The sequence below is a fragment of the Pristiophorus japonicus genome, unplaced genomic scaffold, assembly GCF_044704955.1.
Source record: "Pristiophorus japonicus isolate sPriJap1 unplaced genomic scaffold, sPriJap1.hap1 HAP1_SCAFFOLD_92, whole genome shotgun sequence".
In the NCBI taxonomy this organism is placed as follows: Eukaryota; Metazoa; Chordata; class Chondrichthyes; family Pristiophoridae; genus Pristiophorus; species Pristiophorus japonicus.
The window spans coordinates 1805641-1877729 of record NW_027254846.1 but is presented as its reverse complement, the minus strand read 5'-3'; the positions used below and the strand labels follow the sequence as shown (position 1 = coordinate 1877729).

Below are 72089 nucleotides of genomic sequence, written 5' to 3'. Positions count from 1 at the left end.
TAAAACTCCCCTCGGGCCGTACTTGCAACTTCTTTATTGTGTACATGGAGCACCATGATCTGGAAACACCAATGTAGTGCCATGTACAATGTAAGGTCTGTTTCGTGATGCACGAGAAAAAAAGTGTAAATGTACCGTCACCCATTCCATGTACTGTACAGTGACACGTGTGATGTAATTTGTTGAATGTACTACAAGGTATCCCGTATTGTACCGAATTGTACTGGAACTGGAAAACAAGGGAATATATCGAACGGAACTGCCGTCAGCACACAAATGTAGTGTATGGTATTACTGACGCAGCGAAATGTACTGAACTGCTTTTGAATGTACTGCACACATTTTTATATGATTAAAGTATTTTTTTTAAATAAAAAAAAATCTCTGCCTGACACCGGGGAAACAGAGAGACAGACCTTGGAGCAAGTGTCTGGTTATTGCCGAACAGCAAAGGAAATATTAATTCTGGCAGAACAATATTAAAAAAACAGTGACCCCGATATGATTTGAACACGCAACCTCCTAATCTGGAGTCAGACACACTACCGTTGCACCATGCTACCTACACAGTGAGCTGGAGATGTTCGTCTATATGAAGGTTCTGTAATACAAGGGGCTTTAAAATCTCCGCCCTTTCCCACCAGGTATCACAAGCAGCGCTTACCTGACAGGCACCGTATGGTTTCTTCTTAAACTTTTCTCTTGCTATCACGGGAAACCATCATTACTTGACCCCTCACCTTCTTTTGCACAATCAAACAAATGCTAACTCAGGAACAGTCCATACTTCAATCATTTGTCCTGTGCTTTGCATCTTAACTCGAAAACCATATCCCATTTTACTCACTGTATTATAGCTTTCTGGTTCAAAATCTTCATTGCAGATGACACCACGAATCTGGGGCAACTTTTATCAAATTTAACAGCACCGGTTATTCCTACCGTGCACACAACATACAATCAGTAGTGAAGATAAAATCCCAACATGCGTATTTTCAGATTCAACGCAGTAGCATTTCAAATAAAGTGAAAAAATGGAGTATGAGAAGAAGCTTGCAGGGTACATTAAGACGGATTGCAAAAGTTTCTATCGGTATGTAAAGAGAAAAAGGTTAGTAAAGACAAACGTAGGTCCGCTGCAGTCAGAATCAGGGGAAGTCACAATGGGGAACAAAGAAATGGCGGAACAATTGAACAAGTACTTTGGTTCGGTATTCACGAAGGAGGACACGAACAACCTTCCGGTTATAAAAGGGGTCGGGGGGTCTAGTAAGGAGGAGGAACTGCGGGAAATCCTTATTAGCCAGGAAATTGTGTTGGGGAAATTGATGGGATTGTAGGCCGATAAATCCCCAGGGCCTGATGGACTGCATCCCAGAGTACTTAAGGAGGTGGCCTTGGAAATAGCGGATGCATTAACAGTGATTTTCCAACATTCCATTGACTATGGATCAGTTCCTATGGAGTGGAGGGTAGCCAATGTAACCCCACTTTTTAAAAAAGGAGGGAGAGAGAAAACAGGGAATTATAGACCTGTCAGCCTGACATCGGTAGTGGGTAAAATGATGGAATCAATTATTAAGGATGTCATAGCAGTGCATTTGGAAAGAGGTGACATGATAGGTCCAAGTCAGCATGGATTTGTGAAAGGGAAATCATGCTTGACAAATCTTCTGGAATTTTTTGAGGATGTTTCCAGTAGAGTGGATAAGGGAGAACCAGTTGATGAGGTATATTTGGACTTTCAGAAGGCGTTCGACAAGGTCCCACACAAGAGATTGATGTGCAAAGTTAGAGCACATGGGATTGGGGGTAGTGTACTAACATGGATTGAGAACTGGTTGTCAGACAGGAAGCAAAGAGTAGGAGTAAATGGGTACTTTTCAGAATGGCAGGCAGTGACCAGTGGGGTACCGCAAGGTTCTGTGCTGGGGCCCCAGCTGTTTACACTGTACATTAATGATTTAGATGATGGGATTAAATGTAGTATCTCCAAATTTGCGGATGACACTAAGTTGGGTGGCAGTGTGAGCTGCGAGGAGGATGCTGTGAGGCTGCAGAGCGACTTGGATATGTTAGGTGAGTGGGCAAATGCATGGCAGATGAAGTATAATGTGGATAAATGTGAGGTTATCCACTTTGGTGGTAAAAACAGAGAGACGGATTATTATCTGAATGGTGACATATTAGGAAAAGGGGAGGTGCAAAGAGACCTGGGTGTCATGGTACATCAGTCATTGTATGTTGGCATGCAGGTGCAGCAGGCGGTTAAGAAAGCAAATGGCATGTTGGCCTTCATAGCAAGGGGATTTGAGTACAGAGGCAGGGAGGTGTTGCTACTGTTGAACAGGGCATTGGTGAGGCCACACCTGGAGTATTGTGTACAGTTTTGTTCTCCTAACCTGAGGAAGGACATTCTTGCTATTGAGGGAGTGCAGCGAAGGTTCACCAGACTGATTCCCGGGATGGCGGGACTGACCTATTAAGAAAGACTGGATCAACTGGACTTGTATTCATTGGAGTTCAGAAGAATGAGAGGGGACCTCATAGAAACATTTAAAATTCTGACGGGGTTAGACAGGTTAGATGCAGGAAGAATGTTCCCAATGTTGGGGAAGTCCAGAACCAGAGGTCACAGTCTATGGATAAGGGGTAAGTCATTTAGGACCGAGATGCAGAGGAACTTCTTCACCCAGAGAGTGGTGAACCTGTGGAATTCTCTACCACAGAAAGTTGTTGAGGCCAATTCACTAAATATATTCAAAAAGGAGTTAAATGAGGTCCTTACTACTAGGGGGATCAAGGGGTATGGCGAGAAAGCAGGAATGGGGTACTGAAGTTGAATGTTCAGCCATGAACTCATTGAATGGCGGTGCAGGCTAGAATGGCCGAATGGCCTACTCCTGCACCTATTTTCTATGTTTCTATGTTTTCTATGTTTACACTGAAAGGATTGGCAAGTGTTGCTTGTATTTGTGACTTTAATTAAACTTTGTGGCGTCTAACTCCCGTTCATGCCATTGCTGAATAAGAAAGGAGGGTTTGACGTTGACCAGACTGCACTGCCACTGATATTTGTCAGCTCATCATTTATATTCAGTGGTTTCTCGCCATTTGATGGGCTGCAGTGTAGCGGATATCACATTTGCCTCACATTGAGTACTGTTGAGGGGGATGACTCATCAGGGGAGGGCAGCAGCAGCCAAGTTCATGGCAGCGTGGCTGGCTCTGCTGCACAGGAGGGCACCAAAAAGAGTGGGACAGCGATAGAGATAGGGGATTCGATTGTAAGGGAAATAGATAGGCGTTTCTGCGGCCGCAACCGAGACTCCAGGATGGTATGTTGCCTCCCTGGTGCAAGGGTCAAGGATGTCTCGGAGCGGGTGCAGGACATTCTGAAAAGGGAGGGTGAACAGCCAGTTGTAGTGTTGCACCTTGGTACCAAAGATTTTGGTAAAAAAAGGGATGAGTTCCTACGAGACGAATTTAAGGAGCTAGGTGCTAAATTAAAAAGTCGGACCTCAAAAGTAGTAATCTCGGGATTGCTATCAATGCCACGTGCGAGTCAGAGTAGGAATCGCAGGATAGCTCAGATGAATACGTAGCTTGAGCAGTCGTGCAGCAGGGAGGGTTTCAAATTCCTCGGGCATTGGAACCGGTTCTGGGGGAGGTGGGACCAGTACAAACCAGATAGTCCGCACCTGGGCAGGTCCGGAACCAATGTCCTAGGGGGAGTTTTTGCTAGTGCTGTTGGGGAGGAGTTAAACTAATATGGCAGGGCGATGGAAACCAATGCAGGGAGACAGAGGGAAACAAAACGGAGACAGAAACAAAAGACAGAAAGGAGAGGAGTAAAAGTGGAAGGCAGAGAAACCCAAACAAAAAACAAAAAGGGCCACTGTACAGCAAAATTCTAAATGGGCAAAGTGTAATAAAAAGGCAAACTTGAAAGCTCGGTGCCTCAATGCGAGGACTATTCAGAACGCAGGAGAGGGCTCTGAGCTAGTTTGAGTGGGTGAGAGCGCAGATAAACAGGACCCCAAGAAAGAATGCAAAAGGCAGGAGGCAACAGAGCAGAGTAGCACTGGCGTAAGTGTAAATCACAAGGTGATAGGAAGGGACAATATGTATGAATATAAAGGGGCTGCCGGAGGGGTCAAAACTAAAAATCATGGTTTAAAAACTCGTATTAAACACTCTACCTAAACGCACGCAGTATTCAAAATAAAGTAAATGAGTTGACGTCACAAATCATGACAAATGGGTATGATTTGGTGGCCATTACAGAAACGTGGTTGCAGGGTGGCGAAGACTGGGGATTAAACATACAGGGGTAGCTGACAATTTGGAAAGATAGTCAAGAAGGGAAAGGAGGTGGGGTAGCTCTGTAAATAAAGGATGATATCAGGGCAGTTGTGAGAGATGATATTGGCTCTAATGAACAAAAGGTTGAATCATTGTGGGTGGAGATTAGAGATAGTAAGGGGAAAAAGTCACTGGTGGGCGTAGTTTATAGGCCCCCAAATAATAACTTGACGGTGGGGTGGGCAATAATCAAGGGAATAATGGAGGCATGTGAAAAAGGCACGGCAGTAATCATGGGGGATTTTAACCTTCATATCGATTGGTCAAATCAAATCGCACGTGGTAGCCTGGAGGAGGAATTCATAGAATGCATCCGGGATTGTTTCTTAGAAAAATATGTTACAGAACCTACAAGGGAGCAAGCTATCTTAGATCTGGTCCTGTGTAATGAGACAGGAATAATAAACGATCTCCGAGTAAAAGATCCTCTCGAATGAGTGATCACAGTATGGTTGAATTTGTAATATTGAGGGTGAGAAAGTAGTGTCTCAAACGAGCATACTATGCTTGAACAAAGGGGACTACAGTGGGATGAGGGCAGAGTTGGCTAAAATAGACTGGGAACACAGACTAAACGGTGGCACAATTGAGGAACAGCTGATGGACTTTAAGGGAGCTCTTTCATAGTGCGCAACAAAAATATATTCCAGTGACAAAGAAGGGCAGTAAGAGAACGGATAACCCGCCGTGGATAACCAAGGAAATAAAGGAGAGTATCAAATATAAACCAATGCGTATCAGGTGGCCAAGGTTAGTGGCAAAGTAGAAGATTCGGAAAATTTTAAACGACTGCAAACAATGACTAATAAAGCAATAAAGAAAGGAAAGATAGATTACGAAATTAAACTTGCGCAAAACATAAAAACAGATAGTAAAAGCTTTTACCGATATATAAAACGGCAAAGAGTGACTAAAGTAAATGTTGTTCCCTCAGAAGATGAGAAGGGGGATTTAATAATGGGAAATGTGGAAATGGCTGAGACCTTAAACAATTATTATGCTTCCGTCTTCACAGTGGAAGACACAAAAACCATGCCAGAAATTGCTGGTCACAGTAATGTGGGAAGGGATGACCCTGAGACAATCATTATCACTAGCGGGGTAGTGCTGGACAGGCTAATGGGACTCAAGGTAGACAAGTCCCCTGGTCCTGATGAAATGCATCCCAGGGTATTAAAAGAGATGGCGGAAGTTATAGCAGATGCATTCGTTATAATCTACCAAAAGTCTCTGGACTCTGGGGAGGTATCAGCGGATTGGAAAGCAGCGAATGTAACGCCTCTGTATAAAAAAAGGGGGCATACAAAAGGCACGTAACTATAGGCCGGTTAGTTTAACATCTGTAGTGGGGAAAATGCTTGAAACTATCATTAAGGAAGAAATAGCGGGACATCTAGATAGCAATAGTGCAATCAAGCAGACACAGCATGGATTCATGAAGGGGAACTCATGTTGAACTAATTTACTGGAATTCTTTGAGGATATAACGCGCAAGGTGGATAGAGGTGTACCGATGGATGTGGTATATTTAGATTTCCAAAAGGCATTCGATAAGGTACCACACAAAAGGTTACTTCAGAAGATAGAGGTACGCGGAGTCAGAGGATATGTATTAGCATGGATAGAGAATTGGCTGGCGAACAGAAAGCAGAGAGTCGGGATAAATAGGTCCTTTTCAGGTTGTAATTCGGTGGTTAGTGGTGTGCCACAAAGATCGGTGCTGGGACCACAACTGTTTGCAATATACATAGATGACCTGGAAGAGGGGACAGAGTGTAGTGTAACAAAATTTGCAGATGTCACAAAGATTCGTGGGGAAGCGGGTTGTGTAGAGGACACAGAGCGGCGGCAAAGAGATTTGGATATGTTAATGAAATGGGCTAAGGTTTGGCAGATGGAATACAATGTCGGAAAATGTGAGGTCATCCACCTTGGGGAAAAAAAACAGTAAAAAGGAATATAATTTGAATGGGGAGAAATTACAACATGCTGCGGTGCAGAGGGACCTGGGGGTCCTTGTGCATGAATCCCAAAAAGTTAGTTTGTAGGTGCAGCAGGTAATCAGGAAGGTGAATGGAATGTTGGCCTTCATTGCAAGAAGGTTGGAGTACAAAAGCAGGGAGGTCCTCTGCAACTGCATAGGGTATTGGTGAGACCGCACCTGGAGCACTGCGTACCGTTTTGGTCACCTTATTAAGGAAGAATATACTGGCTTTGGAGGGGTTACAGAGACGATTCACTCGGCTGATTCTGCAGATGAGGGGGTTACCTTATGATGATAGATTGAGTAGACTGGGCCTTTACTCGGTGGAGTTCAGAAGGATGAGGGGTGATCTTATAGAAACATTTAAAATAATGAAAGGGATAGACAAGATAGAGGCAGAGAGGTTGTTTCCACTGGTAGGGGTGACTAGAACTAGGGGGCACAGCCTCAAAATGCGGGGGAGCCAATTTAAAACCGTGTTGAGAAGGAATTCTTCTCCCAGAGGGCTGAGAATCTGTGGAATTCACTCCCAAATAATCAGTTGAGGCGAGCTCATTGAATGTGTTCAAGTCACAGATAGATAGATTTTTAAACACTAAGGGAATTAAGGGATACGGGGATCGGGCGGGTAAGTGGAGCTCAGTCCACGGCCAGATCAGCCTTGATCTTGTTGAATGGCGGAGCAGGCTCGAGGGGCTAGATGGCCTACTCCTGTTCCTAATTCTTATGTTTTTATGTTTCTTATGGAGGAGGCGTCTAATGCAACCAAACACATTTTTGAAAGGACCTGCATAGTCCACATGAATGCGTGACCATGGCTTGGTGGTCCAGGGCCAGGGGCTAAGGGAGGCTTCCCTAGGCGCATTGCCCAGCTGGGCACACGTGTTGCACCTGCGAACACAATGTTCCAGGTCTGTGTCTATCCCTGGCCACCAAACGTGTGACCTGGCAATTGCCTTCCTCATGACAATGCCCGGGTGCTCATTGTGGAGTTCTCTGATGAACACCTCTCTGCCCATCTGGTTTCTACGCGATTTCCCATAAGTAGGCAATCGGCCTGAATCGGGAGTTCATCCCTGCGCCTGTGAAATAGTTTAATTTACTCAGGGCATGCCCTGTACGTGGCTGCCCAGTCCCCATTCAGGACACATTTCTTGACTAGAGACAATAGCGGGTCTTTATTTGTCCAGACATTAATGTGACGGGCTGTCACGGGTGAGCCTTCGCTTCCAAAAGCTTCAACAGCCATGACCATCTCAGCACCATGCTCGGTAGCCCCCTCAGTGGTGGCTATTGGGAGCTTGCTGAGTTCTTCGGTGCAGTTTTCGATGCCCGGTCTGTGCCGAATTGTGATGTCATAGGCGGCTAACGTGAGTGCCCACCTCTGTATGCCGTCCGATGCGTTTGAATTTATGGCCTTGTTGTCAGCCAAAAGGGAGGTTAGGTGTTTGTGATCTGTCTCCAGCTCACATTTCCTGCCAAACAGGTACTGGTGCATTTTCTTTACCGCATATACACATGCGAGCGCCTCCTTTTCTACCATCCCGTAGCCCCTTTCTGCCTGGGACTGACTTCTGGAGGCCGAAGCTACCGGCTGCAACTGACCCTTGGCATTGACATGCTCCAACACACACCCGAGACCATAGGACGACGCATCGCACGTTAACACAAGTTTCTTACATGGGTCATATAGCGTTAACAGATTGTTGGAACATAACAAATTGCGTGCTCTATTAAAAGCCCTTTCCTGGCTGTCCCCCCAGACATATTCTTGATCTTTGCGTCGGAACACGTGTAGCGGCTCTAGCAGCGTGCTCAATTTGGGAAGAAAGTTACCAAAATAGTTCAGGAGCCCCAGGAACGAACGCAGCTCCGTCGTGTTACAGGGTCTGGGTGCTCTCTGGATCGCTTCCGTTTTGGAGGCAGTAGGGCTGATCACGTCTGCTGCTACCCTCATCCCCAGGAATTCTACCACTGGAGATAGGAAGACGCAATTAGCCTTTTTCAGTCGCAGCCCTACCCGGTCTAATCTGCGTAGCACCTCCTCCGGCTTGTGGAGGTGTTCTTCTGCATCGTAACCCGTGATGAGCATGTCGTCATGAAAAACCACCGTCCCTGGAATCGACTTGAGGCTTTCCATATTTCGTTGGAAGATCGCGGCAACCGAGCTAATCCCGAACGGACATCTGTTTTACTCAAACAACCCCTTGTGCGTCGTGATGGTGATCAGCTTCTTCGACTCACTCGCCAGCTCCTGGGTCATGGAAGCTGAGGTCAGGTCTAATTTTGAAAAAAGATTGCCACCAGATAGCGACGCAAAGAGGTCCTCCGCTCTCCATCACGGGTACTGGTCTTGGAGTTACACCCGATTGATGATGGCCTTTTAATTACCACATATCCTGGCCGACACATCCGCCTTGAGCACCGGCACAATCGGGCTCGCTCAGTCACTGAATTCGACTGGCGAGAAGATGCCTTCCCTCAGCAGGCGGTCTAATTCGCCTTCTATCTTTTCTCGCATCACGTACGGCACCGCCCTGACCTTGTGGTGTACTGGCGTCCGGGTTTATGTGAATCACAACCTTGGCCACCATTAAATTGCCAATGCCGGGTTGAAATAATGAGTCAAATTTGTCCAGGATGTGTGAGCATGATAGTCACTCCACCCAGGAAATTGCATTGACACCGCCCCATTTCCTGTTCATGACAGCATGCCAACTTTGTGGGTCACGACTACCGTGGCGCTGCCTAGCACCGGAATGATCTCCTTTGTGTATGTTCGTAGCTGTGCGTCAATCGTCGATAATTTTGGCCTCCGGTCCTTGGACGCCCACAACTTTTCGAACTGTTTGATACCCATCAGGGACTGGCTGGCACCCGTGTCGAGCTCCACTGATACTGGGATGCCAGTGAGGAGCACTTCAGCATTATCGGTGGCTTCCTGGTCTATGAACTGTATACGTGCTCCACATGAACTCACAGAACTTCAGCTTCAAGCGATTTCCCCCAGTGTTCATTTCTGCAGGTATTTTGCTCATCTCTGCAAACTCCGGCTGAGTGCGTGCCTCCACGCCTCCAACATGAGCTGCTGTTGGAAACAAACGGTCTCTTGCCAGTCGATCGTCACTGACTGCCCCGTCATTGTCCTTGAGTGCACCATTAACAGGTGTTGATGGCCCCTTTACTGGCCTCATTGTCCCTTGCAATGGCGTGAATCGCCGTTCAGCTTGCCATTGTCTCTGTCGAACTCCCCCTTTGCGTTCGGCTACATATTGGGGCATGCTCGATTGCACTTGTCTGCTTGGAGAACTGTGTGATGCTTTAACAATGTTGAATCTCTGTCCCAACCATTGCTTTACACAGTAGCTCTCGTCTGTTCTGCTAGTGGCCATGCTCGTGTGGTTTAAATCCCAGTTTCTCGTCGCCATTGATACGTCCTTACTATACAGTGTAAATGCACACGAGGCCCATGCTTCAGAGAAGGTCAGTCTGTGACCTGTCCTTTATTTCTTAGCACTCAAGTGACGGAAGTGGGTGGAGCTTGCCCTTTTATATCTGAAGGTCCAGGTAAGGAGTGTCTCCCACAAGTTCACCAGCTCGTGGTCATTGTTCTCACAGTGTACAAATTAGGTCAGATTATACATGGGTTCCAATGCTGGTTGAATACATGGCAGTCCCGGCCTCACTCACTCTGGAGCTGGGGACAAGCGATTGGTCGATGGGTTGTATGTGGCTTCGATCTGCTTTTGTGAACGAGCCGGAGCTGCAGGATCCTTTAATGATCTCTCACAACACTACTGAAAGCAGCCGGAACGTGCAGCTTTGAGAGGGGCTTTCTGCACCGTCAGGGCTGGAAACCGGAGGGAGTGAGAGACACTGTGTAGAGTTTGAGTGTGTACAGAACTGTACAGATAAATCAGCCAATGTCACAGGGCTGTGATCCACTGCATTTTGTTAATAGTATAATATTCGGCAGTCCCTCGTATCGAGGATGACTTGTTTCCACACCAAAAAGGGATGAGTTCACAGGTGTTTCGATGAGGGACCTGACATTCTTGGTCCCGAACTACATCCTGAAGGGTGGAAGATGCCTGTGGGTGGATTGTTTTAACGTGGAGTGACCGTTGCACACCAGCCACCACACGGGCTTGACAGAGCTTGGTCTTGGTCCAGAGGCAAGGATTAACCAAGACCACCATAGACCAAGCTCTGCTGCATGGACCTAGTGTGCACACATGCGCCGACTATCCATAGATCGCAGTGTGGGCTGGTCCGTGTTGCCCCTGGGCTCTCGCCTCTCCTGAGCCCTGATCACGACGCTCCTGGGACCCGATCAAAAATGGAGCAGTCAGAAACAGGACATCAATTAGTCTCTCTTATCTTGGAAACATCAAATATCAACACTGTTATTTGAAATATCAAAATATTAAACTCCAGCCGAATTGAAGGGTTATTAACATCAGCAGAAACAAACAGCACTTTGTTAATATTGAACTATTAATGTCAATTATTAATTTTTTTCTAATATTTAATTGAACAATGTTCATAATGTTCCCACCCGGTTTCGTACTGGAAACCTTTCGCATGGTAAGCAAACGTGATAACCACTACACTACAGAAACACTGCGATTGACGCAGTTCTAGGAACATAACCAGAGCTTTAACCTGCACAGCTGGCCGATACTTCAGGAGCTGGAATGACGAGAACAGAATAACGGTGCGATATTTCGGAAGGCTGTGAGTGTGGCAGGAATTGATCTCGTGTTTCCCAGACTTTACACATAGGAACAGGAGCTGGCCATTTAGCAGCGAGTGGTTAGGATCAGGAATGCACGGCTTGAAAGGGCGGTGGAGACAGACTCAATCTTATCTTTCAGACGGGAGTTGGATAAGTATCCGAAGGAAAAACAATTGCAGAGCTTCGGGGGAAGGGCGGGGGAGTGGGACTCGCTGAGAGTCGGCACGGGCTCGATGGGCCGAATGGCATTCAGTGATGTAACCATTCCATGATTCGATATGTTAGTGGCACATTTCATAGTGTGGGTGGGAGCACAACATTGCAAAGGGCCATAGATTGAGTCGGCAAAACTAGAGGCATCTGATTCTGGAGATTCGCGGGGCGTGGAAAAATCGGGATTATAATGACTTTGAAAGGAACATTTTTGTTTCGGTCAGAGAAATGTTTGTGAAAGGAATTTATTGCAGAAAGGGATGCAGCTATTAACCTCCTGCCTTTACACTTCTTTCTGGGTGTCAGGTCACATTTCGTTTCAATGTTATTCTTCCAGAATTGCTATAAGATCATAAGAACATAAGAATTAGGAACAGGAGTGGGCCATCTAGCCCCTCGAGCCTGCTCCAACTTCCCCAACAAAACTCCAATGTATAAAGGCCCAGTTGATCCAGTCTCTCCTCATATGTCAGTCCAGCCATTCCGGGAATCAGTCTGGTGAACCTTCGCAGCACTCCCTTAATAGCAAGAACGTCCTTCCTCAGATTAGGAGACCGAAATTGAAAACAATATTCCAGGTGAGGCCTCACAAAGGCTGTGTACAACTGCATTAAGTCCTCCCTGCTTCCATACTCAAATCCCCTAGCTATGAAGGCAAACATACCGTTTACCTTTTTCCTGCTTGCTCTACCTGTATGCCAACTTTCAGTGACTGATGAACCATGACACCCAGGTCTCGTTGCACCTCCCCTTTTCCTCATCTGCCACCATTCAGATAATATTCTGTCTTCACGTTTTTGCCCTCAAAGTGGATAACCTCACATTTATCCACATTTTACTGCATCTGCCATGAATTTTCCCACTCACCTAAACTGTCAAAGCACCCTGCAGTCTCTTAGCGTTCCCCTCACAGCTCTACAGCCACCCAGTTTAGTGTCATCTGTAAACATGGAGATATTACACTCAAATTCTTCTTCCAAATCATTGATGTACATTGTAAAGAGCTGGGGTCCCAGCACTGAGACCTGCGGCACTCCACGAGTCACTGTCTGCCATTTTGAAAAGGACCCTTTTTTCCCGTCTCTCTGCTTCCTGTCTGCCAAGCATTTCTTTATCCACGTCAGTATATTACCCCCAATACCATGTGCTTTGATTTTGCACACCAATCTCTTTTGTGGACCCTTGCCAAAAGCCTTTTGAAAGTCCAAATACAGCACATCCACTGGTTCTCCCTTGTCCACTCTACTAGTTACATCCTCAACAATTCCAGAAGATTTGTCAAGCTTAAATCCATCCCTTTCATAAATCCATGCTGAATTGGACCGATCCTGTCACTGCTTTCCAAATGTGCTGCTGTTTCATCCTTAATAATTGATTCCAACATTTTCTTCATGACTGATGACAGGCTAACAAGTCTATAATTACTCGCTTTCTCTTTCCCTTCTTAAAAAGTGGTTTTACATTATCTACCCTCCAGTCCATAGGAACTGATCCCGAGTCAATAGACTGTTGGAAAATGATCACCAATACATCCACCATTTCTTGGGCTGCTTCGTTAAGTACTCTTGGATGCAGACTATCAGGCCCCAGGGATTTATCATCCTTCAATCCCATCAATTTCCCACCTCATAAGCATATCCTCCAGTTCCTCCTTCTCACTAGACCCTCAGTCCCCTAGTACTTTTGGAAGGTTATTCGTATCTTCCTTCGTGAAGACGGAACTGAAGTATTTGTTCAGTTGGTCTGCCATTTCTTTGTTCCCCATTATATATTCACCTGAATCCGACTGCAAGGGAGCTACAGTTGTCTTCACTAATCTTTTTCTCTTCACATATTTGCAGAAGTTTTGCAGTCAGTTTTAATGTTCCAAGCAAGCTTCCTCTCATAATCCATTTTCACCCTCCTAATGAAACCCTTAGTCCTCCTCTGTTGAATTCTATATTTCTCCCAGTCCTCAGGTTTGTTTCTTTTTCTGGCCAATTTATTTGTCTCTTCCTTGGTTTTAACACTATCCTTAATTTGCCTTGTTAGCCACGGTTCAGCAACGTTCTCCGTTCTATTTTTACTCCAGACAGGGATGTGCATTTGCTGAAGTCACCCGTGTGATCTTTAAATGTTTGCCATTGCCTATCCACTGTCAACCCTTTACGTATCCGTGGCCAGTCTATTCTAGCCAATTCACACCTCATACCATCAAAATTACCTTTCCTTAAGTTCAGGACCCAAGTTTCTGAATTAACTGTGACACTCTCCATCTTAATGAAGAATTCTACCATATTATGTTACTCGTCCCCAAGGGGACTCGCACAACAAGATTGCTAATTAGTCACTTCTCATTACACATCACCCAGTCAAGGATGGCCAGCTCTCTTCTTGGTTGAGAAAACCATCCATAATATACTCCATGAAATCCTCCTCCACCACATTTCAACCATGTGGTTAGCCCAATCACTATGTCGATTAAAGTCACCAATGACAACTTCTGTTCCACCACTGCACACATCCCTTCTTTCTTGTTTGATGCTCTCCCCAACCTTACCACAACTAACCAGTGAGACAGAAATTGCAAGTGTCTGGTTATTGTGAAACAGCAATTGCTAAAAGAACAGTGATCCCGACATGATTTGAGCACGCAACCATTTTATCTACAGTCAGACGCACTACCGTTGCACCACAAGGTCTACACAGTAGTTAAGGGATGTTCGTCTATATGACGGTTCTGCAATACAAGGGGCTTTAAAATCCCGCCCATTCCCACCAGGTATCACAAGCAGGGCTCACCTGACAGTCACCGGATGGTTTATTCGAAAACTTTTCTCTTGCTTTCACAGGAAAGCAGCATTAATTCACCCCTCACCTTCTTTTGCACAATCAAACAAATGCTAACTCAGGGACACTCCATACTTCAATCATTTGTCCTGTGCTTTGCATGTTAACTGTGAAACCATATCCCATTTTACTCACTGTATTTTAGCTTTCTGGTTCAAAGTCTTCATTGCCAATGACACCACGAATCTGGGGCAACTTTTATCAAATTTAACAGCACCGGTTATTCCTACCGTGCACACAAAATACAATCAGTAGTGAAGATAAAATCCCACTGTGCGTATTTTCAGATTCAACGCAGTTGGATTTCAAATAAAGTGAAAGAATTTTACACTGAAAAGATTTGGAAGTGTTACTTGTATTTGTGTCTTTAAGTAAACTTTGTGACGTCTGACTCCCGTTCATGCCACTGCTGAATAAGAAAGGAGGGTTTGACGTTGACCAGACTGCACTGCCCCTGATATTTGTCAGCTCATCCTTTATATTCAGTGGTTTCTCGCCCTTTGATGGGCTGCAGTGTAGCGGATATCACGTTAGTCTAACATGCGAAAGATCCTCGGTGGATTCGTTTTCTCTCACTCAAAGTTATCTATTTATTGAAGTGAAATAAAAAGCAATTAAGGAATAAGGGAGCCCATTTGCCAGGAGAATAAATAGCAAATAAAAACAGCAAATGTTGGAAATCTCAGCAGGTCCGGCAGCATTTGCAGGGAGACAAAACTCGCCTCCGATTGTTCATCCACAGCAAGTTTAAACATAATGTTTCGACCCAGGATCGAACCAGGTACTTTTTGCATGTAACGCACACGTGATAACCACTACACTACAGAAACCTCTGGTAAATTCCCCCCAGCAGAGGGGAGCTGACCAGTAAGCTCCTTCTGTGCTGCTCGGGAATGTGTTGGCTCACCTTAAATAACTTCTGTCCCACACTGAAAGTTCTCAATCCTTCAATTCCGCGTCAAGACCAGGCCACCAGACGTGGGATCTGGCTATGGCCTTCATGAGAACGATCCCCGGGTGCTCGCGGTAGAACTCCCGGACAAATGCCTCTCTGCCTCGCAGAGGCATGACTACTCGGCTGCCCCACATCAGGCAGTGTGCTTGTAGTGACAGCTCATGCATGCTCCTGTGAAAGGGTTTTAATTCCTCGGGGCAGGCATCACGAGCCTCTTCCCAGTCACTGGTTAGGACACGTTTTTTACTAAGGATAACGTGGGGTCGCTGGACGTCCAGGCTCTGATTTGGTGAGCTGTTATGGGCGAAACTGTGGACTCAAAGGCATTGATTGCCATGACTATCTCACAGTCCTATTCGTCAGACCCTTCCGTGGTCGCCAGGGGTAGCCTGCTGCGCACGTCGGCAGAGTTGTCTGTGCCTGGTCTGTGCCTTATGTTATAGTCGTAGGACGCCAGCATGAGTGCCCACTGATGAATTCGCGCCGAGGCGTTGCCGTTTATTGCCTTTCAGAAACTTCTGGTACAACATCCTCAACAGAGGGGAGCTGACCACTGAGCTCCATCTGTGCTGATCGGGAATGTGTTGGCTAACCTTAAACAACTACTGTCCCACACTAAGGGCCCAAGTTTCGGGTGGAGTTGCTCCTAGTTTTTTGGAGCAACTAGTTTAGTTTTGAGAATGTTAGAAATTGCAAGTGTCGGATATTAGTTTGCTCCAGTTCTACTGAGTTAGTTCAGGTTGGCTTCAGGTAAGGTATTTTTTTTCAAAAGGGGGTGTGTCCAGCCACTCAGGCCTGTTTTTCAAGTTTCGACAGTGAAAATTTACTACAAACTAACTTAGGCTGGAGTAAGTGCCCACTGTTGTAAGTTCAGAACAACCTTACCTAGAGGTAAGCTCAGTGCAGGCACAGCCAGAGAGGAGGTGGGAATTAAACACAAAATTGAATGAAGCATTAAGCACATCACTTAAAATGTCCAAAAACCTCTTTTGATGATATCTTGCCTTATATCTGTTAAATGAGGATAGTTGCTTCTCTTTTTATAAATAAACAAGTGTTACCTCACGGCTGAGGCAGGCACATTCCGGCTGCTTTCAGATGAGCTGTGAGTGATTATTAAAGAGTCCGAGGGTCCTGTAGCCCCCCACAATAGGATATCCTCTCCCCCGGAGTTTTCCTCAGCCTGTGCTCGGTGTACGGGGAGCTTTGGCCTGGGTCTGAGGTAGCTTGCATCCCAGGGATGGACAACAACTCTCTGAGCTCTGGAACTGGGAAGAGCGAATAACTAATGAGTTGTTTGTGAGTTTGAAATGCGGCTTTGTTCTGCTGGTATTAACCGAGGCAGGGGCTGTGAAACATTGCATTGTGTTCAGGTTTAATCACAGCTATATCCGCAGTCAGGAGCTGAAAAGGACGAAGAGCTGAAAAAACCCAAGAAAGAAGCTAAGAAATGTCAGCAATTGTGGTAAACACTTTAATGTGTTTCCTGATCATTTAGTGATGCGGTGCTCACAGAGGGAGCCCGGATTCAGAAAGTAACTCTTTCATTCAAAATCTTTAAAATAATGACATGCAACTAATTAAACTGTGTGTCGGGGGATGGGGGTGGATGAAGATTATTTGTTTTATTCCCCATTCATTAACCGACAGCGTTGTTTTGTAGAATTGTTACTGAGGGACAGTGGAAACTTCAATTACTGAACTTTAATCATTCAAGGATTTTGAATCATTGATGAAGTTTTCTCCCCTATCTGACTTTACACACTCTGCATTTAGGAGACTGGTTTAAAATGTTCAGTGCTCATGCGACAAGGAAACATGGGCGAATTTTGTTCAATTTATTTCACAGCAAAAATAGTCTCCAAAATAATGTTTTTGCCCGGGCTCGAAGCGGGGACCTTTCGCGTGTGATGCCAACGTGATAACTGCTACACTGCAGAAACGCTGTGGTTAAAGAAATCTTAGGAATATAACCAGAGCTTTAAACTACACAGCTGGCCGATACTTCAGGAGCTGGTTTTACGAGAATAGAATGACGGTGCGAAATTTAGGAAGGCTTTGAGTGTGGCAGGAATTGATCTCGAGTTTCCCAGACTTTACACACAGGAACAGGAGATGGCCGTTTAGCAGCGTGTGGTTAGGATCTGGAATGCACGGCTTGAAAGGGCGATAGAGGAAGAATCAATCTTATCTTTCAGACGGGAGTTGGATAAGTGTCTGATGGAAAAACAATTGCAGAGCTACGGGGGAAGGGCGGGGGAGTGGGACTCGCTGAGAGTCGGCACGGGTTCGATTGGCCGAATGGCCTTCCGTGCTGTAACCATTCCATGATTCGATAAGTTCGTGGCACATTTCATCGTGTCGGTGGGAGCACAATATTGCAAATGGACATGGATTGAGTCGGCAAAACTGGAGGCATCTGATTCAGCAGATTCGAGGGGCGTGGAAATTCGGGAGTTTAATGACTTTGAAAGGAACATTTTTGTTTTGTGCCGTTTCGGTCATTGAAATGTTTGTGAAAGGAATTTTTTGCAGAAAGGGATGCAGCATTTAACCTTCTGCCTTAACACTTCTTTCTGGTTGTCATCTCACATTTCATTTCGATGTTATTCTTCCAGAATTGCTATTTTCTTTGGTGTTTCACAATAACCAGACCCTTGCTCTAAAGTCAGTCTCACTGTTGCCCCAGTCTCCTGTTGATGTAACCAGCAATGAACATTTTGACCCAGACCCCGAATGCACAGTGTGTAAAATGGTTTATGGTTTCAGAGTTCACTTGCAGAGCACAGAAGAAATGATTCATTTATGGAGTTCCTTCAGTTAGCATTTCTTTAATTGTGCAAAAGAAGATTGTGGGTTAATTGATGATGATTTTCCATGAAAGCAACATTACATTAACAGAAATGCAATCGCCCAACATGGGACTCAAACCCACGACCCTGTAATTCCAACTGAGCACGCCGGGCTTCTGACTAACGCTGGATTTTATCGCTCATTGCAGCCAGGCGCCTGTTGGCCACCCGCAGGCTGGATACACTAGCGTCCCAACAGCTCATTGACTGTCGGAGTGGGACCATGCGGTGCTTCAGAATACAGGTCGAAAAAGCAAAGTCACTGATTCCGTGTCATGTGCTCCTCCGATCAAGAATAGCAACACACTAAAAATGCTTCAATAATGGTTACACCTGAGCTCCACATTTGTCAAGGAGCTGGCTCGTTGGTCTAGGGGTATGATTCTCACTTTGGGGTTGTTATTTGAAATTTGCGGGAGGTCCCGAATTCAAATCCCGGACAAGCTCTCAGTTTGCCCACGAATTTTGAAATTGCATCGAACTTTTGCAAAGAAGGACTTGCATTTCTGCAACACCTTTCAGGAACTCATGACGCCCCAAAGCGCTTTACAGCCGATGAGTTATGTTTGAAGTGTTGTAGTGTGGGGAAAGATGTGCCCAAATCACCCCACACGAACCGCAACTCTTTGCGAAGGAGTTTGATGCAAAGAATCAGGTATCTCAGGGACTTGGACTTTCTATTAATGAGTTCTGCTTGTACCTGCGTTCAATTTTGAAGCAGCAACTGGGCTTCCATCTCACGGGAGCAGTGTGTAGCGGTTAGTGAGTAGGTGACCAGGTTGATGTGCGCCGCTTTCAATTTTTGAAATTTCACTAAACAAAGAAACGGTGAATCCAACTGTCCCTGTAAGCGACAGATTGAAGCGATCGGTGCTCCATACAGAGCTGGAACACACGCAGTGCAGTAATAGGGTCCGCAACATTAAATGTCAGAGTTATGAAGCAGACAATAATTAAACATACACTTAACAACAGTACTTACACCCAAACCTTGCGAATGTTAGCCGAAGAACTCAAACACGTTACAGTTCCCAGCTCAGTGTACAAATTGAACAAACATTAATCGGATTCTAAACTATCTGTTCCAAATGCCACATTTTGCATCTTTTCCTTTGCCCTGCTACGTGACAATTGAAATTTTTAATAGTATTACCGAACACAACTGCCCAACTTCTGTTGGAAGGTCATTAACCTGCAACGTTAACTCTGTTTCTCTCTCCACAAATGCTGCCTGACCTGCTCAGTGTTTCCAGCATTTACTCTTTTTATTCTCCAAACTTATAATCAGAGTATCACTTCCCTTGTCATCTAACTACACTCCTTCCTGATATGTAGCCTTGTCCTACAAACAGGCTCCTTTCGCACGATTCAAGCATTCATTGGAATTATAACTTCTTAACGATAACAATTCTGTGATGTATATAACTCTGTAATACTTTCCGCCAGAAGGCGCGACTGTTGGAGTCCTAATGGTCACCTGCCCACACAGGGCCAATATAAAAGGTAGGCTGCCATGTTGTTCAGGCACTCTGTAATAAAGAAGACTAAGGTCACACTAAGTTTAGCTCACTGTACTCAGCCTCGGGGAGTTCTTCTCTACACAACTATTGGTGACGAGTAACAGAATACGAACCTTCACACAACCATGGCTGTGTTGGAATATTAGAGAGATCCGTAGAGGGTTATGATTGCGAAGCTTTCGTCGAGCAGCTCGAACAGTACTTTGTGGCCAACGAGCTAGAAGGAGACACTAACGTGGCCAAGCACAGGGCGGTTCTCCTCACTGTCTGTGGGCCTAAAACATACAGCCTCATCAAGAATCTGCTCACACCGACAAAACCAACGGAGAAGGAATATTCGAAGTTGTGCACACTGGTTTTTCGACTACCTCAAGCCGAAGGAGAGTATCCTCATGGTCAGATATCGTTTTTACACGCACCATCGTTCCGGGGACCAGGACCTAGCGGATTATGTCACCGACCTGAGACACCTCGCGGGATCTTGCGATTTTGGAGCTGCGTTGGGGCAAATGCTGTGCGACTTTTACGTGCTGGGTATCAGCCACGAGGCCATTCTTCGAAAGCTGCTGGCTGCTGAAACCCTAGACCTGAGCAGGGCCATCGCGATCGCCCAGGCATGCATGGCCACGGACGAAAACACCAAACAGATATCTCCTCAACATCGAAGCTCACCGGCAAGTACTGTGCATAAAATGATGTCGCTAGCAGGCCGAAATGCATATGGCAGGGCCTATTCGTCTGTGGCTGCAAGACCTGTGATGACTCAGAGTGCGCCATCAGGGATGAATGTGATTCAATTAGCACCGTGTTGGTGCTGTTGGGGTAATCATCGGGCCCATCAATGTCGATTCAAGCACTACGTGTGCAAAGGCTGCACAACGATGCGGTACCTCCAGTGAATGTGCAAACGTGCTGTGACATTGCACATGTCAGAGGATTATCGAATCGTCAGATACCTCTGTATGTTTAATTGCCAGTCTTGTCCACCCTGCAACCACGTTTCTGTAATGGCCACCAAATCATACCCATTTGTAATGATTTGTGCCGTCAACTCATTTACTTTATTTCAAATGCTGCGTGCGTTTAGGTAGACTGTTTTAATACCAGTTTTTAAACCATTATTTTTAGTTTTGACCCTTCCTGCAGCCCCTTTACATTCAGTGGCCCTTTTTTATTTTTTGCCTTAGGTATCTCTGCCCTCCACTTTTACTCATCTCCTTTCTGTCTTTTGCATGTGTCTCCTTTTTGTTTCCCTCTGTCTCCTTGCATTGGTTCCCATTCTCCTGCCATATTAGTTTAACTCCTCCCCAACAGCACTTGCAAACACTCCCCCTAGGACATTGGTTCCGGTCCTGCCGAGGTGCAGACCGTCCGGTTGGTACTGGTCCCACCTCCCCCAGAACCGGTTCCAATGACTAAAGATGCAAAGTGTGTTAGAAAGACAAGCCTGAAGGCTCTGTGCCTCAATGCGAGGAGTATTCGGAATAAAGTGGACAAATTAACTGTGCAGAGAGCAATTAACTGGTATGATATAATTGGCATCACGGAGATATGGCTCCAGTGTGACCGAGGCTTGGAACTCAACATCCAGGGGTATTCAACATTTAGGAAGGGTAGACGGAAAGGAAAAGGAGGCAGGGTGGCATTGTTAAGTAAAGAGGAAATTAATGCAATAGTAAGAAAGGACATTTGCTTCGATGATGTGGAATCGGTATGGGTGGAGCTACGGAATACCAAAAGGCAGAAAACGCTAGAGGGAGTTGTGAACAGACCGCCAAACAATAGTACTGAGGTTGGGGACAGCATCAAACAAGAAATTAGGGATGCATGCAATAAAGGTACAGCAGTTATCATAGGTGACATTAATCTACATATAGATTGGGCTAACCAAACTGGTAGCAATGCGGTGGAGGCGGATTTCCTGGAGTGTATCAGGGATAGTTTTCTACGGCAATATGTCGAGGAACCAACTAGGGAGCTGACCATCCTAGACTGGGTGATGTGTATTGAGAACGGACTAATTAACAATCTTGTTGGGCGAGGCCCCTTGCGGAAGAGTGACCATAACATTGTAGAATTCTTTATTCTGATGGAGAGTGACACACTTAATTCAGAAACTAAGGTCCTGAACTTAAGGAAATGTAACTTTGATGGTTTGATGTGTGAATTGGCTGGAATAGACTGGCAAATGATACTTTAAGGTTTGACGGTGGAAAGGCAATGACAAACATTTAAAGATCACATGGATGAACTTCAGCAATTGTACATCCCTGTCTGGAGTAGAAATAAAACTGGGAAGGTGGCTCAACCGTGGCTAACAAAGGAAATTAAGGATAGTGTTAAATCCAAGAAAGTGGCATATAAATTGGCCAGAAAAAGCTGCAACCCTGAGGACTGGGAGAAATTTAATATTCAGCAGAGGAGGACAAAGGGTATAATTAAGAGGGGGGAAATTGAGTATGAGAATAAGATTGCCGGGAACATAAAAACTGACTGCAAACGCTTATGTAGATATGTGAAGAGAAAAAGATTAGTGAAGACAAACGTAGGTCCCTTGCAGTCGGATTCAGGTGAAATTATAATGAGGAACAAAGAAATGGCAAACCAATTGAACAAATACATCGGTTCTGTCTTCATGAAGGAAGACACAAATAACCTTCTGGAAGTACTAGGGGATAGAGTGCGTCATGAGAAGGAGGAACTGAAGGATATCCATATTAGGTTGGACATTGTTTTAGGGAAATTGATGGGATTGAAGTCCGATAAATCCCCGGGGCCTGATAGTCTGCAACCCAGAGTACTTTAGGAAGTGGCCCTAGAAATAGTAGATTCATTGGTGATCATTTTCCAACAGTCTATCGACTCTGGATCAGTTCCTATGGACTGGAGGGTAGCTAATGTAACAGCACTTTTTAAAAAGGGAGAGAGAGGGAAAGCGGGTAATTATAGACTGGTTGGCCTGACATTATTAATGGGGAAATTGTTGGAATCAATAATTAAAGATGGAATAGCAGCGCATTTGGAACGCAGTGACAGGATCGGTCCAAGTCAGAATGGATTTATGAAGGGGAAATCATGCTTGACAAATCTTCTGCAATTTTTTGAGGATGTAACTTGTAGAGTGCACAAGGGAGAACCAGTGGAAGTCACATATTTGGACTTTCAAAAGGCTTTTGACCAGGTCCCAAACAAAAGATTGGTGTGCAAAATCGAAGCACATGACGTTGGGGGTAATATACTGGCGTGAATAGAGAACTGGTTGGCAGAGAGGAAGCAGAGAGTCGGGATAAACGGGTCCTTTTCTAAATGGCAGGCAGTGACTAGTGGAGTGTCGCAGTGCTCAATGCTGGGACCCCAGCTCTTTACAACATACATCAATTAATTGGATGAAGGAATTGAGTGTATTATCACCAAGTTTGCAGATGACACTAAAGTGGGTGGCAGTGTGAGCGGTGAGGGGTACGCTGAAAGACTGCAGGTTGACTTGGACAGGTTAGGTGAGTGGGTCAATGCATGGCAGATGCAGTATAATGTGGATAAATGTGAGGTTGTCCACTTTGGGGGCAAAAACGCGAAGACAGAATATTTTTTGAATGGTGGCAGATTAGGAAAAGGGGAGGTGCAACGAGAACTGGGTGTCATGGTTCATCAGTCATTGAAAGTTGGCATGCAGGTTCAGCAGACGGTGAAGAAGGCAAATATGTTGGCCTTCATAGCTAGGGGATTTGAGTAGAGGAGCAGCGAGGTCTTACAGCAGTTATACAGGCCCTTGTTGAGGTCTCACCTGGAATATTGTGTTCAGCTTTGGTCTCCTAATCTGAGGAAGGGTGTTCTTGCTATTGCGGGAGTGCAGCGAAGATTCACCAGACTGATTGCCGGGATGGCAGGACTGACATATGAAGTGAGACTGAATCACCTGGGCCTTTATACATTGGAATTTAGAAGGATGAGAGGGGATCTCATAGAAACATAAAAGATTCTCACTGGATAGGATAGAGGCTGATAGAATGTTCCTAATTTTGTGGAAGTCCAGAACCAGGGGATACAGTCTTAGGGTAAGGGATAGGCCATTTAGGACTGAGATGAATAGAAACTTCTTCACTCAGTGAGCTGTTCACCTGTGGAATTCCCTACCGCAGACAGTTGTTGATGCCAGTTCATTGGATATATCCAATAGGGAGTTAGATATGGCCCTTACGGCTAAGGGGATCAAGGGGTATGGAGAGAAACCAGGAAAGGGGTACTGAGGGAGTGATCATCCATGATCTTATTGAATGGGGGTGCAGGCTCGAAGGGCCGAATGGCCTACTCCTGCACCGATTTTCTATGTTTCTATGAATGAGAGGTGAACTTATAGAAACATATAAGATTATGACAGGGCTTGACAAGGTGGATGCAGAGAGGATGTTTCCACTTATGGGGGAGACTATAACTAGATGGCTTGATCTTAGAAAAAGGGGCCACCCATTTAGAACTGAGAAGACAAGAAATTCCTGCTCTCAAACGGTGGTGAATCTGTGGAATACGTTGCCTCAGAGAGCTGGGGAAGTTGGGACATTAAAAAACTGTCTATTTCTGTCTTAAATTTATTTAAGGGATAAGGGGTTATGGGGAGCGGGCAGGGAAGTGGAGCTGAGTCCATGATCGCATTAGCCATGATCTTATTGAACGACGGAGCAGGCTCAAGAGGCCTTATGGCCTACTCCTGCTCCTATTTCTTATGTTCTTATGTTCTTATTTATTGAAAATATACAAGAATGTTTCCTGACTCAACATGTTAATGACGTAACATGGGAAAATTATATATTGGATGTGGTGTTTCGTAGTGAGCCTGACCTCGTATCAGGTCTCCGTGTGGGGGAACATCTGGGCAACAGTGATCTCATTGTAGGTTCCCAATTGGCCGGGAAAACCAAAGTGACTGAGAACCTGCAAGTCGCACGGCATTTCAGAAAGACAAACTTCTCCAAAATGGCAGAGGACTTGCAACAGGTAAATTGGCCAACCCTACTCGCTGGTGATGTGACCGATGTTGAATACAAATGGAACGTATTTCAGAATTAAAATGTTGAAAACTAACGTAGCCAAAATCAAAAGATGGAAATGTGGAAAGAAAAAGCCAAGGTGGCTGACTGGCTCTGTACAAAGACAAATAACATGTAAACAGAAATGTCTTTATAAATTAAAGAAATTTAACACTCAAATAAATAGTGTTCAATTCAAAGAAAACGGAAGCTGCTATTCGATCAGCAAAAAGGTTATTTGGAAAAAAGAATTGTAGGCAACTGTGGCAGCCATGGGAAGAACCTTTTTTATTTATGGAAAGAGTCAGAGAACGATCAAAGACTGTGTTGGGCCACTGAAGGGTGTTCAAGGACAGGTTACAAAGTACTCACTGAGTATGGCGGAAATATTAATGAGTACTTTGCATCAGTCTTCACCCTTGAAGATCATGCTCAAATATGAGAATTTAATAACACTAGTTTTTCTCAGTAACATTAACATAGATAAGAATATTGTTTTAGAAAAAAATTAACCACTTAAAAATACATAGAGCAGCCAGCCAAGGGTCCTCTGGGAGATGGGGCATGTGCTGTGTGAGGGTCCTCTGGGAGATGGGACATGTGCTGTGTGAGGGCCTCCGGGAGATGGGTCATGTGCTGTGTGAGCCCCTCTGGGAGATGGGAAATGTGCTGTGTGAGGCCCTCCGGGAGATGGGTCATGTGCTGTGTGAGCCCCTCTGGGAGATGGGACATGTGCTGTGTGAGGCCCTCCGGGAGATGGGTCATGTGCTGTGTGAGCCCGTCCGGGAGATGGGACATGTGCTGTGTGAGCCCCTCCGGGAGATGGGTCATGTGCTGTGTGAGTCCCTCCGGGAGATGGGACATGTGCTGTGTGAGGGTCCTCCGGGAGATGGGTCATGTGCTGTGTGAGTCCCTCCGGGAGATGGGTCATGTGCTGTGTGAGGGCCCTCCGGGAGATGGGACATGTGCTGTGTGAGCCCCTCCGGGAGAAGGGACATGTGCTGTTTGAGGCCCTCCGGGAAATGGGTCATGTGCTGTGTAAGCCCCTCCGGGAGATGGGACATGTGCTGTTTGAGGCCCTCCGGGAGATGGGACATGTGCTGTGAGAGCCCCTCCGGGAGATGGGACATGTGCTGTTTGAGGCCCTCCGGGAGATGGGACATGTGCTGTGAGAGCCGCTCCGGGAGAAGGGACATGTGCTGTTTGAGGCCCTCCAGGAGATGGGACATGTGCTGTTTGAGGCCCTCCGGGAGATGGGACATGTGCTGTGAGAGCCCCTCCGGGAGATAGGACATGTGCTGTTTGAGGCCCTTCGGGAGATGGGACATGTGCTGTGAGAGCCGCTCCAGGAGAAGGGACATGTGCTGTTTGAGGCCCTCCGGGAGATGGGACATGTGCTGTGTGAGCCCCTGGCCTGTATGTTTAATAACTCACTGCATTCTGGAATGGTATTTACAGATAGGAAGGAGGCTAAAGTAATCCCCATTTTTAAAACAATGTGACAAAGCAGACCTGGGTAACTATCGGCCCATCAGTTTAATATCAGTAATAGGTAAGATGCTGGAAAGAATCATAAGGGATGCAATATATGAATACTTGGATAGGGAGGGACATATTAGGGAAAGCCAACATGGCTTCATAAAGAGTTCATGTCTCACAACTCTAATTGTATTTTTTGAAGAAGTTACAACGTTGGTGGATGAGGGAAGCCCAGAAGACATTGTCTACTTAGATTTCCAAAAACCTTTTGAAAAGATACCACACAAGAGGCTTCTCTATAAGATCGGAGCCTCTGGTACTGATAATATATTGAGCTGGATACAGAACTGGCCGGCAGGATGTGGGTAAAGAGCAGTTATAGATGGGTTTGGATCTGTTTGGAGACTGGTCAGCAGTGGTGTCCTGCAATGTTCAGTGTTGGGACCGTTGCTTTTTGCTATTTTTATTTATGTTCTGGATTTTGGGGTTGGGGGCACAATTTTGAAATGATACCAAATCTGTGCGAGTGCTCGAACTGTAGAAGAGGCTCGTCTGATTCAGGCAGAACTTGAAGTGTTGGGACACTGGCCTCATGACTGGAAAATTATGTATAACTTAGATAAGTTCAGTGTGATGCATGTGGGCAGTGCAAATGCTCAACATTCATACACCCTCTAGGGAAAGGCATTAATGATGGTGGAGATAGAAAGAGATTTGGACATTCTAGTGAATCCATCCTTAAAGGTACACGAGCAATGCAGTGTAGCGACAGTTAGAGCAAATAGGGTGTTGGGGTGGATCCATGGGACAATTGAGTATAAGTCGAGGAGTACTGTTTTGTCCTAATACAAGACCTTAGTCAGGCCACACTTGGAATACTGTGTCCAGTTTTGGTCTCCTCACATGGTGGGTGATATTGAGGTTCTGGAAAGCGTCACTAGACTAATTCCAAGTCTAAAGCATCTTAGTTACCAAGATAGGTTAAAAGAGTTGGGACTCTTTACCTCAGAGCAATGTAGACTTAGGGCGATATGATTGCGGTTTATAAGATAATGAACGTGAAAGAGTGTTCCAGCTGACTGTTTATTTCAATTAAATAGGTTAGGCAGCATCAGGGGACACAAATTTCAGTTGTACAAGGCTAGATCTAGGTTAGACATCAGGAGGTGGTTCTTTTCCCAGATAACAGTAGATCTCTGGAACAAGCTGCCCTCTCATGTGGTGGATACAGACTCACTGAATTCCTTCAAGTAAAAGCTGGATCTGTTTCTGGCTGTGGCGGAGATTAACACTTACAGAAGGTAGGTACTGCAGGGAGTTTAATGGCCAGAGTGATCTACTGGACTAGTTTCCATCGCTTACATGGGTTGGATAGGAATTTCCCAGATTTTATTTTCCCAAATTATCCTAGGTTTTTTAAAAAATCTGTATTTTTGCCTCTCCCAAGTATCACATGGATTCGGGTGGAGTGGAGTGTCTTCGCTGTGATATAACGCAATTATGTGGGACAGGCTTGATGGACCAGATGGTCTTTACCTGTCTGTCATTTATCGTATGTATTAAAACGTTTCCTCGACACTGTCCTGTTGAACACGACCAGAGCAGGTACAGCACTGATTAGATTCAGAGTAAAACTCCCTCTACACTATCTCATCAAACAATCCCAGGGCAGGTACAGCACGGCTTAGACACAGAATAAATCTCAGGCCCCGAATTAGATCCCACAGGCCCCGTGGTGACAGGCCCGGGGAGCGGGGTCTCTGGCCGCCATCTTGCACAGGGCGGGACCAGGGCGCATGCACGGCCATCTTGGTTCAGGAAGAGAGAGTGGGCGGGGCTGCAGTGTCTCTATTCCCAACTGGGTCCCAGTGCCCGGGAGATGGAGCATTCTGGGCAACACATTTTTCATCATCATAGAATCAGAGACTGGTTACAACATGGAAGGAGGCCATTTGGCCCGTCGAGCCCATGCCGGCTATCTGCAAGAGCTTCTACTAATCCCACTCTAGCTACTCTGTCCAGACCCCTCATGATTTTGAACACCTCTGTCAAATCTCCTCTCAATCTTCTCTGTTCTGAGAACAATCCCAACTTCTCCCGACTATCCACGTAACTGAAGTCCCTCATCCCTGGAATCATTCTCGTAAATCTTTTCTGCACGCTCTCAAAAGGCCTTTGTATACTTACTAAAATGCTGTAGCCAGAATTGCTCCAGTTCAGTCAACAAGCACCCCGACGGAGTGGAACTAAACTACAGAACCAGTGGGAACCTGTTCAACATTCATCCTCTCCAGGCCAGGTCCAAGACCACCCCAATCTCTGTCGTTGAGCTACCGTGTGCGAACAATACCTGTGTCTGCGCACATACAGAGGCTGAACTCCAAGTTAAAGTCGACCTATTTACTGACGTTACGAAAGCATGGGCTTTACACAAAACATCCATAGGACAAAGGTCCTCCACCAGCCTGTCCTCACCACATAGCACTCCCTCCACCCACCCCCCGTAATCATCAAAATCCATGGCACAGCCCTGGCCAGCGTGGACCATTTCCCATACCTCAGGAAAATCTTGTCAGCAAAAGCAGACATTGACGACAAGATTCAACACCGCCTCCAGTGCAGCCATCCGCCACTTGAGCAAAAGTGTCTTTGAAGACCACGTCCTCAAATCTACAACCAAGCACATGGTCTACAGGGCTGTAGTAATACCCACCCTCCTGTATGGCTGAGAGACATGGACCATGTACAGTAGACACTTAAAGTTGCTGGAGAAATACCAACAACTATGTCTCCGCAAGATCATACAAATTACCTGGGAGGACAGACACACCAACGTTAGCGTCATCGACTCGGCCAACATCTGCAGCATTGAAGCACTGACCACATTTGATCAGCTCCGCTGGGCAGGCCACATTGTTCGCATGCCAGACACGAGACTCGCAAAGCAAACGAGCCAAAGGTGTGGCAGAGGAAACGTTACAAGGACACCCTCAAAGCCTCCCTGATAAAGTGCAACATCCCCACTGACACCTGGGAGTCCCTGGATAAAGACCACCCTAAGTGGAGGAAGTGCATCCGGGAGGGCGCTGAGCACCTCGAGTCTCATCGCCGAGAGCATGCAGAAATCAACCGCAGGCATCAAAAAGAGCGTGCGGCAAACCTGTCCCACCCTCCCCTTCCCTCAACGACTATCTTTCCCACCTGTGACAGGGACTGTGGCTTCGTATTGGACTGTTCAGCCACCTAAGGACTCATTTTTAGAGTGGAAGCAAGTCTTCCTCGATCCGAGGGACTGCCTATGATGATGATGACCCAGAACTGCACACAATACTCCAGTTGAGGCCGAACCAGTGTTTTATGCAGGTTCAACATAATATCCACACTTCTGTACTCTTTACCTTCATTCATGAAAAATAGGATCCAGTAAGTCTTTGTGTCCACTTTCTCAACCTGTGCTGCTACCTTCAGTGATTGGTGCACACATACTCCTGGGTCTCTCTGTTCACGCACCCCTTTACAATTGTACCCTTTAGTTTATATTTCTTCTCCTCTTTCTTCCTACAAAAATGTATCGCTTTTGAACTTTTCTACGTTAAATATCATCTGCCACATAGACACACTGGTGGAATGGGTGGACATGTCTTTCTGAAGTCCATCACAATCCTCCTCACTGTTCACTGTTCTTCCAACTTTTGTGTGAGCTGTAGATTTGGAAATTGTGCCCTGTACATAGGTCATTAATATAGATCAAAAAAAGCAGTGGCCCCAATACCGACCCCTGGGGAACACCACTTCCTCCAGTCTGAAAAACAACCGTTCACCACTACTGTCTGTATCCCTTAGCCACTTTCATATCCATGCTGCCACTGTCCCAATTATTCCATGGGCTTCGATTTTGCTGGTATTGGTAACACGCCTGGGATCAGTAAACACAAAACCCAGTCTGTTAATCACTTTCAGCTACTGGACTTAGCATGTACCCCACAGCTTGCAGGGAACATTAAGATGGATTGCAAAAGTTTCCATAGATATGTAAAGAGAAAAAGGTTAGTAAAGACAAAGGTAGGTCCCCTGCAGTCAGAATCAGGGGAAGTCATAACGGGGAACAAAGAAATGGCGGACCAATTGAACAAGTACTTTGGTTCGGTATTCACTGAGGAGGACACAAACAACCTTCCAGATATAAAAGGGGTCAGAGGGTCTAGTAAGGAGGAGGAACTGAGGGAAATCCTTATTAGTCGGGAAATTGTGTTGGGGAAATTGATGGGATTGAAGGCCGATAAATCCCCAGGGACTGATGGACTGCATCCCAGAGTACATAAGGAGGTGGCCTTGGAAATAGTGGATGCATTGACAGTCATTTTCCACCATTCCATTGAATCTGGATCAGTTCCTATGGAGTGGAGGGTAGCCAATGTAACCCCACTTTTTAAAAAAGGAGGGAGAGAAAACAGGGAATTATAGACCGGGCAGCCTGACATCAGTAGTGGGTAAAATGATGGAAGTAATTATTAAGGATTTCATAGCAGTGCATTTGGAAAGAGGTAATATGATAGGTCCAAGTCAGCATGGATTTGTGAAAGGGAAATCATGCTTGACAAATCTTCTGGTATTTTTTGAGGATGTTTCCAGAAGAGTGGACAAGGGAGAACCAGTTGATGTGGTATATTTGGACTTTCAGAAGGCTTTCGACAAGGTCCCACACAAGAGATTAATGTGCAAAGTTAAAGCACATGGGATTGGGGGTAGTGTGCTGACATGGATTGAGAACTGGTTGTCAGACAGGAAGCAAAGAGTAGGAGTAAATGGGGACTTTTCAGAATGGCAGGCAGTGACTAGTGGGGTACCGCAAGGTTCTGTGCTGGGACCCCAGCTGTTTACACTGCACATTAATGATTTAGGCGAGGGGATTAAATGTAGTATCTGCAAATTTGCGGATGACACGAAGTTGGGTGGCAGTGTGAGCTGCAAGGAGGATTCTATGAGGCTGCAGAGCGACTTGGATAGGTTAGGTGAGTGGGCAAATGCATGGCAGATGAAGTATAATGTGGATAAATGTGAGGTTATCCACTTTGGTGGTAAAAACAGAGAGACAGACTATTATCTGAATGGTGACAGATTAGGAAAAGGGGAGGTGCAAAGCGACCTGGGTGTCATGGTACATCAGTCATTGAAGGTTGGCATGCAAGTACAGCAGGCGGTTAAGAAAGCAAATGGCATGTTGGCCTTCGTAGCGAGGGGATTTGAGTACAGGGGCAGGGAGGTGTTGCTACAATTGTACAGGGCCTTGGTGAGGCCACACCTGGAGTATTGTGTACAGTTTTGGTCTCCTAACCTGAGGAAGGACATTCTTGCTATTGAGGGAGTGCAGCGAAGGTTCACCAGACTGATTCCCGGGATGGCGGGACTGACCTATCAAGAAAGACTGGATCAACTGGGCTTGTATTCACTGGAGTTCAGAAGAATGAGGGGGGACCTCATAGAAGCGTTTAAAATTCTGACGGGGTTAGACAGGTTAGATGCAGGAAGAATGTTCCCAATGTTGGGTAAGTCCAGAACCAGAGGACACAGTCTAAGGATAAGGGGGAAGCCATTTAGGACCGAGATAAGGAGGAATTTCTTCTCCCAGAGAGTGGTGAACCTGTGGAATTCTCTACCACAGAAAGTTGTTGAGGCCAATTCACTAAATATATTCAAAAAGGAGTTAGATTAAGTCCTTACTACTAGGGGAATCAAGGGGTATGGTGAGAAAGCAGGAATGGGGTACTGAAGTTGCATGTTCAGCCATGAACTCATTGAATGGCGGTGCAGGCTAGAAGGGCCGAATGGCCTACTCCTGCACCTATTTTCTATGTTTCTATGTGTCTACCTCCAATATGTGAATAGAGCATCACGCCTGTAAACCTGGTTTAAGTTTATATCCACTCAGCAAATCTATTTAAGAAAAGCCTGTAGGCCAATGAAACACTGTTAAGGTGCCAGTGTGCTGCTGGTTTGATTGGCATTTTGCCTGTAATGGACTCCGTATTTTGGTCACCGTATTTACGAAAGGATATATTTGCATTGGAGGCTGTTCAGTGAAGGTTCACGAGGTTGATTCTGGAGATGAGGGGATTGACTTATGAAAATAGGTTGAGTCGATTGGGCCTAAACACATTGGAGTTCAGAAGAATGAGAGGTGATTTTATCGAATCATAAGATAATGAGGGGGCTTGACAAGGTGGATGCAAAGAGGATATTTCCACTCATAGGGGAAACTAAAACAAGGAGACATAGTCTTAGAATAAGGGGCCACCCAATTAAAATTGAGACGAGAAATTTCTTCTCTGAGGGTTGTAAATCTGTGGAATACTCTGCCCAGGAGAGCTGTGGAGGCTGGGTCTTTGAATATATTTCAGGCGGAAATATAGACAGATGGTTGAGCGATTAAGGGAGTAAAGGATTATGGGCAGCGGGCAGGGAAGTGGAACTGAGTCCATGATCAGATCAGCCATGATCTTATTGAATGGCGGAGCAGGCCCGAGGGCTCAAATGGCCAACTCCGGCTCCTATTTCTTATGTTCTCATGTTGTAACTGAGCATTTCTCCCAGACTAACCTTGTCTGTAATGAAATATGTGCCATTTAATAAGCCTCAGGTCCTTGCTCATGTCTGCTGCAGATTCCAGAGTTGATTCCGGAGATGAGGGGGTTGACTTATGACGATAGATTGATTAGGTTGGGCCGACACACATTGGAGTTCAGAAGAATGAGATGATCTTGTTGTGGCCCTGAAGGACTGTGTCCAGGCTAAAGTTCTGTTCCCCCTGTAAAATCCTCCCCAGAGATTGTCCTTTCTCAGCTCCAGTCAGGTGATGCTAAACACTCAGGTGGGAAAGAAAAAAATCCACAGCAATGTGTTGAAAGCAACACTAATTTGTGTGTCTATATCCCAAATATTAAACTCCAATCCAGTTACAGGAGTTATTAACATCAGCGTTACAGGATTTATAAATCCCAACTCTCAGAATGAATACAATTCAGTCCAGGATGTGATTACCAGCAGCAATAACAACAGAATCCAACCCCTGCAGTCACTTGTGAACTCGCTGGTGTCTCAGCAGGTTGCCTGACAGAGAGGATCCCTTCCACACTCAGAGCAGGTGAACGGCCTCTCTCCAGTGTGAACGCGCTGGTGTCTCAGCAGGTGGGATGATGTAGCGAATCTCTTCCCACAGTCGGAGCAGGTGAACGGCCTCTCCCCAGTGTGAACTCGCTGGTGTATCAGCAGGTCGGATGACTGAATGAATCCCTTCCCACAGTCGGAGCAGGTGAACGGCCTCTCCCCAGTGTGAATTCGCCGATGTGTTTCCAGCTGGGACGGGTAGTTGAAACATTTCCCACAATCCCCACATTTACACGGTTTCTCCCCAGTGTGACTGCACTTGTGTTTCTCCAGTTTGGACGATCGACTGAAGCCTTGTCCACACACAGAGCACGTGTACCATTTCTCCCCACTGTGAACAGTGCCTTCTGCTTCCATGGTCAAAAGCTGATGATATTCCAGTCCCGATGTACCGAGTGACTGTCAGATCTTGAGGTGATGTTTGGTTTGAGCTTCCAGTCTACAAATCCTCCCCTTTTAACAGCCTGTAAAGTGAATTTCAAACAGGATAAAGTGAGTGTGAGAGAGGACCCACAAAAACACAAAGGCAGGTTGTGAAATTGAGCTTAATGAATCTGGTCATTTGTGGGGCCAGCACTAGAAAAAAGTGACATGAAAGCTGCCGGATTGTCGTAAAAACACATCTGGGTCAGTACTGTCCTTCAGGGAAGGGAACCCACCTCCCTCGACAGGCCCACATGGTAACTTGTTGTTCCCACTGGGCCCAGAATTACTGGGGGTGAAACCCAGCAGCTTCTCCCCCTCTCCATCCAGCTCAAACTGATGTAACAAACAGACCCACACAGGAGGCCAGTGAATGACTTCCACATCCAGCGCCCACCCTGATACAGAGCGGCTGGGAATTGCTGGGCCTGCTGGAGAAATGTAAGTTGTTGTTTGCCTGGTGTGGGGGAGGTGCTGCCCCCGGGGGTTGCCGGTGCCGGGCCCGGTGGCTCTGACTCGGGGCCCGAGAGCCACACTCGGTGTTGCCCGGGGACTGAGAGCCACACTCGGTGTTGCCCGGGGACTGAGAGCCGCACCCTGTGTTGCCCGGGGACTGAGAGTCGCACTCGGTGTTGCCCAGGGCCTGAGAGCCGCACTCGGTGTTGCCCGGGGACTGAGAGCCACACTCGGTGTTGCCTGGGGACTGAGAGCCACACTCGGTGTTGCCTGGGGACCGAGAGCCACACTTGGTGTTGCCCGGGGACTGAGAGCCACACTCGGTTTTGCCCGGGGACTGAGAGCCACACTCCGTGTTGCCCGGGGACTGAGAGTCACACTCCGTGCTGCCCGGGGACTGAGAGCCACACTCGGTGTTGCCCGGGGTCTGAGAGCCACACTCTGTGTTGCCCGGGGACTGAGAGCCACACTCGGTGTTGCCCGGGGACTGAGAGCCGCACTCGGTGTTGCCCGGGGACTGAGAGCCGCACTCGGTGTTGCCCGGGTCCTGAGAGCCGCACTCGGTGTTGCCCGGGGACCGAGAGCCGCACTCGGTGTTGCCCGGGTCCTGAGAGCCACACTCGGTGTTGCTCGGGGACCGAGAGCCACACTTGGTATTGCCCGGGGCCCGGGAGCCACACTCGGTGTTGCCCAGTGACTGAGAGCCACACTCGGTGTTGTCCGGGGACTGAGAGCCACACTCGGTGTTGCCCAGTGACTGAGAGCCACACTCGGTGTTGCCCAGGGACTGAGAGCCGCACTCGGTGTTGCCCGGGGACTGAGAGCCGCACACGGTGTTGCCCGGGGACTGAGAGCCACACTCGGTTAAAAAGTAGGCAGACAAAAAGCAGGAAACTATAGACCAGTTAGCCTAACATCTGTGGTTGGGAAAATGTTGAAGAGTTCATTCTTAAAGAAGCAGTAGCACGACATTTGGAAAAGCATAATTCGGTCAGGCAGTCAGCATGGATTTATGAAGGGGAAGTTAAGTTTGACAAATTTGCTGGAATTCTTTGAGCATGTAACTAACAGGGTGGATAAAGTGGGTGTGGTGTATTTGGACTCCCAGAAGGCATTTGACAAGGTGCCACATCAAAGGTTACTGCACACGATAAAAGTTCACGGGGCTGGGGGTAATATATTAGCATGGATAGAGGATTGGCTAACTAACAGAAAACAGAGAGTTGGGGTAAATGGTTCATTCTTGGGTTAGCAATCAGTAACTAGTGGGGTGCCGCAGGGATCAGTGCTGGGACCCCAACTATTTACAATCTATATTAGCGACTTGGAAGAAGGGACCGACCGTATCGTAGCCAACTTTGCTGGCAATACACAGATGGGAGGAAATGCAGTGTGTGAGGAGGACACAAATAATCTGTAAAAGGACACAGACAGGCTAAGTGAGTGGGCAAAAATTTGGCAGATGGAGTATAATGTTGGAAAGTGTGAGGTCATGCACTATGGCAGAAAAAAAAATCAAAGAGCAAGTTATTATTTAAATGGAGAATGATTGCAAAGTGCTGCAGTACCGCGGGACCTGGGGGTACTTGTGCATGAAACACAAAAGGTTAATATGCAGGTACAGCTAGTGATCAGGAAGGCCAATGCAATCTTGGCCTTTATTGCAAAGGGGCTGGAGTATAAAAGCAGGGAGGTCTTGCTACAGTTATACAGGGTATTGGTGAGGCCACACCTGGAGTACTGCGTGCAGTTTTGGTTTCCATATTTATGAAAGGATACACTTGCTTTGCAGCAAGTTGAGAGAAGGTCCACTGGGTTGATTCCGGAGATGAGGGGTTGACTTAAAAAGAAAAGGTTGAGGATGTTGGGCCTCTACTCATTGAATTAAGAAGAACGAATGAGAGGTGATTTATCGAAACGTATAAGATAATGAGGGAGCTTGACAAGGTGGTAGCAGAGAGGATGTTTTCACTGATTGGGGAGACAAGAAATAGGGGACATAATCTTAGAATAAGGGCCCCCGCATTTAAAACTGTGATGAGGAGGAATTTTTTCTCTGAGGGTTGTAAATCTGTGGAATTTGCTGCCTCAGAGACCTGTGGATGCCAGGACATTGAATATATTGAAGATCGAGATAGACAGTGTCTTAACCGATAAGGGAATAAGGGGTTATGGGGAACGGGCAGGGAAGTGGTCCTGAGTCCATGATCGGATCAGCCATGATCGTATTAAATGACGGAGCAGGCTCGAGGGGACGTATGGCCTGCTCTTGCTCCTATTTTTTATGTTCTTATTTTCTTATGTAGTCTGATATGAGAGCGTGGATTTTATCCTGTACCTGTCAATTTCTGGTAATTGCCTGTGGGTTTCATTCTGTATCAAAAAGGGCCACATCACAACATAATTCTAAAAGGATAAAGAGTGTTAAAAAAAGAAGCCTGAAGGCTCCGAGTCTCAAAGCGAGGAGCATCGGTAACAAGGTGGACAAATTAACTGCACATATAGCTGTTAATGGATATGATGTAATTGGGATTACAGAGACATGGCTCCAGGGTAACCAAGGCTGGGAACATAATATGCAGGGGTATTCAATATTGAAGAAAGAAAAGGAGGTGGGGTAGAGTTAATGGTTAAAGAGGAGGTTAATGCAATAGTAAGGAAGGACATTGGCTGGGATAATGTGGAATCTGTATGGGTAAAGTTGCGAAACAACAAAGGGCAGAAAACGTTTGGTGGTCTGTAAACAAACACAACTAACAGTAGTAGGGAGGTTGGGGATGGCATCAAACAGGAAATTAGAGACGCGCGCAATAAGGGTACAGCAGTTAACATGGGTGACTTTTACCGACATATTGATTGGGCTAACCAAACCGGTAGCAATATTGTAGAGGAGGATTTCCTGGAGTGTATAAGGGATGGTTTTCTAGACCAATATGTCGAGGAACCAACTAGAGAGCAGGCCATCCTAGACTGGGTCTTGTGTAACGAGAGAGGATTAATTAGCAATTCGTCGTGCGTGGTCCCATAGGGAAGAGTGACCATAATATGGTAGAATTCTTCATTAAGATGGAGAGCGACACAGTTAACTCAGAGACTAGGGTCCTGAACTTAAAGGATACTTTGGTGGTATGAGACGTGATTTGGCTGGGATAAACAGGCGAATGATACTTAAAGGGTTGATGGTGGATAGGCAATGGCAGACATTTAACAATCACATGGATGAATTACAACTATTATACATCCCTGTCTGGCGTAAAAATAAAACATGAAAGGTGGCTCAACTGTGGCTAACAAGGGAAATTAGGGACAGTGGCATATAAATTGGCCTGAAAAAGCAGCAAACCTGAGGACTGGGAGAAATTTAAAATTCAGCAGAGGAGGAATAAGGAGGGGGAAAATAGAGTATGAGAGTAAGCTTGCAGGGAACATAAAAAACTGACTGCAAAAGCTTCTATAGATATGTGAAGAGAAAAAGATTAGTGAAGTCTAATGTCGGCCCCTTGCAGTCAGAATCAGATGAATTCATAATCGGGAACAAGGAAATGGTAGACCAATTTGACAAATACTTTGGTTCTGTCTTCACTAAGGAAGACACGAATAACCTCCCGAAAAAACTAGGAGACCGAGGGTCTCGCGTGAAAGAGGAACTGAGGGAAATCCTTATTAGTCAGGAAATGGTTGGAGGGAAACTGATGGGACTGAAGGCCGATAAATCCCCAGGGCCTGATAGTCTGCATCCCAGAGTAGTTAAAGAAGTGGCCCTAGAAATAGTAGATGCATTGGTTGTCATTTTCCAACATTCTATAGATTCTGGATTAGTACCTATGGATTGGAGGGTAGCTAATGTAACCACACTTTTTAAAAAAGGAGGAAGAGAGAAAACAGGGAATTATAGACCGGTTAGCCTGACATTGGTGGTGGGGATAATGCTGGAATCAATTATTAAAGATGTAATAGCATAGCATTTGGAAAGCAGTGACAGGATCAGTCCAAGTAAGCATGGATTTATGAAAGGGAAATCATGCTTGACAAATCTTCTTGAGTTTTTTTGAGGATGTAACTAGTAGAGTGGATAAGGGAGAACCAGTGGATATGGTGTATTTGGAATTAAAAAAGGCTTTTGACAACGTCCCACACAAGAGATTAGTGTGCAAAATTAAGGTACACAGGATCAGGGGTAATGTATTGATGTGGAGGGAGAACTGGTTGGCAGACAGGAAGCAAAGAGTGGGAATAAACGGGTCCTTTTCAGAATGGCAGGCATGGACTAGTGGGGTGCCGTAAGGTTCAGTGCTGGGATCTCAGCAATTTACAACATCCATTAATTATTTAGATGAGGGAATTTAACGTAATATCGACAAATTTGCAGATGACACTAAGCTGGGTGGCAGTGTGAGCTGTGAGTAGGATGCTAAGAGGCTGCAGGGTGACTTGGACAGGTTAGGTGAATGGGCAATTGCATGGCAGATGCAGTATAATGTGGATAAATGTGAGGTTATTCACTTTGGGGGCAAAAACAGGAAGGCAGATTATCTGAATGGTGACAGATTAGTAAAACGGGAGGTGGAAAGAGACCTGGGTATCATGGTGCATCAGTCACTGAAGGTAGGCATGCAGGAACAGCAGGCAGCAAAGAAAGCAACTAGCATGCTGGCCTTCATAGCGACGGGATTTGAGTATAGGAGCAGGGAAGTATTACTGCAATTGTACAGGGCCTTGGTGAGACCACGCCTTCAGTATTGTGTGCAGTTTTGGTCTCTTAATCTGAGGAAGGACGTGCTTGCTATTGAGGGACTGCAGCGAAGGTTCAACAGACTAATTCCTGGGATGGCAGGACTGACATATGAAGAAAGACTGGATCGGCTAGGCTTATACTCACTGGAATTTAGAAGAATGAGAGGGGATCTCATACCAACATATAAAATTATGACGGGACTGGACAGTTTAGAGGCAGGAAGAATGTTCCTGATGTTGGGGAAGTCCAGAATCAGGGGTCACAGTCTATGGATAAGGGGTAAGCCTTATCGGACTGAAATGAGGAGAAACTTTTTCACGCAGAGAGTGGTAAACCTGCGAAATTCTCCACCACAGAAAGTTGTGGAGTCCAGTTTGTTGGATTTATTCAAGAGGGAGTTAGATGTGGCCCTTACGGCTAAGGGGATCAGGGGGTATGGAGAGGAAGCGGGAATGAGGTACTGAAGTTGCATGATGAGCCATGATCATATAGAATGGTGGTGCAGGTTCGAAGGGCCGAATGGCCTGCTCCTGCACCTATTTTCAATGTTTCAATGTATCTTTCCATTCTTGGTGAGTGAGTATGTATTTTGTGCTGTATCTGTCCATCTCTGTTATGTGAATGTGAGCTCTTCTCCATACCCGTCATTCTCCAGTATGTTAGTATTGTTTTACTGTGTACCCCCAATTCCTGATAGAGTATTCGTTTTACTTTCTAACTGTCACTTTGTGTTATGGAGGTGAGTGTTTATGCTGAATCTGTCGGTCTCTGGTAAATGAGTCTGAGTTTCACTCTGTATCTATCTGTCTCTGCTGTGTGAGTGTGGGCCTTTCTCTGTATCACTCCATTTCTGCTATGGGAGTCTGGGTTTTATTTTGTACCCATCAAGTTCTGACATGTGATTATGGGCCTTACTCTATAACTGCCAGTTTCTGCTTAATTGTGAGTGGGCTTTCCTTTGTACCTGTCAGTTTCTGGAATGAAAGAGAGGTCTTTACCCTGTACCTGTCAATTACTGGTTCGTGAGTCTGGGCATGTCACTGTATGTCAATTTATGTTATGGGAATAGGATTGTAATAAGTCAGCCTCTGATGTGTGAGTGTGGGTTTTATACTGTATTTCTCAGTCTCTCATATGCAAATGTGTGTATTTTTCTGTAACTGTCAGGTTTTGTTGTGTGTTCAGGTTTAATCTGTGCCTCTCAGTTTCTGCTATGTTAGACTGTAACTATTTGTTCCTGCTTCTTGATTGTACGTTTAAAACTGTACCTGTTAGTTGCTGCTATGTGTGTATGGAATTTACTCTGTATCTGCTTGTCTCTGGTATGTGAACATGAGAATCAATTTTACTTTTAACCTGTATTTCTCTGATATGTGAGTGAAGATTTTGCCTTCTGCCTGTCATTTTTCTGATGTGTGTGTGTGGGTTTTACTCTGCCCCTATCAGTTTCTGCGATGCAAGTAAAAATTTTACTTACTGCCTTTCAGTTTTCCGACATGTGCTCATGGGATTTACACTTTACCTGTCACTCTCTGGTATGCAAGTGGGGATTTTATTCTGTTACTGTCACTTTCATATATGTGGGTGTGTGTTGTATACTGTATCTGTCAGTCTATGATAAGGGAATGTGGGTTTTATTCTGCACCTGTCATCTTCTGGTATGTTCAGGGGTTTAAATACTGAATCTGTCCGATTCTGAAACATAAATATGGCTTTTGCTCTGTACCCATCAACTTCTGATATGCGAGTGTGGTTTCTACATTCTATTGGACATTTTTTCTGATAGATGATTGTCTTTTATTCTCGACCTGCCAGTTTCTGGCAAGTGAGTGTGGGTGTTTAATGTACCTGTCAGTGTGATCTGTTTCAATGGTGAAACAGCATGTGATTATACTGCTCCATGTGGCTGTCAGATTCACAATGTAACTCTGCCACTTCGGATCACTGTGGGACTGACAGCTTCTGCTGCCTGTGACAATAGGATTGAGGCCAGTTCTGTGTCTCTGCGCTCTGTGAGTGATAATCTACTTACTGTGTGTGAGAAGGAGCTGCCTGCACTGTTCCTTATGTTCCGGGTGGAGGAAAGCTCACATTTGTTCTGGCTGAAGAATTTTGCTCTGAGAATAATAATACGAGAACATTATTAGTTCTAAGATATGGATGCAGGGGAGAATATGAGGGAGTGACAATGTATCTCTTGATCATCAGCAACATGGTTCTGGAGAACTCAGCTCACCAAAACAATATAACCGGTCTTTAAAATATCTTCTCCCACACTCCTCTCCTGGTGCCTGCAATAGATGCACTTTGTGAAATTGCCCACACCCTCACTGTCAGGCTGTGTTTCCACTGCTCACTGCCCAAGAACAACAGACACGGTGAGATTGGAACTGAATCAGGAACATTCACTGCTGATTTGAGGAAAGAAAGCAGCAATGATTTAAAAGAGCGAGGTGGTTCACTTTCTCTGTTACCTGACACTGTCCACACACAGCCCGAGAATGGTCTCTCCCTTCCCCCACTCACATCATGTTCCAGAACGAGTTCCTGCTCCACTCTGCCTCTAACACAGCCCCCGAGGGAACTAAACCAGGAACGTTCACTCCTGGTTTGGAGAGAGAAAGCAGCAGATTGTAAACAGCAGATTCTGCCCATTCTGTCTCCCTTACCCTGGACACACGCTATCCACACAGAGCCCGAGAATGGCCTCTCCCTTCCCCCACTCACACCACACACTGACCCTGATTTTTGGTCCACTTTGCCTCTTACACACAGCCCCCGACTCCCCCTGAACTCCCCCCGGACTCAATGCCGATCTCTGAGCCCATCTGCGGACACGCTCCCAATGCGCTGTGCTGCTGTAAGGAGGCTGCTGCTCGCTGCCTTACCCCGAACCGCGGTGTCTCCATTCCTGGCTGTTTTAAACCATCTTCTTCCACTCACTGAGTGAATGGCGATCAGGGCAGTGCTGGGGGAGGGGAGGGCACATGCGCTCTTCTGCTCACTGGGAATCGACACAGGGGGTGGGGCTGAACCGCGCATGTGCAGCTCTCTGCAATAATTCAATCTGTAAAAATTAAAGTGCACTTTTCCCAATTTACTTTTATCAGAATCGGAGCAAAGGAACTGGGCCTGGGGGGAAAGGACAGAGAATGATTAAAGCTGCAAGCCTTGTCCCTTGGAGATGATCAATTTGGGATCATTCTGTACAGGATGTTTCTCTCCATGAGCCCGCGTTCATAAGAAAATCCTGCAGCAACATCGGAGGGACGAGGGACTGGGAGTGTTTGCTGGGACCATGCAGGAGTTAATATCTGACAGAAACAGTCAGAGATCAGTTTAATAAGAGTAAAACACTCGGTCACTGAGAGTAATACCGAAGTGGATAATCAAGGGGCTATAGTGAAGGAAAAACTTAATTCAATAACTATTCATAATGAAGTAGAACTCGGTAAAATAATGGGACTAAAGGCAGACAAGTCACCGTGCCCTGATGGTTTACATCGTAGGGTCTTAAGAGAAGTGGCTGCAGAGATAGTGGACACATGAGTTGTAATCTCCCAAAATTCCCTGGATTCTGGGGCAGTTCCAACAGATTGGAAAACTGCAAATGTAACGGCTCTCTCTAAAAAAGGAGGCAGACAAAAAGCAGGAAACTATAGACCAGTTGGCCTAACATCTATCATTGGGAAAATGCTGGAGTCCATTATTAAGGAAGCAATAGCGGGACATTTGGAAAAGCACGATTCAATCCAGCAGAGTCAGTATGGCTTCATGAAAGGGAAATCATTTTTGACAAATTTGCTGGGTAAGGGGGAACCAGTGGATGTGGTGTATTTGGATTTCCAGGAGGCATTTGATAAAGGGCCACATAAGAGGTTACTGCACAAGATAAAAGCTCACTGGGTTGGGGGCAGTATATTAGCATAGATAGAGGATTGGTTAACTAACAGAAAACAGAGAGTCGGGATAAATGGGTCTTTTTCCGGTTGGCAAATGGTAACCAGTGGGGTGCCGCTGGTATCGGTGCTGCGTCCTCAACTATTTACAATCTATATTAATGACTTGGAAGAAGGGACCGAGTGTAAAGTAGCCAAGTTTGCTGATGATATAAAGATGGGTGGGAAAGCAAATTGAGGACACAAAAAATCTGCAAAGGGATATAGACAGGCGAAATGAGTGGGCAAAAATTTGTCAGATGGAGTATAATATGGTAAAATGTGAGGTTATCCACGGTGGCAGAAATAACAGAAAAGCAAATTATAATTTAAATGGAGAAAAATTGCAAAGTGCTACAGGACAGAGAGACCGGAGGGTGTTTGTGCATAAAACACAAAAAGTTAGTCTGCAGGTTCAGGAAGTAGTCAGGAAGGTAAATGTAATGTTGGCCTTTATTGTCAGGGGGATAGAATAAAAAGCAGAGAAGTCCTGCTCCAAGTGTACAGGGTATTGGTGGGACCACACCTGGAATACTGTGTGTTTAAGCAGAGAAGTCCTGCTCCAAGTGTACAGGGTATTGGTGGGACCACACCTGGAACACTGTGTGTTTAAGCAGAGAAGTCCTGCTCCAAGTGTACAGGTTATTGGTGGGACCACACCTGGAATACTGTGTGTTTAAGCAGAGAAGTCCTGCTCCAAGTGTACAGGGTATTGGTGAGACCACACCTGGAATACTGTGTGTTTAAGCAGAGAAGTGCTGCTCCAAGTGTACAGGGTATTGGTGGGACCACACCTGGAATACTGTGTGTTTAAGGAAGGATATACTTACACTGGAGGCTGTTCAGAGGTTGATTCCGGCGAGGAGGGGGTTCTCTGATGAGGACAGGTTGAGCAGGTTGGGACGATACACTTTGGAGTTCAGAACAATGAGAGAAATCCGAGGTGTGAGAATAAAATAACTCAGCTCTTACTTTACCAAGATGGCCGCACATGCGCTTTGCTGCACACTGAACCAAGATGGCGGAGGACTGATCATGCCTTCCTGTACAAAGATGGCCGCCGTTATGCGGCCTGTGACCGGGAGAAAGCCTCGAGGCTGCAGCCGCCGATATTCCGGGTATTATTCCGGGCATCCGGCGGGCACCAGTTGTTTATGAAGCCTCCCCGGCTCCCCGCTGGTCCATTACTCACCTCCACCCCACTGAGAATGAGCTGTTTTGCGGAACAGATAATCACCATGTCCACGCCGCCATTGCACTCACCGCGCATGCTCCAAATACAGCCAGGTCTCGCGCCTGCGCACTGGGTCTCTGGGGTCGGCACATCCTCCGTCGCGGGGAATGCTGGGTAAATACCAAAGACCACGTGAGAGACTGGGACAGTATTTACTGGGCCCCCATTGGGCACTGAACCATGTTCATTCTGACACTTCGACTTTGTTTCTGCTGCTCTGAATAACCCTGTACCTGAGCTGGACATTAATGTTCTGTCTCAATATTGAATAAATCAGCTTGTTTCAAACACCGTGTGTCCAATATTTCATTTCTCCATAAAAAAAGACTCATTAATGTTCCCTTCCCTTCCATTTTGGGCCTTTTCTTACTCTCGATTATTTCACTTCTCACGTAATTCATCTTTTCCCACATCAAATCCCAAAGTTGTTTAATTTGATTGTACGGCTTGTGGATGTCTCAGACTGAACCGGCGTGTCTCACTTTACACTCATTTGACGTTCCTTTCAACCAACCCTTGAAAGAACTATCTTGCGTAAGACGGTAAATCTGTTATTTTCTGTATTTAACGATTTTTGAATGCGGTTAATAGATCTTCACACAAACTGCATGTGATCAACTTTGAAATATTCTGACCTTTGTAATTGCCTTTGCTAATTTTGATGGGTTAGTTGATTCCAATTACTTGTTACTAACATACCTTGCAATATTTCTTGCATCAAAATAATTGTCTAAATACTTCCTTTATCAGGTCTTTAGCTTCCCCACTGATCTCTGTTTCTTCTTGTGGGGGAATCGAGAACTAGGTGGCAAAGTCTGAGCATAAGGGGGGCCCCAATTAAAATGGAAATGAAGAGGAATTTCTTCTCTCAGAGGGTCGTGAATCTTTGAAATTATCTACCCCAAAGAACAGTGGCGTCTGGGTCACTGAAAATATTTTAGTTGCAGATGGAGTGATTTTTGAAAGATAGTGGAACAAGGTTTATGGGGAGAGGGCAGGGGAATGGAATTTAGGCCAAGATCAGATCAGCCAAGATCTTATTGAATGGCGGGGTGGGCTGAAGGGGCCAGATGGCTCCTGCTGCCCCTATTTCTTATGTTCTTAGCCTTGGTTAATGGCTGGTTTAGATGTAGGCTTAGTGGTTGTGGTTTGTGGTTATTTGTTAGGATTGGGATTAGTGATTCAGATAGTCAATAGGATATTCGGCTTAGGATATAATGATTAACTTAGAAAGCACTATTGGCAATGTAAGTGTTACTGGACATGCTCTTTTCCATTTCATGTTTTTAACCTCACAGAGCCGAGTCACAAAACAGCCTCACAATGTATTCATTCAAGGAACCTTCTTTCCTGCGCAAGCCTGGTTTCCTCGCTTCTTTCTGTCAACAGCACATCGTAATCTCTACATTTCTCATGGAAAAATAAATTAGTGACATTCGATTTGTGAATTTTGGAACAATAACAGATTGATACAATTGTTGCACTGGTTACATCTAATCATCAACCTGCCTGAAAAGGACTTCTGACGATAATCTGTCACCAGGCCCCACCAGTCACCGTCTTATTCCTTCATCGTCTCTTCATTCATTATCCACCTCTCCCACTAGAGCTGCTTTCACCGGCATGACCATTCTCCATACTGAAGCACTCTCATTAACAAGCAGAGCATAATCACCGGCATGGAATGGTTAATCCGAATGGCTCATTTCTGTGTCATTCTGTAATTTTGTAGTCTCATTGTAATGGTCCCTGGATTTGTTGATTCATTGTAACTGGTCCCTGGATTTGGTGCCTCAGTATAAGGGGTCCACGGATTTGATGTCTCAGTCTCAGTGTGCCCTGGATTTGATGCCCCAGTACAAGTGGTCCCCTGATTTGGAGTCACAATGCAAGTGGTTCCTCGATTTAGTGTTTTAATGTAAGTGGTCCCTGGATGTTGTCATGTATTCAACTATCATTGCAATCCATTTATAAGCTGACCTAAGTTGTACACCTTGAGAACATTGACCACAAAGGGGTGAACTTGTGGCAGACACTCCTAACCTGGACTTTCAGGTATAAAAGGGGAAACTCCACCCACCTTCATCGCTTGAGGTCTTGGTAATAAAGGTAACTGGTCACAGAGTGACCTTCTCTCAAGTATGGGCCTCGTATCCATTTATACTGTATAGTAAGGATATATCATTGGCGACGAGAAACTGGGATTTAAACCACGTGAACATAGCCACGGGTAGCACAGACGAGATGTACTGTGTTGGCGATGATTGGAACGACTTTGAGAGACGACAGCAAAATTTTGTCACTATGGAATGGTTGGGACAAGATTCGGCCGACGAACACAGAGCTCATCTCCTGACGGTTTGTGGATCCAGAACGTACTCCCTGATGAAGGCCCTTCCAGCACCAGAGAAGCTGGGGACAAGACGTTCGAAGAGCTCAGTAAGTTGATCGGGGAACACCTTAAAACTGAAAGCAGCATGCACATAGCGAGACACCAATTTTACATGCACTGGCGGTGAGAAGGGAAAAGCATTCCTGACTTCATGGCAGATCTCCGGCGACAGGCGAGTGTATGTAAGTTCACAGATACAGGCAGAGCGGAGAGGATGCGAGACTTTTTTATTGAGGGCATCGGGCGTGCTGGGGTTTTCAGGAACCCGATTGAGACCAAAGACTTGACCTTGGAAGCGGAGGCTCTGATAGCCCAGACATTTATCTCAGGGGAGGAAGAGACCTGAATGATGTATGACAAAAATCTTGGCTCAAATGCGGCAAACGACCAGGGAGTCAACATTGTTAACGCGGCACACAGTTCTCCAGGCAGACAAGGGCAATCGGACATGCCCCAGCGTGCAGTCGAACCCAAAAAGGGAATTCAACAGAGACAATGGCTAGCTGAACGGTGATTCATACGATTGCAATGGACAATGCGGCGAGTAATGGGGCCATCAACACCTGTTAATGGTACACTTAAGGAGAGTTACAGAGACAGTCAGAGACGATCGACTGGTAATGGACCTTTTGTTTCAAACAACGGGTCCTCCAGCTCATGCTGGAGGTGTGGAGCCAAACACCAAGCCAGAGCCCGCAGGTATCAGCAATATACCTGCAGAAACTGCAACGTCAGCGGTCATTTGGCGCGTATGTGCAGGAGGCCTGAAGCCAGGTTAATGTACGAGGAGGACGGGCCCGATGTAAGCTCTACGAGGCCAAATAAATACTGGGGAAAATCACTGGAAGCTGAAGTTCAGCGAGTTCATGTGGAGCACATATACAGTTCATTTACCAAGACGCCACCGATAATGATGAAAGTGCTCCTCAATTGCATCCCAGTGTTAATTGAGCTCGACACGGCGGCCAGCCAGTCCTTGATGAGTATCAACCAGTTTGAAAGATTGTGGGTGTCCAAGGCCAGGAGGCCAAAATTATTGCCGATTGATGCACAGCTACGGAGATCATTAGGAGAAGAGGCTGCCACTCTGGATTGTCCTGGGGGATGGTCCCACACTAGTGGGGAGGAGTTGGCTTGCTGTCATGAACTGGAAATGGGGCGATGTCATTGCATTTCTTCTATGGAGCGAGTATCATGCTCACAGGTCCTGGACAAATTCGACTCATTATTTCAACCCGGCATCGGCACTTTCATAGGGGCTAAGGGAGTGATTCACATAAACCCGGACGCCAGGCCAGTACCCCACAAGGCCAGAGCGGTGCCGTACATGATGTGGGAAAAAATAGAATGCAAATTGGACCGCCTGCTGAGGGAAGGCATCATCTTGCCAGTTGAATTCAGTGGCTGGGCGAGCCCGATTGTGCCGGTGCTCAAGGCGGAGGAGTCGATCAGGATATTTCGCGCTTACAAGGCCACAATCAATCGGGTGTCACTCCAAGACCAGTACCCGCTACCGAGAGCGGAGGACCTCTTTGCGACACTATCCACTGGCAAACCTTTTTCAAAATCGGACCTGACCTCATCTCCCATGACCCGGGAGCTGGAGAGTGAGTCGAAAAGGCTGACCACCATCACGACACACGAGGGGTTGTTTGAGTATAACAGTTGTCCGTTCGGGTATCGTTCAGCCGCCGTGATATTTCAGCAACATATGGAAAGCCTCCTCAAGTCGATTCCAAGGACAGTGGTATTTCAGGACGACATCCTCATCACGGGTCACGATGCTGAAGAACACCTCTACGACCTGGATGAGGTGATACACAGACTGGACCGGGTAGGGCTGTGACTGAAAAAGGCAAAGTGCGTCTTCTTAACTCCAGAGGTAGAATTCCTGGGGAGGAGAGTAGCAACAGATGGGATCAGACCTAATGTGTCCAAAACGGAAGCGATACGGAGAGGACCCATACCCCGTAACACGACGGAGCTGCATTCATTTCTGGGGCTCCTGAAATATTTTGGGAATTTTCTTCCCAAATTGAGCGTGCTGTTAGAGCCGCTACACGTGCTCCCACGCAAAGGTCGCGATTGGGTCTGAGGGAACAGCCAGGAAAGTTGCTTTTGATAGAGCACGCAACTTGTTATGCTCCAACAAACTGTTAACATTACATGGCCCATGCTCTACCTGCTTCTCTCTGGATAGAGAGAAGACTGCCTGGAAGTATCCCAGACTGAGGAAATTCAGAATCACGGTCACCTTCACAGCTAGTAGCAGCGCTGTCCTTCTCATGGAGTGAGGCTGCAGGTTTGGTTAAAAGAGGTGGCAGAGTTCTGTGAACACCTCCGTTGTAAAGAGCAGACACCTCCCACACTGCTTCTGGCTCAGGCTGACGTAAAAGAATTGCTCTTGGAAGGCCCTAGTTTGGCAGGAAATTTGAGCTGGAGACAGATCATAAATCCCTAACATCCCTTTTGGCCGACAACAAGGCCATAAATGCGAATGCGTCGGCCCGCATACAGAGGTGGGCACTTACGTTAGCTGCCTATGACTACACAATTCAGCATAGACAGTGCACTGAACACTGTGCCGACGCACTCAGCAGGCTCCCACTTGCCACCACTGAGGGGGCAACTGAGCATGATGCTGAGATGGTCATAGCTGTTGAAGCTTTCGAAAGCGAAGGTTCACCTGTGACAGCCCGTCAGATTAAAGTCTGGACAAATAAAGACCCGCTACTGTCTTTTTAGTTAAGAAATGTGTCCTGAATGGGGACTGAGCAGCCACGTACAGGACATGCACTGAGAAATTTAAACCGTTTCATAGGCACAAGGATGAACTCTAGATTCAGGCCGCTTGCCTACTATGGGGAAACCGAGTAGTCATGTCCCAGAGGGGCAGAGAGGTTTTTATCAGAGAACTTCGCAATGAGCACCCGGGCATTATCATGATGAAGGCAATTGTCAGGTCACACATTTGGTGGACAGGAATAGATGCAGACCTGGAACTTTGTGTTCGCAGGTGCAACACATGTGCTCAGCTGGTCAACGCACCTAGGGAAGCCGCCCTTAGCCCCTGGTCCTGGCCCGCCGAGCCATGGTCACGCATCCATGTGGACTATGCAGGTCCTTTCATGGGAAAACTGGTTTTAGTTGTAGTAGACGCCTACTCCAAATGGATTGAGTGTGCCATTTTAAATTCAATCTCATCCTCTGCCACGGCAGAAATTCTACAGCCAATGTTCGCTGCCCATGGTCTACCGGATGTCATGGTCAGCTACAATGGCCCGTGCTTCACAAGCATTGATTTCCAAAACTTCATGGCAGGCAATGGAATCAACCATGTCAGAATGGCACCGTTCAAGCCAGCCTCAAATGGCCAGGCGGAACGAGCAGTGAGGATAATCAAACAGGGGATGCTCTGAATCCAAGTGGGTTCCCCCTCAAAGTGCTTTATCACGCCTCCTGTAGGCCAATAGGTCACAACGACACTCGCTCACAGGGGTTCCACCCGCAGAACTGCGAATGAAAAGGTCTCTCAAAACCAGGTTATCCCTATACAATCTGCTATGAAAGAAATTGTTGAGAGCTGGCGTCAGTCACAATGTGACTACCATGACAGGAATGCGAGGGCGCAATTATTGATGTCAATACACTCTTTGTGTCCTTTATTACGCTGCAGCGCCCAAATGGCTTGCAGGCACTGTGATTGCCAAAGAGGGGAATTGGGGTTTTGGTAATTAAGCTTACCAATGGACAAATCTGCCGCAAACACGTGGATCAAACTAGAAGGAGGTTCAGCAACCCCAAAGAAGAAGCAGAGGAAGAACACGATGTAGAGTTTACTCCACCACAGGTGACTGAACACCGGAACCAAGTGGAGGAGAGCCCAGGCACTGTGGGCAGTCCAGACAGGCCTGAGGTAGCGCAAACAGCAGACACTCAGGCCAGCGCCCAACAACCGGAACCCCAACTCAGGCGCTCTACGAGGGAGTGTAAACCACCAGAGATACTTAACCTGTGATCTCAATAAGACTTTGCGGGGAGGTGATGTCATGTATTCAACTATCATTGTAACACATGTATAAGCTGACCGAAGTTGTACACCTTGAGAACATTGACCACAATGGGGTGAACTTGTGGGAGAGACTCCTAACCTGGACTGTCAAGTATAAAAGGGGAAGCTCCACCCACCTTCATCACTTGAGGTATTGGTAATAAAGGTAACTGGTCACAGAGTGACCTTCTCTCAAGTATGGGCCTCGTGTGCATTTATACGGTATAGTAAGGACATATCAGATTTGGTGTCACAATGTAAGTGGTCCCTGGATTTGGTGTCACAATGTAACTGGTCCCTGGATTTGCTGTCACAATGTAAGGGAATCCTGGATTTGTTGTCAACAGCACCTCATCATTGGGACTGTGGACAACCCCGCAGACCAGCAACGCATTCAGCACAGAATGATCCCACTAAAATCTATTCCCAATTAACACTACCCACATTAATTCACCAGAAACAGCCCAGTGCCTGCAAGGAACTGCAGCCCCATGTCTAACTTCAGTGGAACACACAATACAAAATAATTTAAAGGAAAAATAAACCCTTCATAGTTCAACAAAGGCAATTAATGGGTAGTAAATACCCCTCACTCATACCCCTCCTTCACCTCTACTCTCCAACTACTCCTCTCCAACTAATCTTTCGCCCCTACTCTCCAAACCCCTCACCCCAACTCCTCTATCACCACATTTCTGTCAAACCCTCAGCCCAACTCCTCTTTCACCCTTCTCTCCAAACCCCTCCCCCAACTCCTCTTTTCCCCCGACAATTTCATTTTCCACATCACTTACACAAGCATCCACACTGGAAGTAAATCTAGGAGCTTCTATATAATGGTAAGGTGATCACTGGACAATAAAGTGCAGAGACTGGTGGGTGGCTGCTCATTACCCTCGGTGAGATTTAATCCCCTTACCACTGAATACTGCGGACAGACGGTCACCTTGGTAACGGAATCGTCATTGTGACATCACTTTCTAAACAAGGGCACACAGGACAATGGGTCATCATTAAATGGTAAAGGGATTAAACACTCTGCAATTACATCATTAATAATAGGAAATAAATGCTGAAAAATAACTGGCGAAGATAATAGCTTATCTCTGTGAAATTCACGAGCAAACAATAAGAGTGATGTGTTTAGTTTACACACACACACACTTACACATATATATATAGCAAAGACTTTGTGTGCACACTTTTCATTTGTTGTGCTTAAGCTGATCCAATATGTTTTATTAGGTCTTGCTGCGTCAGGATATAAAGATACCGCACGCTATTGCTCCTCCTGCTGCCTGGAGGAATGGAGCAGATATTTAAAGGGACAGGGACTCCATATAATCTACCTCATTATACTTAAAAGAACAGTCCAGTTTATCTCGCAGTGTCGGAGGACTTGACAAGCCGAGTTCCCATTAACAGTCGCTCCCTTCTGTACTGTGCAGTGATTGTAAAGCTATTTATTTTCAGTGACTTGAGCCTTTTGAAAATGTTTCAGTTGTTTTTGATGATCCCTTTGATTTGCTTTTATATTTGAAAGGCTTTTAGAATTGTGCATTGCGACGAAGGTTTTGTTTAAAGGTGGATTTAAGTTTGTTTGAAAATATTCTTTCTAACCCTCCCCCAACCCCACAAATTTTAGAAGACTCTGCAATAATGACTGGGAAGGTCCCAAGTTGGGTCCTTGATCTGGGCTGTAAGTTGTTCTCAGTCAAAGCAGCAGTTCAGGGGTTCTAATTGTCCTCACTACCACTGGGCTAAATATATGTAAAAATTATCCAGTGCCCTTGCTTTTGATACCGATCCAGTGACATCAACAGGGACATGTGTGGATGTCACTTGAGGGAAGGATTGAACTCGGCTCTGATGCCTATCACAGTGGAAATTTCTATCCTGTACTTAAAGTAACAACTTTTGTAAACTCCATTCGCAGGGTATGAGAAGGGGAGGATCTGCAGCTTGGAATCTCAAATCAACCATCACGTCAAGATTTGAGGGAATCATCGGATTCATCAGGATCACCTTATCATCAGCCTTTGGAAAAACACCAATCACAGCGGGGAGAAACAGGCCATATGTTCTGTGTGTGGATGCACCTTCAACCAATCGTCTAGCCTGTGAGACTCGTATGCCCAGCTGACTCAACACTGTAAATATGGGGACAGTGGGAATAGATGGAGTTGCGCATCGGGTGAAAACACATTAGGGAGAGGCCGTTTACCAGCTGAGTTTGGAAAGAGATGCAGTCGCTAATATCAACAACTGCTGTAGGCACATGCTAAGTCCTGTAACTGAAAGTGATTAACAGACTGGATTTTGTGTTCAGTGACCCCGGGCGTGTTAGCTATTCCTAACTTGGCACCAAGGCAAAGAGAGGCACTCTGGAAGCTGTGTGGAACTGGGACGTGTCCCTGAGAGTAACCAAAGGCATGAGAATGGAAACAATCGAGAGTTAGAAAGGAGAAAAGGCCTCAAATGGAGCAGTCGGTAACACGACATCAACAGTCGCCTCATATCACAGAGATATCAAATATTGACACATTGTGTAATTTTAAATATCAAAATATTAAACTCCAGCCCAGTTTTCAGAATGATTAACATCAGCAGAAACAAATCCCAACTGAGAGAACAAACATGATTCAGTCATACTGTGATTAACAGCAGTAATAACAGTAGAACCAAACCCCTGCAGTTATTTGTGAACTCGCAATTCAGATAACTGAATGAATCTCTTCCCACACTTCCCCAGTGTGAAATCGCTGGTGTTTCAGCAGATGATGGAGTGAAACCCTACCCACACACGGAGCAGGTGAACGGACTCTTCCCGGTGTGACTGTGACAATGAATTTGTAGATCACACGGGGAGGTGAATCCCTCCCCACAGTCTCCACATTCCCACGGTTTCTCCATGGTCTGGGTGTCCTTGTGTCTCTCCAGGTTGGACGATCAGTTGAAGATTCGTCCACACACACGACACGTGTAGCTTCTCTCTGCTGTGAATGGTGCGAAGTTTTCTAGACTGTTTAACTGGTTGAAGCTTTTTCTCGTGCACTGGATCAATCTCACGCAGATGTTTGTGTGCCGTGGTGCTTTCCCAGATGTTTGAAATATTTTCCCACAGAGACAACAGACAAACATTCCTGCTTCAACATTCAAATGCCGAGGATGTTGATCATTTCCACCTTACATGGTTGGGTTCAGACCTGCACCAGCTGTGTGCAAAGTGAGAATAAAATCAATGAGATGCTGATTTTCTCTGCTGGCCACTGGGTCTTTTGTGCTGGCCCAATAGGGTGAGACTGTGTTGCCCGATAGGCTGAGCTTGGGTTGGCCCAATAGGATGAGCCTGTGCTGCCCGATAGTGTGAGCCTGTGCTGGCCCGATAGTGTAAAACTGTGCTGGGCCGATCGGGTGAGACTGTGCCGGCCCGATAGGGTGAGCCTGGGCTGGGCCAATAGGGTGAGACTGTACTGGCCCGATAGAGTGAGACTGTGCTGGCCCGATAGTGTGAGACTGTGCTGGTCCGATAGTGTGAGACTGTGCTGGCCCAATAGAGTTAGACTGTGCTGGCCCAAAAGTGTGAGCCTGTGCTGGCCCGATAGTGCGAGCCTGGTTTGGCTCGATAGGTTGAGGCCGGGTTAGCCCAACAGGGTGAGCCTATGCTGGCCTATAGTGTGAACCTGTGCTGGCCCGGGAGGGTGAGACTGTGATAGCCCAATGGGATGAGCCTGTGCTGGCCCAATATTGTGAGATTGTGCTGGCCCGATAGTGTGAATCTGTGCTGGCCCGATAGTGCGAGCCTGGATTGGCTCGATAGGGTGAGGCCGGGTTAGCCCAATAGGGTGAGCCTGTGCTGGCTCAATGGGGTGAGCCTGGGCTGGCCTGAGAGGGTGAGGCCGGGGTGTCCCAATAGGGTGTATCAGTGCTGGCCCAAAAGGGTGCGATGTCTTCTGTATAGCGTCCACATCTCTGAGCCATACAGAGAGGGTGTATTACACAGTCCTGAAGACCATGTGCTTGCTCAAAGCTTTCAACTCAAATTGCTGGAGAAATACCATTAACGATGTCTTCACAAGATCCTGCAAATCCCCTGGGAGGACAGATGCACCAACGGTAGCGTCCTTGACCAGGCCAATATCCCCAGTATTGAAGCACTGACCACACTCGACCAGTTCCGCTGGGCGGGCCGCATTGTTCACAAGCCTGACAGAAGAATCACAAAGCAAATGCTCTAGTCGGACCTCCTACATAGCATGCGTTCCTAAGGTGGGCAGAGGAAGCGTTTCAAGGACACCCTCAAAGCAGTCTGATAAAGTGCAACATCCCCATCGGCACCTGGGAGTTCCTGGCCGAAGACTACCCGAAGTGGAGGAAGTGCATCAAGGAGGGCATTGAGCACCCCGAGTCTCATCGCCGAGAGCATGCAGAAATATAGCACAGGCAACGGAAGGAGCGTGCAGCAAACCAGTCCGACTCAGCCTTTCCTTCAACCACCGTCCATCCCAACTGGGACAGAGACTGTAATTCCCGAATTGGACTGTTCAGTCACCTGAGAACTCACTTTTAGAGTTGGATCAAGACCTCCTCGATTTCGAGCGACTGCCTATGCTGATGATGAATAGAGTGAGCTTTGGATAGCCCAATTGGGTGAGCCAGCGTTGGACCAATAGGATGAGCCCAGGCCCAGGGTCACCAGACAACAATCAGCACAGCAAGGCTCTCTTTCTGGGGTCACTGAACTGGGCACAAACATGTGACAAATCAAACTGACATACACCCTGAAGCCCCGCCCACACGTTGTCCCTGCACAAAGGAATACATAAGCGCCGTGAGACCCGCCCTGACCAAGATGGCGGCCGATGAGCCCGCTCCCCGCCCGGGAAACAGTTACCACCAAGAAAGTAATCAAGAAAACATCACCGAAGGGCTGCAAGGACCGCAGAAGGGGGAGGAAGGAGAGTTACTCCATCAACATCTACAAAGTTCACCCCGACACTGGCATTTCCTCCAAGGCCATTGACATCATGAACTCGGTTGTGAACGATATTTTGGAGCGCATCGCGGGTGAGGCTTCCCGCCTGGCCCATTATAACAAGCGCCGCACCATCAGCTCCCGGGAGATCCAGACCGCCGTGCGCCTGCTGCTGCCCGGGGAGCTGGCCAAGCACGCCGTGTCGGAAGAGACAAAGGCGGTGACCAAGTCCACCAGCTCCAAGTAAAACTGCGCGCTGTCCTTAGAGATCAAACCCAAACACAACTGCTCTTTTAAGAGCCACCCACAATTTCTCTGAAAGAGCTGCACAAACGCATCTCCCTTTAAACTTAAATCACTAATTATTTCCTGAACAATTGTGTGAGAACCTTTGGAGTTCCAGCTGTAGATTTAGTTTTGAATTCTCAGATAAGCAGCTTTACTCTCAGACCTGTTCATATACACCGCCTGCCGAATTAAAAGCATGTTTAGGGGCTGAGACTCAGATTTCAGTCACACATTCTCTCTCGCAAGTACTTATCAAATTTATTTATCAATTCCTGTTGCGTCAGTTCGTTTATTAACCCGACACTCCCCGCAGTATAACAATCCAGAATGACCATAACCAGGGCAGTTTGAACATTCTGTCGAATATGTCCTTACTATACAGTATAATTGCACAGGTGGCCCATTCTTGAGAGAAGGTCACTCTGTGGCCAGTAACATTTATTAGCCAGCACTGAAGTGATGATAATGGGTTTAGCTTCCCCTTTTATACCTGAAAGTCCAGGTTAGGAGTGTCTCCCACAAATGCACCCCCTTATGGTCAATGTTCTCACGGTGTCCAACTTAGGTCAGTTTATACATGGGTTACAATGACAGTTGAATACATGGCATCACCACTCCCCAAAGTCTTATTGGGATCATTGGTTAAGTCTCTCTGGTGGTTTACGCTGCCTTGTAGAGTGCTTTAGTTGGGGATCCAGTTGTTGGGCGTTGGCCTGAGTGTCTGCTGTTTGCCGTGCCTCAGGCCCATCCGGACTGCCCACAGTCACTGGGCTCTCCTCCGCTTGGTTCCGATGTTCGCTCACCTGTGGAGGAGTGAACTCTATATCGTGTTCTTCCTCTGCTTCTTCTATGGGGTTGCTGAATTCCCTTTTTGTTTAATCCACGTGTTTGCGGCAGATTTGTCCATTGGTAAGTTTAACTATCAGAATCCTATTTCCCACTTTGGGAAATCACAGAGCCTGCAAGTTCTTTAAGCCCTGCAGCGTAATTGAAGACAAAGACAGAGTCAATACATCGCGCCCTCGCATTCCCGTCATGGTAGTCACATTGTGACTGGCGCCTGCTCTCAACAATTTCTTTCATGGTGGGGTGTATAATGGATAACCTGGTTTTGAGTGTCCTTTTCATTAGCAGCTCTGCGGGTGGAACCCCTGTGAGCGAGTGTGGTCGGGATCTATTGGCCAACAGGATGCATGATTAGCGGCTTTGTAGGGAACCCCCTTGGATTCTGAGCATCCCCTGTGTGATTATCTGCACTGCTCCTTCCACCTGACCATTTGAGGCCGTTCTGACATGGTTGATACCATTTCCTGCCATGAAGTCCTGGAATTCAATGCTTGTAAAGCACGGGCCATTGTCGCTGACCAAGGCGTCCGGTCGACCATGGGCAGCGAACATTGCACGTTGACTTTCTACCTTGGCGGAGGATGTGCTTGAATTGAGAATGTCACACTCGATCCATTTGAACTAGGCGTCTACTGCAACCAAAAACATTTTTTCTCATGAAAGGACTTGCGTAGTCCACATGGATACATGACCATGGTTTGGCGGGCCAGGACCAGGGGCTAAGGGGTGACTTCTCTGGGCGCATTGCCCAGTTGGGAACACGTGTTGCATCTGTGAACTCAAAATTCCAGGTCTGCATCTATCCCTGGCCAACAAACGTGTGACTTGGCAATTGCCTTCATCATGACAATGCCCGGGTGTTCATTGTGGAGTTCTCTGTTGAACATCTCTCTGCCCATCTGGGGCATGACTACACGGTTTCCCCACAGTAGGCAATCGGCCTGAATCGAGAGTTCATCATTGCGTCTGTGAAATGGTTTGAATTCCTTAGGGAATGCCCCGTACGTGGCTGCCCAGTCCCCATTTAGGACACATTTCTTGACTAAAGACAGTAGTGGGTCTCTACTTGTCCAGATTTTGATCTGACAGGCTGTCACAGGTGAGCCTTCGCTTTCGAAAACTTCAACAGCCATGACCATCTCAGCAGCATGCTCAGTTCGCCCCTCGGTGGTGGCTAGTGGGAGCCTGCTAAGTGCTTCGGTGCAGTTTTCAGTGCCCGGTCAGTGCTGAATTGTGTAGTCATCGGCGGCTAACGTGAGTGGCCCGTCTGTATGGGGGCCAATGCATTTGCATTTATGGCCTTGTTGTCAGCCAAAAGGGACGTTCGGGGTTTGTGATCTGTCTCCAGCTCAAACTTCCTGCCAAACAGGTACTGGGTCATTTCTTTTACACCATATATCCATTCAAGCGCTTACTTTTCTACCATCCCGTAGCCCCGTTCTGCCTGGGAAAGACTTCTGGAGGCATAAGCTACCGCCTGTAACTGACCATTGGCATTCACATGCTGCAACACACACCTGACCCCATAGAACGACGCATCGCATGTTAAATCAAGTTTCTTACATGGGTCATATAGCGTTAACATATTGTTGGAGCATAACAAATTTTGTGCTCAATTAGAAGCCCTTTCCTGGCTGTCCCCCCCCCAGACCCATTCACGACCTTTGTGCAGGAGCACGTGTCGCGGCTCTAACAGCCTGCTCAATTTGGGAAGAAAGTGACCAAAATAATTCAGGAGCCCCAGGAATGAATGCAACTCCGTCGTGTTACGGCGTCTGGATGCTCTCTGGATCGCTTCCGTTTTGGACACAGTCGGTCTGATCCCGACTGCTGCTACCCTCATCCCCAGCAATTCTACTTCTGGAGCTCGGAAGATACACTTCACCTTTTTCAGTCGCAGACCTACCGGCCATCGCAATCGGGGTAAGTTTGCCGCCTCGCAGGCCAGAAATGATTTATGGTACCTTACAGCAGGATTTTATAACAGCAAACCTGTTGCACTGTCTGTCGGCGGTGACCAGTTTATAAGCAACAATGTCTGAGGGTCATTTCTGATCAGGAAACTAACCGCTTAATTGCAGAGATTCAATGTTAATTTAGATCTGGGACTATTGTGATCCATAGAGCATTAACCTGCCCTTACATTGATACTGTGGGTGGCTCGGAAAAGAGCCTTTGGTTTATTAGATTAAATCCTGTCCGCTTTACTTGCTCTTGGACACACTGGTGGTTTTCTTGGGCTGCAGCACAGCCTGTATATCAGGCAGCATCCCGCCCTGAGCGATGGTCACCTTTCCCAACAGCTTGTTGAGCTCCTGGTCGTTGCGGATGGCCAGCTGCAGGTGTCTGGGGATGGTGCGGATCTTCTTGTTGTCGCGGACCGGGTTGCCGGCCAGCTCCAGGATTTCAGCGGTCAGATAGTCAAGCACAGCAGCCATGTAGACCGGGGCTCCGGCACCCACACGCTCAGCGTAGTTCCCCTTCCGCAGGAGCCTGTGAACGCGGCCCACAGGGAACTGCAGGCCTACCCGGGAGGAGCGAGACTTTGCCCAGGCCCGAGCTTTACCGCCGGTTTTTCATCTTCGAGACATTTCCACAATCTACACGTTCATGGAAAGAATGAGAAACTCCTTCCACATCTGCCTTCTACCTTCTGGAGGAATGCAGCGAGCGAACTAGTGATTGGTCGCTCTGTGGTGAATTTCATTGATCCTTTCGGATGACCAATCGCAGCCTGTTGAGCACACCAAAGAAACCTGGGCGGAAACGACTGTTCTGAACAGTCAGTCTTCGAAGGATTTAGAAATTCAAAAATCCCGCCAATAATTGTTAAAATTGCGGATTATGTTAGTAACTTCCCCATTAGCCAAATATTTCCTCATACTTTTTGTTTCCCTTTGTCTTAATCCACATTTCACTTGCAAATTCCAGGCTGTTACAATCAGGTTTAAATTCGGGTTCAGTTTCAAACGATATGTAATGGGAGGGAATCACTCCCCATTTATTCTGTAACGGGACACATTCCAGCTCAATCTTTGTAAAAGTGAGCTTTCATAGATAATCGATCGATCCCCCGCACAGGCGGCAGTGAGACCAGAACTGGGAGTCCTTCTGTGAAAAGGGAAGAGGGACAGAGTGTTCAAACTGTCCCGGTTCTGGTCTCTGTAAGAACTCCCATTCTGGGTTGTTACACTCGGACTCGAAGGTTAATAAACGGTTTGACTCCTAAGTCGAATTTTCTTTTAAATTGAAAAGGGCGTGAGAGAAAACGAGGTGGCTAAAGTCTTAGTCTCATCCGAAAACAAGTTTCTAATTCTTCGGCAGGCGCTGTTAATAAACAGGTCTGAGAACAAAGGGAAAGGACGACCAGGGACCGTGTTTGTAGTTTAGGGCGGGAAAAGAAAGAACCAGACAGTAAAATCAGTTATCTGAGAATTTAAAACTAAATCTACAGCTGGAACTGCATAGGTCCCCACACACTTGTTCAGGAAATAATTACAGTAAATTGAGTCTAAAGGGAGATGGGTTTTTTCAGCTCTTTCAGAGAGGTTGTGCGTGTGTGCAGGGACAAAGGGTGGGCGGTGCTTCAGGATGTCTGTCAGTTTGATTGGTCACATGTTTATGTCCAGCTCAGTGGCCCCTGATAGGGAGCCTTGTTGTTCTGATAGTTGTCTGGTGACCCTGGGCCAGCACGCCTCACCCTATTGGGTCAGGCCAGCCCACGCTAACCTTATTGGGCCAGCCCAGGCTCACCCTAATGGCCAACACAGTCTCATCTCCTTGGGTCAGCCCGGGCTCACACTATTGGGCCAGACCGGGCTCACCCTATTGGGTCACCCAGGCACATCCTATTGGGCCAGACCGGGTTCACCCTATTGGTGCAGCACAAAAGGCCCAGTGATCAGCAGAGAAAATCAGCAGCTCATTTATTTTATTCTCACTTTGCGTACTTACCCAACCATGTAAACTGGAAATTATGAATACCATCTTCCTTTGAATGTGGAAGGAGAAACATTTTTCACTTCTGTCTGTGGAAAAATATTTCAAACATCAGTGTGACTGCAAAAGCACCGAGACACACATACCCATTCCGCGTGAGAATGTTCCAGTGCACTGACTGTGGAAAGAGGTTCAACCAGTTACACAGCCTGAAAAACATCGCACCATTCACAGATGAGAGAAGCAACACGTGATCTGTGTGTGGACGAAACTTCAACTGATCGTCCAACCTGGAGAGACACAAGGACACCTGCTCCATGGAGAAATCATGGAAATGTGGAGACTGTGGGAAGGGATTCAGTTCCCCGACTGAACAAGAAATCCTTCATCACAGTCACACTGGGGAGAGACCATTCACCTGCTCTGTGTATGGCCAAGGTTTCACTCAGTCATCTGATCTGCTGAAACTCCAGCGAGTTCACACTGGGGAAGTGTGGGAAGGGATTTACTCAGTCATTTCAATTGCGAGTTCGCAAGTGACTTCAGGGGTTGGGTTCTACTGTTATTACTGCTGTTAATCAAATCCTGACTGAATCGTGTTCATTCTGTGAGTTGGGATTTGTTTCTCCTGATGTTAACCACCCATAAAACTGGGCTGGAGTTTATTATTTTGATATTTCAAATAACACAGTGTGTCGATACTTGATGTCTCCATGATAAGAGGAGACAAATTGATGTCTTGTTATCGACTGCTTCATTTTGCGCCTTTACTCCGTTCTAACTCTAGATTGTATCAGTTCTCAGACCTTTGGTTACTCTCAGGACAACTCACAGTTCCCCATACCGTCCAGAGTGCCTTGATGTCCAGGGTAGGGGTAGCTAACACGCCCAGGATCACTGAACACAAAATTACTTACATATACTGGAACTTTCGTGTGTCCACAGCATCTCTCTCACCTTCAATGTGTGGGTAGGGTATCACACCTGCAAAGCTGTTTTCAATTTAAATTTGAATCCACTCAGTAAATGTATTTTTTTAAATATCTACAAGTAAACCGATCACATTAACTAATTGGCAAAGGTTTACAGTCAACTAGATGGACAAGTAAAAACATCATGGCCCAATAACACAGCTCGATATTCACAGGAGAAAGTCTGTTATCTAAGTCCTCGAATGTCAGTTGGTGAGATGAGAGACTGAATCTCTTTCCACACTCTGCTGGTAAATGGACTCTCCCTGATGTGTTTCCACCGAAAGCATATCTGCATCCAATTCCACATTCCCCACATTTACAATGTTTAGTCAGCTGGGCACACGAGTCTCAGAGGTTGACGAATGATTGAAGTTCTATCCACGCACAGAACATGTCTACTGTTTCTCACCGCTGTGATTGGTGTTTTTCCAAAGGCTGATGATAACGTGATCCTAATGAATCTGGTAAATCTCTCAAATCTTGACGTGATGTTTGGTTTGAGTTACCAAGCTGCAGATTCTTCCATTCTAATACCCTGCAAATGTAGGTTACAAAAGTTGTTCCTTTAATTACAGGATATAATTCAGGATAGACAAATCTAGATTCTGTAGGACATTCTGTCCACTCCTGTCCGTCCAAAGATGTAAAAGCCTTATTCTAGTCACTCTCCCTCCATCCTTACTGTCTAAAATCAACTGCGAGTTACTTTCTCCAGGAAGTGCTGAAAATGGCTGGGTGCTATTCCACAGAAATTTGTTAACCTCTAGTGCTTCACCACCAGTCGACTCAGTGAGTGCAGCAGGATTTCCACTGTGGTCGGCATCAAAGCCGAATCCAATCCTACCACCAAATGACATCCACAAACCTCCCAATTGATGTCACTGGACCAGTATCAAGATCAAGGGCAGTGGCTAATTTTTACTCATATTTACCCCAGTGGTACTGAGGACAATTATAACCCCTGAACTGCTGTCTTGGCTGAGATCAACTAACAGCCCAGACCAAGGACCGAACTTGTGAACTTCCCAGTCAGTATTGCAGAGTGTTCTAAAATGTGGGGGGTTGACGGAGGGTTGGAAAGAATATTTTGGAACACATTTTACTCCACCTTTAAACAAAACCTTCATCACACTGCACAATTATGACATTTTTCCAAATTAAACAAGCAAGTCAAATGGATTATAAAAACAATGTGCCATTTTAGAAAGGCTCAAGTCAATCGAATAGACAGCTTTACAATCACAGGACAATACAGAATGGAGCGAATGTTAATGGGAGCTTGGTTAGTGAAGTCCGCCGACACTCTGAGATAAACTGGACTGTTCCTTTAAGTATAAATCGGCAGAGAAAAGAGAGTCCCTGTCCCTTTAAATTGCTGCCCCATTCCCCCGGGCAGTGGGAGGAGCAACGGCGCGCAACCTCTTGAGATGCTGACACAGCAAACATCGCCGGATTGGTTCCCGCAAGTTCCTAAAGTCCTAAGAAATAAATTGCATCAGGTTAAGTAGAACAACTGAAAAGACTGCACACAGAGTCGGTGCTATGTGCGTGTGTGTGTGTAAACAAAACACATCATTCTTAATCTTTGCGAGAGATAAGCTACTTTCTGCACCAGCTATTATCCAGCATTTTATTTGCTATTATTTACAATGTAATTGCAGAGTGTTTAATTCAGTTACCATTTATTGATGACCCATTGTCTTGTGTGCTATTGTTTGGAAAGTGATGACAGAATGACCATTCCGTTACCAAGGTGACCAAATCTCTCCGCAGTATTCAGTAGGAAGGGAATTAAATCTTTGCTCTGGGATTTGGACGCTGTGGGAACATCGGCGCAAAATCACACGTTTAAATACGAAATGTGTCTGTTTTCTCACATGTCGACCGGCTGTGAGAAATGGAACTTTAAGTAAAAAATGGCTGTGCTCGTCTGCGAATCTTTCACATATCAAATATGATCATCTCTAAGCAAGAATCATGCCCCTGGACCAAAGAGCCGCCGACAGCAAAAAGTGCAGCTCTCAGATTCTGACGGTAGTGAGAAAAGATATTAGGCCCATCGTGCTTGTGCTGTCCCTCAGATACCTATAGAATTAGTGCCGCTCGCCATTGTCCTGCAACTGTTCTCCTTTTGACGAATATATTAACAATTTGAGATATGACATAAGGAAAGTACAGCATCCCTGGAAGTAAAAGGCGAATTTGGCGATGAGGTGAAATGTGAATGTTAAAACGTGGTCAAGCTGTAAGCCAACGACGACGAGAATGGGATTCGAACCCTAGCGTGCAGAGCACAATAGATTAACAGTCCATCGCCTTATCCTCTCAGCCAGCTCGTCTCTGTTTTAACACATCGTCAGCCATTCAATCTCCTGCTTTTTGTATCCAAACAGAAATAATGTGCAAGAAAGTCCACTTCATAGCTTGCTATGCCCGTGCATGCAGATCGACAATGATGAAAACATGCCATTGGATTATTTGAGCAAACAGCCTTCCATTACTTCAGGTGAGTGACTGGAAGAGATGGTTGGATTCGTTGCAGAATCACAACAAAGAATATAAAATAACACGTAGCGAGCTAAGTTGACCGGGGCAGGACTCGAACCTGCAATCTTCCGATAATTTTGCAGTTGTAATCGAAGTCAGACGCCTTATCTATTAGGCCACGTGGCCGATGCTAGCACCAACTGTTGTGTTGTTATGTATATTGTGAACAAATACGGGGCAACTGCAATATCAAGGAGTGGATTTCGGAAAAGATGAGCATATTTCGAGTGAATGAACAGATGCACTGTGATCTGTGTGCGCACCGGCGCAGGCAAGCCCAATGTAAATTGGGACACACAGTTTAACAATTCGGTCATTGCAGCTGAAATCATACTCCTTCTCAAACAATACAGGATGACCCGGATTTATGAGAAAATCCGTTTTAAAGGGAAAGATTATGAACAGGAACTGACAACCAGCCCATTTAAACAGACACAGAATGATCCGGGACTGCAAGGACATCCTTTTACCCAGATTGCAGAATAACCCTTGACTGACAGCAGTTTCCTTTTAAAAGAATAAAGTGAGATTTCGATCATCCCTGAAGGCAATTGTGCAGTGGGGCTCAGGACCACGCGGGGCAGAGACTGTTATTGAAGCCACAGGTGATAGACAGGCAGGAAGGAGGGAGGAACGTAAAACCAGCCCAGTCTGAAATATATAAATATTTAATATTTTAAGAAAATAAATGCATTTAAATTGTATTTAAAAAAAATTGAATTTGAATTGTTTTAAATAAATAAATAATTGATTCATAATCTATGTATTTTTTGATTGAACGAAGGCTGTGTGACTAGAAGAATTCCATTGGAAATGAGGGGTGCAGTCAATAAATACCCAATCACATAAGCCCATGGTGGAAGACAAGCCATGAGGTTAGATGTGGGCTACAAGGGCGATCTTTTAAAGTCGCGCGTGTCTGTCTGCTGGATCTGACAGCACCTGCTTGTGCTGTGAAAGAGGTCAAATGTAATAGAGCCAATGTAGACACAACAGAAAAAGCACATTTATTGTGAAAGTTAAAAAGTTCAGATTTAATTCATGTATACATATATATATATACACATGTATAAACACAGTCTATCAGTGAGTTATGTCTTGTCTTGTCTTGATTTGATTTGATTTGAATTTCAAAATACGGGTGGAGGATGTCATCATGTAACACAGCCCACACGCAAGCCCTGGCTAAAATCGCTATATTTCTAACTTGTGTATTTTCCCTTCTTTCAGATGTGGAACAGCAAAATCCCACAGCAGATTCTTCTACCGTCAGAAAGTCCACGAAGGAGTGTTCAGTCAAATCAGTATGGCTTCAAGTTGCAAGTAATGCATTTTTCTGACATGACATGAAATGCACAGTAAGATCGCACACACGTTTGAACACACTCCGGCTTACACAAACACACAAACAAACTAAAATTCCTGCACCCTCCAAAGGCGGTTTTTGACATTTGAAATTTGAAATCCGGGACAGACAGAACATCGCTTTTAAACAGACACAGAATGATGCGGGACTGATAGCACATCCCCTTAAAAGGGACACGGAAACAGAATGAATAAAAACAGATCAATATGTAAAACTCAGCAGGTCGTGCAGATTCTGCGGATGAAGAACCCCGTTTCATGTTCTGTCGGATAATCATTCCTATATTTTAGGAAAAAGTTCAAGAATACAGATTTTTTCAACAAAAATAGCGCCTGGAAAAAAATACGCAGCGACAAAGGTCAAATGGAAACGTCTGTGATACAGTGGAAAGCAGGAGCGATTAAATAATCAATGGCACAATGGAGTAAGGCAAAATATGGGTGGTAATTGGGCAATAACGTAACAAAGGATGGTCCAGAAGAGGTGTTAGTGGGAATAGCAAAACCATTACCAGACAATGGGAGCGGCGCTTATCATCCGATACGTTGAACCTAATGTTGAGGTCAGAAGACTATAACATGCCTACAATAAAAGGTGTCACCGCCTTTTAATCAGGCCAGGCAGCTTGGACACCGCGGATTGATTTCCTGTCCGCTTGGAATTCACTAGCCAATGGACAAATTCAAAAGCCAGCTTCTCACATCTTGTCAGCTCTAGAGAAACAGGACGCACTCATATTCAGGGCAGAGGTGGAGATTGACGCTGAATGTATGCTTATCCCCTGTGAGGTGAGCTTATGCGTACAGACAGGAAGACATACTGGTCAACTATTGGCCGGAACCAAACACGGGTTTAGTTTATCCAACCAGTCACAGAGCCGAGTACGTCTGAGATACTTTAACTTTACTCAGTTGGGTGAGTTTCACTTTGCTTTGGGTTTTGGACGCTGTGGGAACATCCGCGCAAAATCACTCGTTTTAACATGAAATATGTCTGTTTTCTCACATGTCGAGTAAGAAATGGCGGGGCTCGTCCGGGATTTGGCCTGAGACCTGTCGCATTTCAAATGTGACCATCTCTAAGCGAGAATCATGCGCCTCGACCAACGAGCCGCCACAGTGAAGAGCGTAGCTCTCAGATTCTGACGGTTGTGAGAAAAGATATTAGGCCCCTCGTGCTTGTGCTGTCCCTCAGAGACCTATCAAATTAGTCCATCTCCCCATTGTCCTGCAAATGTTATCCTTTTGACGAATTTATTATTAATTTGAGACATGACATGAGCAAATACAGCATCCATTTCAGTAAAAGGGAATTTGGTGATGAGGATAAATATGAATGACAATAGGAGCAGGGGGGGAGTCAAAGCTGTAATACAACACGACGAGGATGGAATTCGAAAAAATCCGTGTCAGAGTACAGTAGTGTAGCAGTACACCGCTTTAACCTCTCGGCCATTTCATCTCTCACTCAGCGCAGCCTCAGCCGTTCAATCTCCTGCTTTTTGCATCCAAACATAAATAATGTGCAATTAGGTCCACTTCACAGCTTGCTCTGCCCGTGCATGCAGATCGTCAATGATGAAAACGTGCCATTAGATTGTTAAAGCAAGCAGTCTTCCTTTACTTCAGCTGAGTGACTGGAAGTGATGGTTGGTGTTTTGGCAGAATCACAACAAAGAATATAACATTTCTGGCAGCCAGATAATTGACCGAGGCAGGATTCAAAGCCGAAATCTTCTGATAACTTCGTGCTTATAATCAAAGTCAGACGCCTTAAGCATTAGGCCAACCGGCCTCTGCCATCAGCGTCTATTCTGTTGTTGGGTATATTGGGAGCAAATTCGGGGCAATTGCATTGTCAAGGAGTGGATTGAGGAAAAGATGAGCATATTTCGAGTAAATGAACAGATACCCTGCGATCTGGGTGTGCACCGGCGCAGGCAACCCCAATGTAAGTGGGAACGCAACAGTTTAACAATTCGGTCATTGCAGCTGAAATCATTCTCCTTCTCAAACTATACAGGATGATCCGGGTTTATGAGACAATCCGTTTTAAAGGGAAAGATTATGAACCGGAACTGACAACCAGCCCGTTTAAACAGTCAAAGAATGATCCGGGACTGCAAGGACATCCCTTTTACCCAGATGCAGAATGAGCCTGAACTGACAGCAGTTCCCTTTTAAAAGAATAAAGTGAGATTTCTATCATCCCTGATAGCAATTGCGCAGGGGGCTCAGGACTACGCGGGGCAGAGACTGTGATTGAAGCCACAGGTGATAAACAGGCAGGAAGGAGGGAGGGACGTAAAACCAGCCCAGACTGAAAGCCAATTTTTAAATATAGATATATTTAATATTTTAAGAAAATAAATACATTTAATTTTTTTTTTTAATTGAATTTGATTTGTTTTAAACAAATAAATAATTGATTCATAATCCATATATTTTTGATTGAACGAAGGCTGTGTGACTGGAAGAATTCCATTGGAAATGAGGAGGTGCAGTCAATAAATACCCAAACACAGGAAGCCCATGGTGGAAGACAAGACACGAGGGAATCTGTGGGCTACAAAGGCGATATTTTAAAGTCGCATGTGTCTTTCTGCTGGATCTGACAGCAGCTGCTTGTGCTGTGAAAGACGTCAAATGTAATAGAGCCCCGTGCAGGCAGAACAGAAAAAGTACATTTATTTTGGAAGTTAAAATGTTGGGATTGGATATAAATATACATATATATATATACATATACAAGTCAGTCAGTCAGTCATGTCTTGTCTTGTCTTGTCTCGTCTTGTATTGATTTTATTTGATTTGATTTGAATTTGAAAATAAGGATGGAGGATGTCATCACATCACACAGCCCACACGCAAGCCCTCGATAAAATCGCTATATTTCTAACTTGTGTATTTTCCCTTCTTTCAGATGTGGAATAGCAAAATCCCACAGCAGATTCTTCTACCGTCCGAGAGTCCAGGAAAGAGTGTTCAATCAAATCAGTATGGTTTCAAGCTGCATGTAATGCATTTTTCGCACATAACAGTAAGATCGCACAGCACGTTTGCACACACACTGGCTTACACAAACACACAAACAAACTAAAATTCCTGCACCCTCTCAAGGCAGGTTTTGAAATTTGAAATTTGAACTCCGTGACAGACAGCACATCGCATTTAAACAGACACAGAATGATGCAGAGCTGATAGCACACCATTTTAAAAAGACAGAGAATGTTCCCAGACAGACAGCACATCCCCTTAAAAGAGACACGGAAACAGGATGAATAAAAACAGATAAATATATAAAACACAGCAGGTCGTGCAGATTCTGTGGATGAAGAACCCGGTTTCACGTTCTGTCGGATAATCATTCCGATCTTTTAGGAAAAAGTTCAAGATTACAGATTTTTCAACAAAAATAGCGCCTGGAAATAATACGCAGCGAGAAAGGTCAAATGGGAACGTCTGTGATACAGTGCAATGCAGCAATGATTAAATAATAAATGGCACAATGGACAAAGGCAAAGTGGGTGGTAATCGGGCAATAACGTAACAAAGGATGGTCCAGAGGAGGTGTTAGTGGGAACAGCAGAACCATTACCAGACAATGGGAGCGGTGCTTATCACCCGATAAGTTGAAACTAATATTGTGGCCAGAAGACTATAACATTCCTACAATTTAAGGTGCCACCTCCTTTTAATCAGACCTGGCAGCTTTGCCAGCCCGGATTGATTTCCTGTCCGCTTCGAATTCGGCAGCCAAGGGACGAATTCAAAAGCTAGTTTCTCTCATCTTTTCAGCTCTAGAGAAACAAGACGCACTCATATTCAGGGCAGAGGTGGAGATTGACGCTGAATGTATGCTTATCCCAATTGAGTAGAGCTGATGCGCACAGACAGGAAGATATACTGATCAATTATTGGCCGGAACTAAACACGAGTTTAAGTTATCCAACGAGTCACAGAGCCGAGTACCTCTGAGATACTTTAAGTTTACTCAGTTGTGTGAGTTTCACTTTGCTCTGGGATTTGGATGCTGTGGAACAATCGCCGCAAAATCACATGTTTTAACGTGAAATATGTCTATTTTCTCACATGTGAAGCGGCTGTGAGGAGCGGAACTTTGAAAAAAAAATGGCGGGTCTCGTTCAGGATTTGGCCCGAGACCTGTCGCATTTCAAATGTGACCACTCCTGAGCGAGAATCATACCCCGAGACCAACGAGCCGCCGACAGTGAAGAGTGCAGCTCTCAGATTCTGATGGTAGTGAGAAAAGATGTTCGGTCCATCGTGCTTGTGCTGTCACTCAGAGACCTATCAAATTAGTCTCCCTCTCCGCAGTCCTACAAATGTTATCCATTTGCCGAGTATATTATTAATTTGAGACATGACATGATCAAAGTGCAGCATCCTTGTCAGTGAAAGGGAAATTCGGCGATGAGGTTAATGTGATTGACAAAGTGACCAGGGGAGACAAAGCTGAGCACAAACACGATGAGGATGGGATTCGAACCCCTGCCTGCAGAACAAAATTGATTACTAGTCCATCGCCTTAATTTCTCGGCCACCTCGCCTTTTATTCAGCCAAGCGTCAGCCTTTCAATCTCCTGCTTTTTGTAACCCAACAGAAACAATATGCAAGAAAGTCCACTTCACATCTTGCTCTGCCCGTGCATGCAGAACGACAATGATGAACACGTGCCATTAGATTCTTAAAGCAAACAGCCTTCCTTTACTTCAGGTGAGTGACTCGAAGAGACGGTTGTTTTTTCGGCAGAATCGCAACAAATATAACATTTCACGCAGCAAGTTAATTAACCGCGGCAAAATACGAATGTGCAATGTTTTGAAAAGTTCGCGGTTTTCATCGAAGTCAGACGTCGTATCCATTAGACCACGCGGCCACTGCCACCATCATACAATGTGTTGTTGTGTATATTGCGAGCAAAATCAAGGAGTGGATTTAGGAAAAGATGAGCATATTTCGATTAAATGAACTGATGTACTGCGATCTGTGTGCGCACAGGCGCAGGCAACCCCAATGTAAATTGGAACACAACAGTTTACAATTCGGTCATTGCAGCTGAAATCATACTCCTTCTCAAACTACACAGGATGACCCGGGTTTATGAGTAAATCCGTTTTAAAGGGAAAGATTATGAACCGGAACTGACAACCAGCCCTTTTAAACAGGTACAGAATGATCGGGGACTGCAAGGACATCCCTTTTACCCAGATGCAGAATGACCCTTGACTGACCGCAGTTCCCTTTTAAAAGAATAAAGTGAGATCTCTATCATCCCTGAAGGCAATTGTGCTGTGGAGCTCAGGACCACGCGGGACAGAGACGGTTAGTGAAGTCACAGGTGATAGATAGGCAGGAAGGAGGGAGGGACGGAAAACCAGCCCAGACTGACAGCCAATTTACAAATGTATATATATATTAAACAACTTAAGAAAATAAATACATTTAAATTTTATTAAAAAAAAATTGAATTTGATTTGTTTTAAATAAATAAATAATTGATTCATAATCTCGATATTTTTTTATTGAACGAAGGCTGTGTGACTGGAAGAATTTCCTTTGCAAATGAGGGGGTGCCTCCTATCAACAAAGGCAGACATTGATGTGGAGATTCAGCATCGCCACCAGTGATCCAGTGCAGCCTTCGGCCGCCTGCGAAAAAGACTGTTTGAAGACCAGGCCCTCAAATCTACCACCAAACTCATGGTCTACAGGGCTGTAATAATACCCGCCCTCCTGTATGGGTCTGAGACATGGACGATGTGCAGAAGGCACCTCAGGTCGCTGGAGATATATCATCAACGATGTCTCCGCAAGATCCTAAAAATCTCCTGGGAGGACAGGCGCATTAACATCAGTGTCCTCGACCAGGGTAACATCCCAGTATTGAAGCACTAACCACACCCGAGCAGCTTCGCTGGGCAGGCCACATAGTACGCAAGCCAGGTGTGAGACAAACTGAGCAATGCTTTATGCGGAGTTTCTTCATGGTTAACGAGCCAAAGGAGGACAGCGTAAACGTTATAAGGACACCCTCAAAGCCTCGCTGGTAAAGTGCGACATCACCACTGACACCTGTGAGACCCTGGCCGCAGATCGCCCGAGGTGGAGAAAATCCATCCGGGAGGGCATTGAGCTCTTTGAGGCTCGATGCAAGGAGCATGAAGAGCCCAGGCGCACGCAGCAGAAGGAGCGTGCGGCAAACCAGCCCTTCCGACCCCTTCCCCTGACGAATGTCTGTCCCAGCTGTGAAAGGGTCTGTGGCTCTCGTATCGGACTGCTCAGCCATCAAAGAATTCCCTTTGGGAATTAAAGCAATCCTCCAAAAGACCCCTGGACCTGATGCCTTATATCCTGTGGATACAACCAATGCATCCATGGCATATAAGCCATCAGGTCCAGGGGACTTGTCCGCCTTTAGTCCCATTATTTTACCTCAGACTACTTCATTAATGATAATGATAGTATTAAGTTCCTCCCTCCATATAGCCCTTGGATTATCCACTATTTGGATGTTTTTACTGACTTCTACCGTGAGAACTGAAACAAAATATTTGTTCAAAGTCTCTGCCATTTCCCTGTTCTCGATTATTAATTCCCCAGTCTCATCCTCTAGGAGACGAACATTTACTTTAGCCACACTTTTCCTTTTTAGATACCTGTAGAAACTCTTACTATCTGTTTTTATATTTCGTTCAAGTTAACATTCATAATCTACCCTTTTTTAATCATATTTTTAGTCGTTCTTTGCTGGATTGTAAAAATGTCCCAATCCTCTGGA

General features: G+C 45.9%; 1 long non-coding RNA gene across 1 annotated transcript; it reads right to left on the bottom strand.

The window, feature by feature from the left end:
• Window positions 1-33325: 33325 nt before the first annotated feature.
• Window positions 33326-43612, bottom strand: LOC139257851 (uncharacterized). Its single transcript, XR_011592329.1, has 3 exons — window positions 43506-43612; window positions 40770-40854; window positions 33326-33587 (listed from the first exon to the last, which is right to left on the bottom strand). It is a non-coding gene; the product is annotated as an uncharacterized lncRNA (long non-coding RNA).
• Between the last annotated feature and the right edge of the window lie 28477 nt (window positions 43613-72089).